Source organism: Chiloscyllium plagiosum, unplaced genomic scaffold (genome assembly GCF_037043375.1).
Source record: "Chiloscyllium plagiosum isolate Xiang-an unplaced genomic scaffold, Cpla_swu_hap1 HiC_scaffold_3, whole genome shotgun sequence".
Lineage (NCBI taxonomy): Eukaryota > Metazoa > Chordata > Chondrichthyes > Orectolobiformes > Hemiscylliidae > Chiloscyllium > Chiloscyllium plagiosum.
In genome coordinates, this window is record NW_028270141.1 from 37,021,616 (window position 1) to 37,093,704 (window position 72,089).

The 72,089-nt window shown below is 42.6% G+C and overlaps 1 protein-coding gene across 3 annotated transcripts; it reads left to right on the forward strand.

Moving 5' to 3' along the window:
* Window positions 1-2,229: 2,229 nt before the first annotated feature.
* sack1b (scaffolding CK1 anchoring protein B) lies at window positions 2,230-43,083 on the forward strand. Of its 3 annotated transcripts, none has more exons than XM_043679355.2 (5): window positions 2,230-2,360; window positions 3,710-4,202; window positions 8,325-8,489; window positions 37,813-37,937; window positions 39,855-43,083. In XM_043679355.2, the coding sequence occupies exons 2-5, from the start codon at window positions 3,759-3,761 to the stop codon at window positions 42,034-42,036; spliced, it is 2,916 nt and encodes a 971-aa protein (XP_043535290.2). In that variant the 5' UTR covers window positions 2,230-2,360; window positions 3,710-3,758; the 3' UTR covers window positions 42,037-43,083. The 3 variants fall into 3 exon arrangements, with proteins under 3 accessions (XP_043535290.2, XP_043535298.2, XP_043535309.2); XM_043679363.2 differs by having other exon boundaries at window positions 2,279-2,360; window positions 3,713-4,202; XM_043679374.2 differs by lacking the exon at window positions 2,230-2,360 and adding an exon at window positions 2,850-3,207 and having other exon boundaries at window positions 3,713-4,202.
* The last annotated feature ends 29,006 nt before the right edge of the window (window positions 43,084-72,089 follow it).

The following is a 72,089-nucleotide window of genomic DNA, read 5'->3' on the forward strand; positions in this document are numbered from 1 at the left end:
CTTTCAGGTGGTGGGATGACAACTGAAGTACTGTGTACAGTTTTGGTCTTCTTATTTGAGAAAAGGTAGAAATACATTGAAAGCAGTTCAGAGATGTTTACTAATACCTGGGATGTGAGTGTTGTCTTACTAGGAAAGGCTGGATGGACTGGGCTCAACTGCAGGTTAGAGGAGTAAGAAATGAGTTGATTGAAAAATATAAGATCCTGAGGGGGCCTTAGCAAAATGGTTGTGAGAATCTATACCTAGGGTCACCAATTCAAAATATGGGGTCAACTATAAACCTAGAACCTTGTGACTCAGATCAAGATCAAGTCACAGCTGACATTTAGGACCAACAAAATGATATATTTTTCTTCACGCAGATGACATAGGGAAACTAACTTCTCAAAATGGCAATGGAATGCACCGGCACTATATTGTTTACTAATTAAAATGTCCTAAATCGGTTGAGACATGATTCAGAGAGGTGGCAGCAAGAAAGAATGCCGTGTGCAGCCTTTGGGAATTGCTCCTTAAAAACTGACTTCAGTGTTACTGGAATAATTTACAAAGCCCAGAGCAAGCATGATCCAGTTCTCTGGCAGAGAAAGATGGGTCAGTGCGGAAAGAAGTCAGAAAATCCTGTTTTGATTCCCTGATTGGAAAAAGGAATGCACATTTTCCTCCCAATTTACTGAGTAATCTTCCAAAAAGTGTATCATTCGGAACAGACTCAGCACGGATTCCTCAGAGTGAGCAGCTTAGAGAGTCGTGCAGAAGCCATGTCCATATGTTAAGTTGCTGTATTCCATTAAGTAAAGAGTTTAAATGTTTTAGAACCTTTTTGAACAGCCATGGAGCTTTGGCATGTTGGGGAATAGAGGGGGTAAAGCAATAAAGCTGAACATTAAGTGCTTCCAGGGATGGAGGGGGATGTGGTGGATAGGTTAGAGATGGAGGGGTATATAGTGGATAAAGAGACAGAATTGTTGAACTAATTGTGTCAGAGAATAGAGTGGGATGGGGTAAGGTGGAGCATGTAAGTGTGTTAGGGGATAAAGTGGGTAAAGGAGTAGGGTGGATGGGGTGAGTATGTAAGTGGATAGGGTGCAGCATTGTGCAAGAAGCTAAGGTGACTGGGTGAGGAAAGTGAGTAAGGGTGGATGGTTGATATGGTTTTAGGATGGCAGAGTGAGATGGGTCAGGATTCCCTCTCGTGCTTGGAGGTCCCCTCACAGTGATTTCCGGTTTTGGATCACTGCTGTACAGGGACCTTGGAGATCTGTGCAGTGGGGGAAAAAAAGAGGGAATATTGGTGAGAATAAAGTTGGATTGGGAGGGCAGTGAGAGCGGGGTAGGGGCTGGTCAAGTAAGGGGTTGGGGTGGATCTAGCGGTAAATGGGATAAGGAGCTAGTCAGGGTAGATTCGGTGTTGCATGGTGCTGAGTTACACGAGGATTTTTCTGTCTCTAATATATCCTGCACCACTATGCACGCAAGTAAATCAGAACTGACTGGATTTCTAACTGAAGAGTAGGAGTCTTTCTTTCAGGGAGTCCAGGGAGCAAGAGACTTGCTGACCAGAAGATCACCTTTCCTAAACAGTTCCCATCGAATCTACCCAGACAGCGCGAGATCTGCACTTTCGTCATTTCACAGGAGGATTCATGACATAAGGAATGAATGGTTGATGCTGGGCCAGAGGTGTTTGTACTTTGCAAAGCACACTTTTATCAGCGTTCGCTGAACTAGCTGGTAATTTGGTGTCTTGTATTTCCATTCAAAGAGCAAGAATCAGATTTGAAACTTGACATTTTTATAGCACTACAAATGCTTTCTCCACAACACTCTCCAATCAAGGATATGCTTTTTAAAAACACTGCAGCCACTGTTAAAATGTCGGTAGTTTCAGTTGTATAATCCCACCAATGATTAACTGGCAAATAAAACAAAAAAAGAGTCATGTAACTCAGAAAGTATAACTCCATGAACTACGTGATTCAAGTATGGATTGCTATTCCCACCTGATTTGTTTTAAAAAAGAAAATACTTTCTTAGTTGTTGGTTTCAATGAAAAGGAAGGGTGGTTCACAGAATGAAACAGGTTTTTGCATAATCTTTGGCCCGGCGTCAGCAAGCGAGTTGACACACACACACACACACCTTGACACACAGTACATGTTAGAACTGGTTTCCACGCCCTGTACTCCGGTGCCGTACCCTGCTTACGTACTTACTAAACTGTTCAGTTTGCAGGCCGTCACTGAAAACATTTGAACCAGCGAAGATTGCAGTGGCTGTTTCAACACTGAGGAGAGAATTAGTTATCTTATAAGTAAAACTGTCAATCAGGCCGTGCTCCCGAGCTACTGGACCGAGTAAGTAGACATTTCAGCTTCTCTTTTGAGCCTGTCTTCTGGTCAACTGCTCAGAGGCCAGCACCGATTTATTACTGACCATTCCTGGGACCAAACAATTCATGCTCTGTCAAAGCAATGTAAGGGATTGAAACGCTGTTTTAAGAACCAAGGATCTAACAATGGGAACACCAGTACAAGTGGAGACATCCATGACAATGCAGCCAAGACGAAAGCAAACTCAACTCCAACTTCTGTGGAAGTGTGGAGCAAAACATTTCTCGGGTCCCTGTACATCTGCTCTGTTTAACAATACAACATTATTACAGGAAACTTGTTCGACAAACGTCGTTTGGTAACAATGGTTTTAATGTAAGGGCTTTGAACAGCGTAACCACACTTAGAGCGACATCACTAGAGCATGGGCAGCGTTATTTCATTGTGTAGTTTTTGCTAAATCTGGATCAATTTTCTCAAAAAAAAACACAGCACTTTTGTTTTTCCCCAGTTCAACCCATGGAGTTCTTCTGTGGCCAGTTATATTGCAGTGATCAGTCGGAAGCTATTAGTTGGTGCACTCATTGCCCGATATGTATTCAACCCGAAGAGTTCTCTCACTGAAACTCCCAACATGTTTTGAATGGGCACTGAAACCGCAAATAGCAGTCCCTGTTTGTGTACATCTGAGAGCAGCGAAGCTTGTTACAATGGATGGCAAAAGAGAATTTGCCAATATTCAGGAATGTCAGGCAGCATCTGGGGAAAAAGCAGCATTAATTTTCGGGTTCCTGATTATTCATCAGATCTCTCGAATTTCAACCTGATATGTGAACTCTGTTTCTCTCTCTCCACAGATGCAGTCTGACCAGTTAAGTAGTTCCAGGATATTTTTGTTTTTATTTCAGATTTCAGAAATCTGCAGTATTTTCTTTATTGTTCATGAGAGGCATTTATTGACCATCCCTAATTGCCAGAAGGTGCTTAAGAGTTGAGCACATTGTTGTGGATCTGGAGTCAATGTAGACCAGACCAGGTTAATGATGGCAAATTTCCTTTCTAAAGGAAGCTAATGAACCACGTGGATTTTTACAACAATCAATGGTTGTTACGTGGATGTTATTTGACTACTTTTTATTCCCCATATTTATTGTATTCAAATGTCACCATCTGCCATTGGTTTTTGTGTTAATGGTCCGTGTTAATGGTCGTGCTAACTATCTTTTTTGTCATCAATATTGAGGTGAAGCAAGACAAGGAAAAATTTTTAAATTATCTTTTAACAGCAAAACTTGTAAGATGCTTAAACTGTTTGTGGTCTGGTTTGAATTCCTGGTTGTTCAGAATTGTAATACTTGCTTTTCTTCCTCCAGCAGGTACAACATCAACCCTGGATAACATTTCATATTCCATTTTAACAACATGAACTTATCTTCCCACATCTCTTCGCTGGGCGAAGAATTCAGATCTGAGGATTATGTTGAACCTCACTACAAGGAATGGTACCGTGTAGCTATTGATACATTAGCAGATGAAGGGATTCCTGCCTATGAACAATTTCTAGCAAAGGAAGGACTGAGTGAGTTCCTGGCTGAGGAAGAGATCTGTTTAATCAAGGACAATGTTCAAAAATTAGCCCCATCCATTGCAACCTATTATCTGGATGACAGTAAGGATGGTTCATCCTCTGGCACCTACTGGCCTGTTCAATCTGATACGGATGCTCCAGATTTAGACTTGGGATGGCCTTATGTTATTAAAGGCTTGGAGACACAAACCAAAATCGACCTATACTTTCATCCGCCTCGCGATAACTCGCCTACAATCAAGGAGATTGTCAGGAAATTAATAAAAAATGGAAAACAGGTATTGCAATAATTCGCTAGTAAATTAAATGTGGTGCCAAATTACGGTTTGCACTTTTTTTTTGGAAAGTAAGAGCTAATTGATGTGAACAATGGTGAAGATAAGGTAAGGAACCAACTTTGTCCGAAAGCATTCCAAGCTGAGCAGAAAGAGAGTCATTATGCCATTTGGGCATAACCATTGTCAAAATCATGGCAATGAAACAAAGAATTGTGGACAGTGGAGGTCCGAAGCAAACAAAGAAATTGTTGGAGAAACTCAGCAGATCTGGCAGCATCTGTGGAGAGAGAAACAGTGACCCTTCAGAAGTTCTAAAGAAGGTTCACTGGACTTGAAATGTTGACTCTCGTTTTCACTCCAAAGACGCTGCCAACCTGCTGAAGTTCTTCAGCAATTTCTGTTCTTGTTTGTTTCAAAACTAGGGCATTTTGATTGAATAAATCAGGAGATTTCTAATTAGGGGTCACAGATTTCAGATCATTGACAAAAGGAAATTTATTTAGGCAGAGAGTTGATGATCTGAAATCACTACTTGATAAGGTTTTGGAAGCAGTTTCCATAGTAACTTTCAAAAGAGAATTGGGAATATTGTATATATGATGAGAGAAAAAAAATGTGCAGGCAAGGGAAGGATTTGTGGAGTTTTAACAAAGAGCTGGAGCAGGATCAATGGATTGATTAGTCAGCTCCTCATTGTCTCTATGATTCTGACCCAAGATCAATCCAAAGAAATAGAAACAAAATTGCACAGTCTTTAGGATTTACAATATTTACAATTGTTTCCATGTGGAATTTCTTTTACAGTTAAAATTAAGTCCCCAGCATGAAAGTTGAAAGATGCAGGAAACTGAAAATGCAAGGGCTCATTTGAACACACCCATTTTTGTTGGGAAATGGCAGCTGGCTGATTGTGGGGATCTTTCAGGCTATTGTTGTAACTCGTAGGCTATCCACAGCAGAGGAAGTACTGGGCAAGCAGACAGGGAGGGTTTGGTGGTGGGGTTGGAGTTTGCTAGTGAGGAAATATGTTTGCAAGGCTGTTTGAGGAGTGGACTTTCCACATGGGTTATGGAAGAATAGTTCCTCCACAGTAGGTCCCACTAAGTGTGATTTTAATTCACAGATCTTGGGTTCGGCTGGCTTCCCAGTAGTTTTACCTGGCGGGACAACAGGGTGATTACCCCACTTAGGGTCAGACTAAAATTCCAGCAGGATTCTGTGTGCTTCTTGAGCCCTCCTGACTTACATTCATTCTTAAGGCTAGTCTTGAGCTTCAAATGTTCTCAATGAGTAATGTCTTGATATTAATAGCAGCTTCAATTTAACTATTAACCTCCCTCTTCCCCGACAACTAGAGGTAGGGAATAATTAATTACCTTGCTGGTTATGAGCCATAGCTACGTGATTTTCTTAATGAATTCAATATAAAATTAAAGTAACCCTATTACTTTTTATTTTATTTATACCTTGATATCGTTCCCTTAAAGGAATGTGGAGATACACAGTTTAACATAGCAATCAGAAAAATCTCTTCTGCTCCTGTTATAGTGTCAGTCATGATCATGAGGAGGAGGTCTTCAGAGAATATCAAGATCTGTGAATAAACAATGTGACTGCAGTGTGGCAAAATGAATCACTGGCCTTAGTGGTATTATCACTGGACTGTTAATCCAGAGATCCAGATAATATTCCGGGGATCTGGGTTTGAATCCTGCCAGGGCAGGTGATGGAATTTGAATTCCATAAGATATCTGGAATTAAGAATCTAATGATGACAATGTCAGTTGTCAGAAAAAACCCATCTGGCTCACTAATGTCCTTTAGGGAAAGAAACTGGCATCTTTACCTGGTCTGGCCTACATGTGACTCCAGACCGACAGCAATGTGGTTGACTCTAAACTGCCCTATGGGCAGTTAGGGATAGACAGCATCACCTGTGAATGAAAAGAGAAAAAAAAGTTTCTTCCTCAGACATTGCATACTGCAGCTACCCATTACCACCATTATCCCAGAAGGTTCTGTCACTGGACTGTAATCTAGAACCCCAGGCTAATGCTGTCGGGACATAGGATCAAATCCCATCCTGGCAACTGGTCAAATTTCAATTCAGTGAATAATTTCTGAGTTTCCCACATGTCTCAGTAATGATAACTATGAAATCATCAGGACTGTTTTGTGAAAACTCATTTAGTTCACTTATGTCCTTGAGGGAAGGAAATCCACCATCTTTACCTGGACTGACCTACATGTGACTCCTGAACCCAGTAATGTGATGATTTTTACCTTTTCTTGAGGACACTTGGAAATTGGCAGCAAATACTGCTTAGTTAGTCATGCCTACATTTCATGAATTGGAATAATGCCCAACTACCTGAAAAGTCTCCTACATCTAAGGTATGCCCCATTGTCACAGCCAACCTGTCCCATCAAGCACACACAGACACAAAACCTGTCAACCTATTACTCTATCTTAATCTTCCTTTGAACCAACATGTAATAGCAGCTTGTGCCACCTTGCCATCTGCCTTCCTCACAATGCCTGTGTCACCTATCAATTCCTTTCAAAAATACAGAAATTCCAATGAGCAATAAGAAAGAGAAAGAGAAACACACAGATCAGATGTGGTCAAAAGAAGCATCATAGGTACATATTGAGACAGAGGGAACACAACTATTAGTATTTGTATAACAACTTCAGTATAATGAGATGCCCAGATAATATCCTTTCACTTTCCATGGATGATGATAATGGAAAACGTTATTGAATAAATTGCCCAACCTTAAAGAGTTGGAAGCCTGTGTTCCTGAAGACAAAGTCCAGATTTTTGTTAGGAGGGAAAGTAATGTAATTGTCACTGATGGAAGTAGGGCTGATTGTCTCCAGAAGAGGCCCTAATCCCCTAACACCCATGAATCTCAATAGGAGCTGTGAGTGGAAATGACAGTAAATTGAAATCCCACAGTTCCCCTGACTGGGAGGTAGAGACGTACACCTCGATTGGTGCAAATAAAAGGTGATGTTGCTCCATTATTGCATTACTGGCCAAATTCATGTTGTATTTTTAAGTTACTGAATGCAGATCTTTAGCATTATTATCATTTATTTCCCTCATACTGTAATCTAGATCTAGGTTAAAATACCTCAGAACCTGGTGTTTTCTTGCCACAAATGCCACCAGAGGGGATTTAAAGCATTTGACTATCAGCACCATAGGATCTTTTAGATATTATACATCGCCTGTTTTTCTTTTTGGATAATCACATGATGATGATGATGCCTTTTTTGCCTGGATATGTAAATATAACCATCACAGAGGCCAGGCGTGACTGTGGTTACCGTTGTGGTTGTCTTTCAAGGTATGTGAGCTTGTTGCCTCTCGCAAATTACCGTTGAGAAAGTGGTGGTGAGCCACTTTCTTGAACTATGTGATGTAGGTATACCACAGTGCTTTCCAGCATGGTGCTCCAGGTTTTGATTCAGTGACAGTGATGTAACATTGATAGGATGGTGGTAGCTTGAAGAGGAGCTGCAGACAATGCTCCACCCGTGAAGGTGATGTATGTGTTCTCCTTGGTGGTAGAGCTCAGGGTTTGGAAGATGTTCTGAAAGGAACATTGGTGAGTTGCTGCAGTGCATTTTGTAAGTGGCACACATTGCTATTGTTTATGAGTGATGGAGGCAGTTTGAAGTAGTGAATGGATTATTGACCAAGCGGGCTACCTTGCCATGGATGGTGTCAAACTGCTCAAGTCTTATTGGAGTTGCATTCATCCAGACAAATGGTGAGTATTCCAACATCCTCTTGACTTGTCCCTTGTAGGTGATGGACTGGATTTGGGGAGTTACTCACAGCAGGACCCCAAGCCTCTGACCTGCTTTGTAGCTGCAGTATTTAAATGGCTGGGCATGAGGATTGAAAATAGTTAGTCCTTGAAAAGAAAGTACAGTCAGTTCTGCTATAACATGTGTTTCTTCAATGTGAATTGGCTTTTATGCATATGGAATTTTGGATAAGTTCTTTCATGTATTTTAAAAGAATGTATTGTTCCCAAAGTGATACAATGGCAAGTCAGCTCCAAGGGCTAATTGACTTAACATTGTTCGTTGAAAATTTCAAACAGGTCATTGCGATTGTTATGGACATCTTTACTGATGTGGATATCTTCAAGGAGGTGCTGGAGGCTGCTGCCAGAGGAGTTCCAGTCTACATAGTGCTCGATGACTCCAATTTCAAACACTTTACCATGATGTGTGAGAAACAAGGAGTTCAGCTTCAGAGGCTCATGGTAAGGTTTTTTTTGCTTTTCAGACCCCTGGGCTTTTCTCGTCTGAACTGAGTATACACTGGGGTAGAAGTCTGTATTCCCTATCTTTGGCTGCAAATGTGATAAAAGTAGGTGCAAAGCGTGCTTAAAGTAGGACACACAAAGCTGACAAAAAATGTGGGAATTGGGTCCTCTGCTAAATAATCTGTGCAAACTATGGGTCAAACTTTGCACTTCCCACGGGCTGTTTGCCTGATGCCTGAATAAATTTTGTGACAACTGCTGCCTTATCAGCAGGGGCAAATCCAGGGAGTGTGGAATAGCAGGAGAAGGCAATTTTAATGGCTATGATGAGAGAGAGACTGACCCAATGTTTGGCTACTCATTTCGGTGTGGAGCAGGTTAGTGATTTGGGAAGTGATTTACATATATCATGCATTGTAGTCTTAGAACTCTGCAAAGTGAACAAAAAGATGTTTGGATTTAGATGATGAATGATCCGGGCTACTTTGCTTAGCTGGTGCTAAGCTGCTTGACATTTTTTTCCACCAGATTCTTGACTTGGGTTTTATAAGGACCAAGAGGTTATTCATTTAGCACAGAAACGCAGTCCTACTTTTGGTATCCATGATAGATATTTGGATAGCCCAATTGGGGTTGAGTCAACTACGTAGCTCAGTAATGGTGGGGATCTTGGCAGTGGTAAGGACATTGAATATAAATAGAAGTTGGTTTTGCACCCTTGTTGGAGAGGTTCATTTCCTGGCACTAGAAGCGCACATGTTACTTTCCAGTTATCAGCTGAAGCCTAAAGATTGTTCAAGTCTTGCTACATATGGAGTGATGTCCTGTGGCTGAGATAACTGGCCTTCACCATTCACAATTATCTTCTTTTGTGTCAAGTATTAATTCTAACCAGTGAGAGTATTCCCCCAATTCTCAAAGACTTAGTTTTAGTAAAACTCCTCAGTGCTTCAGTTGATTAAAGTCTGCCTTGATGTTAAGAGCAGTCCTACTACCTCATTTCTTGAGAATTCATCTTTTGTGAGCAAGTTTGAACCCCAAGGTTTTAGGGAGGTCTGGAGATTGAGTGGTGTTAAACAAATTAAATGTAAGTGAGCAGCATATAAGAAAGTAACTGTTACTTTATCTGTCAACTACACCCTCCATTAGTTCAGATAATTAAGCATCGACTGATGAACAGAAATTGAATTTTTCCTGCTTTTTGTAAACAGTTTATGTCTGGGAATTTTTGCATATTGTCTGGTCACTGTTGGGCAGTGTTGTACCAGCACTGGAACTGTTTGGCAGCTCATTCCAGGTTAAAAGCCTGCAGCCCAAAAGCTGAGGCTGATTGGATTTGCAATGTTCAATATACCTTGGTGAACCTTGACGTTACGTAGAATGAGTCAAATTAGCTGAAATCTGACATCTTTGATTGTGGGGACTGCTGGGGAGGCCAAGAAAGAATATTCCGTTATGCTTCTGTCTAACGATGTTTGCAAATGCTTCATCTTCATCTTGTGAATTCCATCAGTAAGGAGGGCATATTTAGAGAGCCAAAGCAAAAACAGAAATTGCTGGAGAAACTCAGTAGATACGGCAGCGGATGTGTGAGGGAAAAGGCAGCGTTAACGTACTAGACTTGAAATGTTAACTCTGAATTCTTCCCACAGATGCTACTGGGCCTGCTGAGTTTCTCCAACAACTTCTGTTTTTGTTTCAGATCTCCAGCATCTGCACATCTTTGTTTTACTTGTAATATTTAGAGAGCCTTCTCCTCCCATTTGCTTTTTAACAGTTATTGATTCATGACTGGAGTTGACATGGCTATAGAGCTTTGATCTGATCCATTGATTGTGGAATCAGTGAGCTCTGATTATAATGTGCTGTCTTTTCTTATTAACATGCATGTAGTTCCATATGTCATGTTTTATTCTGCTCAGACGAGCCATGGAAGTGCAGGGAAGGGATATAGATTGAATAATAGTTGTGGAAAAAGCAGACTAGACTCCAAACTTCAATTTGACTTTCAGTGTTTTTGTTAGGTTTTAAATGACAGCATTTATTCAGAATAGAAACAACACTTTCAAGCACCTTTATCATGGATAAGTGAGCAAATTTGTTCCACTGCTCAAATACAATGCATCATATATAGAGAGCAACTGAACAACACCTTCTCTACTGATTGAAATTTGGATTAGTCTGCTAAATATACCTTTCTTCAAATTAAAAGGTGGGGATAATAAGAGCAATCTTAAGTTATGTCTAATCCATTAAATCACAGACTCTGCTCAATTAATCTATGTAAAACACAGCACGACTATTCTAGGAAGATATATAGCAGCAAATCATATGATTTCTGTTTCAAATACTGCAGCTTAGGAGATGGCATTACAAGTAATGAAATTGGTATCAGCCATGGAGAAATTATATCATCAGGGTAATGAACACTGGGCATTTGCTTTCGCCCGGAGTTAATGTTAGCATTTTGTCTGCTGGTTGGTTGGCCGAGGTTTAAGCAGTTTTTAAAGTGTTTTTCCTTTATTTTTTCATGGGATGTGAGCATGGTTGGCAAAGCCAGCATTTGATGCTCATCTCTAATTCCACATGAACCAAGGGGCTTACTAGACCATTTCAGAGTTAGCCACAATGCTATGAATCTGAGGCAGGCTCGACCAGGTAAGGACATTCCATAAAGGACATTGATGAACCTGTTGAGTTTTGGTGACATTCTGGTGATTTCATGGTGGTTACTGCTGCTTGTTCAAGATTTGTTCAAGCATTATTTGATTAATTGAACATAAATGCCCCAACCACTATGGGCATTTGGACTTGAATTTCTGAATTGCTAATGCACTGACATAATCACAATGTTATTGTATATGCAAAAGAAATTCAAATCTAACGTGCACCACTGATGCTGAGCGGTAGGACAGACACAAGCATCAATTATACCACATCCAGATAAAGTGGCAAACCACCAACTTATTCTCCAAACTGGTGGGCACATTATGAAGGCTTATTTTCAGTCAGTGATGATGGGCAATATCAACATGGGCGCTATCTCTGCGGAGATGGGTAGTGATCCTTCATTATCCTCCTGGTGGGTGTCTGTACCATTGGAAAATTGGCAAGATGGTGGGAAGACATTGGCTCCCATTTCTTTATCAAAGGGCTAGGACAATTTAGCTCCATGTTGCTAACTGGCAGAGGTCCTCTTAGCAGCTCTGTGTGATAGCATCCCAAATATAAGTTGCTGCTTTGTAACTGTAATCTACTGGTGATCTTTAGCTTCTATCTTAATCTCTGGAAAGATCATTTTGTTTGCTGAGAATGATCATCTGTACCCTTACTGGTGTGTTGCTGAAAGATGTTCAGGTAACGTTGCCTTTGTGGCTGGAGGGTGAGGGGAAGCAGCAAGAAAAACAGCAAAAAGGACACAGGAACAGTGACCCCAAGAGGGAGGAGGATGGTGCTGGATGATAGTCAAGGAATATGTAATCCAAAGTAACTTTACTTGTGCAAGATGTGAGGTGCCTTTGGTTTGCTGAACGAATTATGGGCAAATTCCTGAGCGATGTGCATGATGGGGAGATCTGTGGCAGAATCAGAGAAGGTGTCTGATGAGGCCCATCTCATCATCAGGAGCATCTTGGGCTATCTCTTCTGTTTGTGACAAGTGACTTGAAAGTTTCTTGCTCTGCAGCAAGGACTTGCCAGTTAAAGCAGATTATTGCTTATTGAATGTTTTGTTAATGGCCCAATTCACGTCCTTGATATTCACCTTTCTATCTTACTAAACAAGTTCTGCATCAAGGAAACTTGACATGGAAGTCAGAGCAGATGCTGACAGAATCAGATTGCCACTTGCTCCAAACGACTTCCATGTTGCACTGAATCAAAGTGCATGATACATAGGAATTAGCTGGTACACAACTCTCATCCACGGGCATTGGCATTTGTCAACTCCTCATGACCGTTGTGGCATCTCTCTAATACACTGGCAGTGCGCTCTGGAAGTACAGTCTTCCACTAGCTTCAAATGGAAAGAACATTGTACACGCACCCAGGTACTGTAGAGGAATCAGAGCAACTCTAAAGCATTCCCCTGTCTACGTGTTGCACCACCCTACCACAGACATTTCTGGACAACTCAATGACATCAAGACTTAAGTCGACCAAAGCTGCAAAAGAATGGGGACGTTGTGGAAAGGCATCGGTAGCACATGTAGCACTGGATAGGCTGCCTTCCTCTTGCTTCTAGGTGATGCAGCAGGTTCTGAGCACTGATCTCCATCACTGAGCTTTGTCTGTGATGACAAAATGAAGCTTGATGCTGTAACAATGACATTCCAGGCTACACAGAGAGCTGAACAACCAGATGTAAGATCAAATCAGTCACACTTACACTCAAGTGCAAAGTGTTTTCACTCCTGCCGCCAACGTCCCTTACATGAGTCTTCTTCCTCTCTCTTATTATCTGTCAGTGTTGTCCCAGGTTTTGTAGTTAGGGATTGAAGGACTCTGCTTGAGACTGCAGCTACGGCCTGTAGATTTGGTTTGGCAGCTGCAGGATTAAATAATTTTGCCAGAATCAAAGTGTGGGAGGCAGGGTGATGGTGGAGGACCCCAGCCACCTTGTCTCCATGTAAGGAAGGGCACACAAAATGTGCATGGTGTTCCCCATCCTTCTGTTGCCATGCATCCTGTTGCCTGAGGACCAATGGGTGAGGCAATGGAGTGCAGGTTTGTGCACCTCTCCAGCAGTCCCTGAGGGTGCTGAACCTGGCTTTCCATGGATGCAACCACTAACCTGTCCATGGAGGAGCTAGACAGTCATATGACTCTCAATGTGTTCCTGCCACTTCTGGGCTATGGCAGGGTGGAGTCATTGCCTCCCGCAGACCTGTCTGCTGCTTCTGTTCCTCCCAGTGAACGTGGAGAAATTCCCTGATTGCCCTCTCCTGCCTGGTCAGTCCTCCAATTGTCAGCAGCTTGAGGTGGTTCTTCCTCAGTTAGCTGCAGAGTGAAATGCTGAGCAGATTGTGCTCCTGAACTTTCCAAACGCGACATTCCCACGAGGTGTCTGTGTCCGAGGGGAGGAGGAGATGGGTACGGGAGGCCTCAGCACTGTCATCCTCATGAGTCAAGGAGGTGGCCATTTCGCCACAGAGCTGGTGGACATCCTAGAGGTAGCTGCAAGACTAAACAGAGAGAAGGCATGGTGGCCAGTGTTTGGAAGTGGTGTGCAATGAATGACTTTGACTTTGACAGGGGGTATATATGAGAGTTGCAGTGGAATGAAAACTGGTACTTACTGAGTTAATGAGGCATGGATATCCTAGCATTCCCATTAGTCCTTTGAGGATAGGATTCTCTCCTTGTATCATGTGCGTGCACGTGCTGCGGGGGTTGGGGGGGTAGGTGAAATGGATGTGGGCAGCACAGTTGTTAATGCTAGTGCAGATGGGGAAAGGTGCTGAGGTGTCCTGGGCTAATGAGTAGGCAGCACAGAGGATGTGCAGGGTTAGTGCTGTGGGAGACTTGGGGGTGGTGGGGGAGAAATGAGAGGAAGTAAGGGAAGATGTTGTAGGCAGCAGTGAGATTGAATACTGGTGGGAGGTGATGCTGTAGTAGAGAGAGAGAGAGAGACTGAGTATCAGGTGATAGAGAGAAGATTGTGGCATTTACCCTGGCACAATGGAGAAGGTCACTGACTTTCTTGAAGCACTGCTCGGCATTCCTCTGGACTGTGGTGACCACATTGACAAGACTGCCAGGATGTAGTGGCATGGCCCCTTCTGCTGGAACTCTGGGAAAAGGTCCATCATGTCCACCAGGACCTTCAGGTCAAAGTCGGAGATTCAGGGCACCATTTTTCCCTTCTCCAATACCTTTTTGAATGAATGTCTGTTATCCAGCAGGGTAGCTTCAGAAATGCAGGTGCTTGTGTACAGTGGCACTAGAGCCAGTGGAGATGCAGGCCTTTCTGAGGCTTTCCATTGAGTGGATGGTCGTTTCAGGAATGATTTATGGTAAAATTGGACTGGAATCCGATGTCATGGATGCCATAGGGAATGGGTACATAGTTAAAGCCGCTCGTTTGCCAAGATACAGTGAGAAACTGGATGGCATGATGGCTCAGTGGTTAGCACTGCTGCCTCATAGGGACCTGGGTTCGATGCCAGCCTTGGGTGACTGTCTGTGTGGAGTTTGCACATTCTCCCCGTATCTGCGTGGGTTTCCTCCGGGTGCTTCGGTTTCCTCCCACAGTCCAAAAATGTGCAGGTCAGGTGAATTGCCCATACTACATTGCCCATAGTTTTCTGGGTTGTGTAGGTGCGTTAGTCAAGGGTAAATGTAGAGTAGTAGTGTAGGGGAATGGGTCTGGGTGGATTATTCTTGGGAAGGTCAGTGTGGACTCATTGGGTCAAATGGCCTGTTTCCACACTGTAGGTATTCTATGAAAATATGTTGGACCTCATAACAGAAGTCCTTCCAAAATACTCAATGCAACTCAGATAGAATCAATAAGATTCAGCCCTGTCACTGAACTAATTGACCAGCATCATTAATGTCAACAGTCCTGACTCATTAAATGAGGAAGATTAGCCTTTCCATTCATTGTTCATGACTCTTGTCAGAAATCTTGACAAAGTCAATCTGCATTGAGAACTACATCTGCATATAAAATGTCACTGAGTGACCTAGATGTGTCTTCTTCTGTCTGGATAGTTTGAAACTAGATGTGCAGTAAAGTCCTCAGCAGGCAATTCCCATGTGTGGTTGGCTGCTCCATCTTTTGCAATAATGAGGGCCTGGTAACTTGCCTCACCAAAGCAAGGAAAAAGGCAACAGGAGCAAGAAAAGGAAAGGAGCTTGAAGAGGAGGAAATAGAACAGATCCAGGGACTACCAATGCCCCTAGTTGGTAGAACTGTCAGAGAGCTCTGTAATATCAATCTCATCTTTAATCAGGACCAGTCACACAATCATTACAAAAACAATGCAACTTGCTTCCTTCAGTCCAATCCTATGATTCTTCTCCTGTATTCACTAAAACATAAACAGTGACACAAAATTCAGAAAACAGATCAAATTTATCAAATAACGGAACGCTCGGTGGCTCAGCGGTTAGCACTGCTGCCTCACAGTGCCAGGGACCAGGATTTGATTCTGCCCATGAGTGACTGTTTGTGTGGAGTTTGCACATTCTCCTCATGTCTGCGTGGGTTTCCGCTGGGTGCTCCGGTTTCCTCCCTCATTCCAAAGTTGTGCAGGTTAGATGGACTGGTAATGCTAAGTTGCCAATAGTGTCCAGGGATGTGTAAGCAAGGTGAATTAGCCATGAGGAAGGCAAGGTTACAGGGATAGGCTAGGGGTAGTGGGACTGGGTGGGAAGCTGTTTGCAGGGTCAGTATGGACTCAATGGGCTGAATGGCCTACTTTCACACAGTAGGGAATCGATGATGAACTATATTTCATCATGATTGAACAATCACTCACACATAAGCCCTAGAGTCCTTTCTTCTATGTTTGTACCCTTGTGGTTCCTGCAATGTTTTTCCCCAATAACTCAAGGTGAGCAGTGAAAAGCTGCTGAGCTGTGGTGGGTACCTTCCATTGAGGCTGTGGTGGGTAATGCCGAGCACCTTGGAGACTAAGCTATAGACTGGTGGACCATGGCATTCTGTACCAGCTGGCTGTTTGGCACTAGCAGGGACACTGGGGGTGTGGGCATCCTGAGAGAGAAAGCTGATTCCTGTCTTACGGAGGCCCAGGCCACTCTCCTCACCCCAGCGTTTTGCGTGTAAACAACAGTAAGGTGTCAATGTGATGTTTCAGAGAGGCTGCCAGCACTGACCCCTACAGCCAAGCTGGCAGCTGCCTGAGTTTCAATGATAGTGATGTGGGCTCCACTGCAATGTGAGCAGAACTAACTATTTGGTCCATGCTGGGTGGATGAGTCCTTTGCTCAGTGCAAAGACTTGACAAGTCGGAGCAGGATTCCTCCATGTTGTGTAATAAAGTATGCAAGCTCACAAGCACACTTTTCTAATGACTGCCCATCAGCATTCTTTTTGTAAGCCCATGGTTTGTAGTATGTGAACATATCCGCGAGTGAGCTGACCCCCACCTTATTGCCCCAGCTGCATGACCACTTGTGGCCAGCAACTCTCCTCTGTTGCCCTCGAGTCTGGGCATCCTGAAGAGCTGATGGGAGTCGACTCCTGTTCTTACTGTTCTTACTGTTCCTATTTTTAACTGAATAAACTTCAGCTGAGAGAGAAAGTTAAAATTGTTGGGAGTGAACAAATGGAAAAATAATATTTTGAGCCATTGATTTGTTTTGTGTTTTCATTTAATTGCTTTTTTGAAATTGCTAAGTTTGACAATATGATTCAGACAGTGGATGGAAGTCATTTTTGATTAGTTTTTGTTCACTCAGTGACCTATTTGAGCCAATGAGTATGATTAACTTAGAACATGTTTATTTAATGCAATGATGACTTTCTGTCCTATAGATAAGAAGTGGCATTGAGATTTAACAATGTGATGCTACCATGTAGAGTTGGTGGGATATTTTAATTAGAGTTATAATCTTGTCTGTTTCCAGATGGATTTCTAATTGACTGTATTAGAACAGCAGCTGCTATAATGTTTGCACTTGAACTCAAAATTGCACAGAATATATTACACAGGGACAAAGAACTTTTGTTCCACCAGCAGCATTTTAATGTTGATACAAGACAGAAACTTTGACAGAATTTCTGGGCTCTTTAAATGTGGAAAGTATATAGTAGGGGAACAAATTCCTCATTTGTACTCCGTTATCAATAACAAAAACTCCTCACCCAGGAAGAGCAGATATAAAATGTTTTTTTCTGTTGTCTTGGCAGTATGTCTTAACTCAAAGGGATGCTGTTCTCTTATAATTGCCATTCTTAAAACTTCCCATTTCTTCTCAATCAATGAATCAATTTTATTGTCCTTCAAACATGTGCTCCGTGGCTTCTAGCTTAACTGCCATTCCTACCACTTTGTATTAAAAAATGGCATTCACAGGATGGCTGGGCTGGCATTTATTCTTCATTGCCCTTGAGAAGATGGTAGTGAAACATGAGACCATGATGCAGAATCAGATTGGGTGGAAATATGTGGATAACAGGGGAAAGAAGTCATGAATGTGAGTCCTCTAGAGGCCACTAAAGAGTTGCCTCACTGTAGGGTACAGTATAGATCAGGAAATAATGGAGTTGTAAGAGGGACGTTACAATTGTCATGGGTAGTTTTAATCTTCACATTAACTGGACAAATCAAATGGGTTTGGGTAATTTAGAACTAAGATTGAAGCATCAGGGATTGCTTCATCTCTGATGTTTCAATCTTATGGTGGCATGGGGGCTCAGTGGTTAGCAATGCTGCCTCACAGCACCAGGGACCCAGGTTCGATTCCAGCCTTGGGTGACTGTCTGTGTGGAGTTTGCATATTCTCCCCGTGTCTGTGTGGGTTTCCTCCGGGTGCTCCGGTTTCCTCCCACAGTCTAAAGATGTGCAGGTTAGGTAAATTGGCTTTCCTAAATAGCCCATAGTGTTCAGAGATGTATAGATTAGGTGCATTAGTCAAGGGAAAATGTAAAAAGTACTAAGGTAGGGGAATGGGTCTGGGTGGGTCGGGGGGGGGGCTTGTTGGGCCTAATGGCTTGTTTCCAGTCTCTAGTGATTATATTCTATGCTTAACCTGAGAACTGACTACTTTAGATCTAGTAATGTATGGTGAGGTAGGATTAATCAAAGATCTTGTAGTTAAGGATCCATTAGGAGGTAGCTGTCACTGCATGGTAGAGTTTCAGATTCAGTTTGAGGGAGAGCAACTTGGGTCTTAGACCTAGTGTCCTGAACTTAAAAAATAATGGAGCAATGACAGAGATATGAAGAAAGAACTGGTTAAAGCAAGCTGGGTATATTGACTAAGGGGAAGGTCAGTGAATGAGCAGTTGCAAACATTTGATATGTTATAATGCTCAGTAAAAATTATTTTGGGCAAGTGAGAAAGCTTGGAAGAAGGATGAACCATCCATAGTAAACAAAGGTTGTTAAGGAGAGTACTTAATTAAAGACTAAGGATTCAAAGTGACAAAAACCAATGGTATGTCAAAGATGGGAGATTTTTAGGAATCAGCATTGAATGAATTAAAAAAGAAATGAACAAAGAGGGAGAAAAGTAGTTATAAAAATAAGTTGGTTAGAAATATAAAAACAGTCCAAGCAGGAGCTTCTACGGGTATAATTGGGATGTTTAAACGTGTAACTTGGAAATTAATAACCAGGACTAGGGAAATGGCTGATAATTTAAACAAAGAATTTTCATTGTTCTTCATGATGGAAGATATTAGAACATTGCAAAAATAACAGAGAAGCAAAGTGCTAATGGAACGAAAAATTTTCGAACAGTCTGTATCAGGAGGGACAAAGTATTTGACAAACTAATGCGACTAAAGGGAAACAAGATGGCCTGCATTCAAGAGTTTTATACAAAGTGACTGCAGTGGTACTGGAGGCATTGGACAAATATTCTAGCGTTCCCTGAATTCCAGAGTGATATAAACCACTACTATGATTCCCCTGTTCTAGAGGGAGGGAGACCGAAAGCAGGAAATTGTGCTTGACTAATCTTCTGGAATTTTTTGAAGATGTAACTATGAAGGTGGAGAAGGGAGAGCCAGTGGACATAGTGTACCTGGACTTTCAGAAAGCCTTTGATAAAGTCCCACATAGGAGATTAGTGAGCAAAATTAGGGCACATGGTATGGGGTCAAAATACTGACTTGGATTGAAAATTGGCTGACTGACAGGAAGCAAAGAGTAGTGATAAACAGGTCCCTTTTGGAATGGCAGGTGGCGACCAATGGGGTACCACAAGGCTCGGTGCCGGGACCACAGCTGTTTACAGTATACATTAATGATATAGATGAAGGTATTAAAATTAATATTAGCGAATTTGCTGATGACACAAAGCTGGGTGGCAGGGTGAAATGTGAGGAGAATGTTAGGAGAATACAGGGTGACTTGAACAGTTAGGTGAGTGGACAGATGCATGGCAGATGCAACTTAATGTGGATAAATGTGTGGTTATCCACTTTGGTGGCAAGAACAGGAAGGCAGTTTACTATTTAAATTGAGTCAAGTTAGGTAAATGGGAAGTACAACGAGATCTAGGTGTTGTTATACATCAGTCAATGAAAGCAAGCATGCAGGTACAGCAGGCAGTGAAGAATACTAATGGCATGCTGGCCTTCATAACAAGAGAAATTGAGTATAGGAGCAAAGAAGTCCTTCTGCAGCTGTACAAGGTCCTGGTGAGACTGCACCTGGAGTATTGTGTGCAGTTCTGGCTTCCAAATTTGAGGAAGGACATTCTAGCTATTGAGGGAGTGCAGCGTAGGTTCACGAGGTCAATTCCTGGAATGGCGGGAGTATAATATGAAGAAAGATTGGAGCAACTGGGCGTGTATACATTTAAGTTTAGAAGGATGAGAGGGGATCTGATCGAGATGCATAAGATTATTAAAGGTTTGGACATTCTGGAGGCAGGTAGCATGTTTCCGCTGATGGGTGAGTCCAGAACCAGTTTAAAAATAAGGAGTAATCAATTTAGAACAGAGTTGAGGAAAAACATCTTCACCCAGAAAGTGGTGGATATATAGAATGCTCTGCCCCAGAAGGCAGTGGAGGCCAAGTCTCTGGATACTTTCAAGAAAGAGATAGATAGAGTTCTTAAAGATAGTGGAATCAAGGGTTATGGGGATAAGGCAGGAACAGTATACTGATTATGGATGATCAGCCATGATCATAATGAATGGTGGTGGTGGCTTGAAGGGTTGAATGGCCTACTCCTGCATCTATTATGTATTGAAACTATAAGCCACTTAGCCTAATGCATGCCATTAGGAAAATGCTACAACCCATTTATAAGGGAGAAATAGCGGGGAGAATAGAAATATGATTGATATGGTTCTGTGAGAGGAAAATTATGTTTGACAAATTCATTAGACTTTGGAGAATATAACAAGCAGAGCTGATAAAGGGGGCTAGTAGATGTACTGTATTTGGATTTCCAGCAGGTATTTAGCAAGATGCCACATAAAAGGTTATTGCATATAATTTGTAAATAATGAAGTGCCACAAAAATCAGTCCCATGGCCTCAATTATTTACTACTGTATTAATGACTTTCAGGAAAGGGCAGACTGTAATTTACGCAAGAAAAACAGAAGTTGCTGGAAAAACTGAGCAGGTCAAGAGAAATCAGAGTTAATGTTTCAGGTTCCAATGATCCTTTCCCAGTTCCGAAGATGTTGCTGCAAGACCTGTTGAGTTTTTCCAGCAATTTCTTTTTTTTTGTTTCTGATTTCCAGCATCTGCGGTTCTTTTGGGTTTTTTTTGTAATGTATGCCAGTTTGTTGATAATACAAAAATAGGAGGGGTTGTTGCATGAATGATAAAAGCACACAGTATCTGCAAGGAGATAAAGGTAAGTTCAGTGAGAGAAAAAGAAATTGGGAGATGGATCCTTAATGTAAACAAGTGAGAGTTGTCATATATACAGAGAGATATTCCAAAAAATGTGTGACACACAGGCAATTTGGGTGTTCTTGTGCACAAGAAGCAAAAGGTTAGCTTGTAGATGTAGCAAGTAATTAAGAAGGCAAATGGATTTTGGCCTTTATTGGTAGTGGTTTGGAGTTTAAATATAGTGACGTATTGTTACAAATTGTACAAGTTAAGTTGCATCTGGTGTACTGTGTGAAGTTCTGGTCCCCATATTAGAGAAAGAATATTCAAAAGCAATTCACTAGGCTAATTTCTGGGTTAAAGGGATTGACTTATGAAGAATAGTCATCCAGGTTAAATCTTCATTCATTTGAATTTAGAAGAATGAGGAGTGATATTATTGAAATATAAAAGATTCTGAGGGGCCATGACTGGTAGACGATGATTAGATTAGATTACACTACAGTGTGGAAACAGGCCCTTCGGCCCAACAAGTCCACACCGACCCGCCGAAGCGAAACCCACCCATACCCCTACATTTACCCCTTACCTAACACTACGGGCAATTTAGCATGGCCAATTCACCTGACCCTGCACATCTTTTTTGGACTGTGGGAGGAAACCGGAGCACCCGGAGGAAACCCACGCAGACACGGGGAGAACGTGCAAACTCCACACAGTCAGTCGCCTGAGGCGGGAATTGAACCTGGGTCTCAGGCGCTGTGAGGCAGCAGTGCTAACCACTGTGCCACCGTGCCGCCCACTGCTAACCACTGTGCCACCGTGCCGCCCACCGTGCCGCCCACGATGAGCAGATGTTTCTACGAGTGAGGGAATCTCAAACTAGGGGACAGCTACTGAATAAGGGGACACTCTTTAGACATGAGATGCAAAGGGATTTCTTCACTCAGATGGTGGTGAATGTCTGGAATGTGGCAATATTTAAAGAAAAGGCAGATGGACATTTGAAATATCAGTGAATTGAGGGCTATGAAAACCTGGCATGACAGAGTTCAGGCTGGGGGCCCACTCCCACTCCTATTTATTAAATTTTTTATGTTCTTACAAAACTGTAGCAGATTTTCAATCTGCTCCACAAAGATTTGAATTATATTTTTTCTTTGACATTTAGTTCACCAAAACAAAATCCAGTACTTAGTTTGGTTCTTGGGACAAATGGGCCATCAAAAAAGTGAGTATAAGGTAAATATCATGAAGTTCTGCTTAAAACAAAACATGAATCAGAGATGGCCTGTAGTAAGTCAGCTTCAGTCCAGTACGTACACATTTTGCAGGCATACTCAGACAGTGATATACCATTGAAACAAAAATATAAGGTTTGATTTTACGGGGCATGGGTGTCACTGGCTAGGCCAGCATTTATTGCCCATCCCTAATTGATCAGAGGGCACTTAAGAGTCAAGCATAATGTTGTGCTCTGGAGTCACATGTAGGCCAGACCAGGTAAGGACAGCAGATTTCCTTCCCTAAAGGATATTAGTAGACCAGATGGATTTTATAGCGATTGACAGTGGTTATATGGCCTTCAATAGACCTTGAATTCCAGAATTTTTAAAAATTGAATTCAAATTCACCCATCTGCCATGAGATTTGAACCCAGATCCCAAAACATAACCAGGGTTTCTGGAATAACAGTCTGGTAATAATATCACTAGGCCAATACCCCTTCCCCCGCCACCCCGCCCCACCCCGTCCCCAGGCCCTAGACAAGAGATGATTAATTGCTCAGAATACCAACTTAAATTGTAAATTGAAAAAAATAGAGTGGGATCAAAAAATGCTCAATGGAATTCGATGAGATGAAAGTCTTGGCAAAAGCAGCTGAAGCTCTAAATGGCTGTAGGCTCCATGCTGAAGAAAAATAGAGAGGTATAGATTTACCAGCAATGTCAACATTCAATACTGGATTAATAGGAACAGGAGTAGCCCTTTCAGTCACACAGTTAGATCAATATGGATTTTTATCTTAACATCATCTATCTTCCTTGGTTCCACTTCTCTTAATACACTTGTGTAATGAAAGCATATCATCTTAGTTTTGAAATTTTCAATTGAACTGCACCCTGCAAGCCTCCAGTCTGCTGGCCATCCCTGCTCCCCACGAGCCTCCAGTCTGCTGGCCATCCCTGCTTCCCATGAGCCTCCAGTCTGCTGGCCATCCCTGCTCCCCATGAGCCTCCAGTCTGCTGGCCATCCCTGCTTCCCATGAGTCTCCAGTCTGCTGGCCATCCCTGTTTCCCATGAGCCTCCAGTCTGCTGGCCATCCCTGCTCCCCATGAGCCTCCAGTCTGCTGGCCATCCCTGCTTCCCATGAGCCTCCAGGCTGCTGGCCATCCCTGCTCCGCTCGAGAACTGCTGGCTATTCCGCTCTGCTCCAGATTTCCAGCTACTCTACCTCAGGAGAGAACACCAAGCAATGAAAAAGGGGAGAAAGAGAGAAAAAAAACTGGAAGTAAACAAAAGGAATGGAGCAACTCCAGTTGGAGCATCCCACTCTACCGCTATCTTGACCAGAAGAACTGAATTTTCATGGAATCAGGTTATTCTGGCAAATCATAGGTTGCCCAGCAGACACTGCTGGTAAAACAGATTTGCAGTAAATTTACTTCAGTATTCTCCTCTATAGCACACTCCCTGTCATACAGGAAATAATACAACCCTTTTCTTGTGGATCACCATTGACTAACAACTAACTCTATCCCTGTCTACAGTAACCTAATTATATAATCAGATGAGCTCTGCACCTAAGCAGAATACCTAAACAGAAGCTATTTGTCTGCTTCTTTGCCAGCAATGTGAATTTTAAATTAAGTCAGCAGAACATTGCTTGAAGCTGCTCTATGGAGTAAGTCCATTGCAAAGTACCACAACACTGTTGATCCTTCATCAAAGCGCATCAAACAAACATATGAGCCATGATTACAATTTCTGACTTCTGTCTGCCTCTCGAGTTTGCTAGAACTTGAATAAGCTCATTTTACTCTGCAACAAGCGATTAGCCCATTTACACGATTTGATATTGGTTTGTATAATAAATATTAACTGGAACAGTGGCCCAGAGGTCCTGAGCTGAAATTCAATTATGGCTGCTTTTGAAACTCGATTTGACGTGCTGCTAATGTGTGGGCTGAGAATAATTAGGGAACATGCCAGGATGCCACAAAAACCCAAGGTTCTACAAGGTTGTGAGTTTACTCATTCTGCCCCTATCCAGTCTCACAAAATGTGGTTGATTCCTAGTGAGCCAATCAGGACATATGTCACAGAACATAAGGATTCAAAGCAGGTATAGGCTATTCAGTCCATCATACATTTTCTACCCCGTAACAGTATCATGCCTGAACTCTCAACTCAACTCCATATCTTTGCACACTCTCCCATATCCTGTGATTGGTTTAGTATGCACAAATCTACTGATTTCAGTCTTGAATATATTCAACAATTGAATCCAGATGTAAAAGTAAAAGAAAATAAAATTGGCCTTTGGCAACAATCCAGAAATAATATCGTTCTTAATTTATGTAGTCTCGCACAGAAGTAGGCTATTCAGCCCATTATACAAATGTCAGCTCTATGAAAGAGTTATCCTGAATTCCTTTCTCATTCCCCATAGCTTGACATTTTGTTCCTTTTAAAAGTATATATAAATCCTCTTTCAAAAGTTATCATATGCTGTGTTAAAATCTCCTCACACTCTGATTCCTTTGCTTCCCTGAAATCTGTGTCCCCTGGTGACAACTCTTTATGTCAATGCACTTCACTTTGTCAAAATCCTTCATGATTTTCAGTAAATCGCCCCTTACCTGCCCTGCTCTGAGGAGAAGCAAATTACTACAGATGCTGGAATCAATACTGCAAACAAAAAATGCTGGAAATCACAGTGGAACAGGCAGCATCTGTGGAGAGAGAGCAAGCTAGCGTTTCGAGTCTTAGATGAAGCTTCTGAGCTGCTCTAAGGAGTCAAGCCAAACTTCCTAAGTCCCTCCACATAACTGAAGTCCTTCGTTCTTGGTCCTATTCAAGTAAGTCTCTTCTATACCGTCTCTAAGGCATTGAAACCCAAAGGGAAACAATAATCCAGCTGGAAATTAACCAGGCATAAAAGTTTAACATTCCTTTCTTTTGCATTCTATGTCTCTGTTTATAAAGCCAAGGGTCTTTTTTTAAAAAAATATAGCTTTTTACCTTATTCTGTCACCTTTAATGTTTTGTGTCTATATACCTCTGGCCTGTTTCTGAAAGTTCCCTTAAAAATTGTACCATTTTGCATACATCTCTCTCATAATTCTCATTGTTGAAATGAATTACTTCACAGTTCTGTATTCTATTCATTTGCTACTTTCCTGCTCATTTAACTGATTTGTCCACGCCCTGCTGAATTGCCAGGCTGTTTACTACACTTCTGAATTGTCTACAAACTTTAAAATCATGCCCTATAAATCCAAGATATAACTAACATTTATCAAAAGGAGAAATGATCTTAATATCAAGTTCATTGATGGCACCAAGTTAGGTAGCACAGTATGTAGTGGAATTGGCAAACAGAAGAGAATAATTTAAAAAGATTAATAGAATATTAACTTCTAATGAAATGTAGGTGGAATGCAAAGAGTTTTGAATAATACTTTAGTTGTACATAGCTTTTGCTAAGTTTCCTTTGGAATACAGTGTTCAGTTCTGCCATAGGTCAAGGAAGGAACTGTGCAGATTCACCAGAATGATTTTGGGCTTGAGAGGGTTAAATTCTGTGGACAGTTTGCCAAGGTAAGACTTGAATTTAGAAAATTGAGGTGTGATCTATTTGGGGTGTTTCAAATGATTAAAAGATATAGTGGGTTGGGTAGAGAGACGCTGTTTCCTGTCGGAGAGGCTAGAACACAGGCTCTCTACGACAGAGAAAATCAGAGCTGGGTCAGCTGAGGGTGATGTCAGCATTCACTTCTACACTATGAAAGGTGGTGGAATCTTTTTTATTCATGAGCTGTGCGCGCTGCTGGTTGGGCCAGCATTATTGCTTGTGCCCAGCTGCCCTTGAGAAAGTAGTGGCTGGAACATTTTTTTCTTGAAACAGCCATTAAGCTAAGGCTAGGCCAGAGTGGTGCTGGAAAAGCACAGCAGGTCAGGCAGCATCCGAGGAGCAGGAAAATCGACGTTTTGGGCAAAAGCCCTTCATCAGGAATAGAGGCAGGAAGCCTCCAGGATGGAGAGATAAATGATGGGGCTGGGGAGAAGGTAGCAAAGAGTACAATGGGTGGATGGGATGGGGATGAAGGTGATAGGTCAGAGAGGAGGGTGGAGCGGATAGGTGGGAAGGGAGATTGGCAGGTAGGACAGCTCATGAGGACAGTGCTGAGCTGGAAGGTAAGGTGGGAGGAAGGGAAATGAGGGCTAAGGCTAGCTCCGTTAAAAACTTCAAATGTGAAATTGGTAAATCTTTGTTAGCCAAGGGTATGAGTCACAATGGACAGATTGAACATCAGACATATCTTCAAACAAAGTGCAAATCCAATGAACCATAGCATAGAGCTAGGGGTGGCATGGTGCTCAGTGGTTAGCACTGCTGCCTCACAGCACCAGAGACCTGGGTTCGATTCCAGCCTCGGGTGACTGTATGTGTGCAGTTTGCACATTCTCCCCGTGTCTGAGTGGGTTTCCTCTGAGTGCTCTGGTTTCCTCCCACAGTCCAAAGATATACAGGTAAGGTGAATTGGCCATGCTAAATTGCCCCATAGTGTTAGGTGCATTAGTCAGAGGGAAATGGGTCTGGATGGGTTACTCTTCGGAGTGTCGGTGTGAACTGGTTGGGCTGAAGGGCCTGTTTCCACTCTGTAGGGAATCTAATCTAAATATTAAAAGCAACAAGCTATAGGCAGAATGTTATACCAAGAGTGAATCAGACCAAATCTCTCTATCTTCATCGCATCCAATAGAGAATGATGATGAACATTAAAGCAACTAACAGAACAAGGATGCTTCTTGTGCATTACTTTCTCATCTACAGTAGATTGTTTTGAGAGTGAGCAAGAGACAGGGCTCAGATAGAATTGTCGTGTAAATAACTTGCACTGATCTCCCAAGGTTCTTGTCTTCATTGATGCCTGAATCTTACTCGTTCAGTCCACATGACACTGAGAAGCAGCTACGTTTACTAAACACAACAAAGACTATCTCAGAAACAGTGCTGAAACCTGACAAGCAGAACTGGCTGTTATGTAGACATAAGGTTTTTTTATATGCAGTTTACTGACATAGCCTCAGCAGTATCTCAGTGGGCAGCATCTTTACATTTGAGTCAGAAAGTTGTGCAATCTGAAGCGTGATTTTATAGAACGTAGCTGGTTCACAGAGTACAGTGCTGAAAATGTGTTGCTGGAAAAGCGCAGCAGGTCAGGCAGCATCCAGGGAACAGGAGAATCGACGTTTCGGGCATAAGCCCTTCTTCAGGACTCCTGAAGAAGGGCTTATGCCCGAAACATCGATTCTCCTGTTCCCTGGATGCTGCCTGACCTGCTGCACTTTTCCAGCAACACATTTTCAGCTCTGATCTCCAGCATCTGCAGACCTCACTTTCTCCACAGAGTACAGTAACCTCTGGCTGCAAATGGCTCCTCTTTGGAGCTGATGATCTTCTGGCACTGAGTGAGGTGTTCAGGAAATTATATTCCACTGGTAAAGTAGGGGTTCATTATAATTTTTTCAATTAATTCAAGGGATTTGGATATTGCTGACTGGGACAACATTTATTGTCTATCCCTAGCTGCTCTTGAGAATATGGTGGATAGCTGCCTTCTTAAGTCGCTGTAGTTCTATTGATGTAGGGGCACCTTCCCCAGTACCGTTAGGGAGGGATCTCCAGAATTTTGACCAAGTAACACTGAAGGAATGATGATATATTTTCAAATCAGGATGATGAGCAACTTGGAAGGAAACTTGCAGATAGTAATGTGCCCATGTACCTGCTATCCTCATCCTGCTAGATGGTAGTGGTCATGGGTTTGGAAGGTGCTGTCTTAAGAAACCTTAATGGAATTTCTGTAGTGTATTTTGTAGATGTTGGAGGGAGTGAATGTTGGTAATATGGTGCCAAATCATTCTGTATGGATGCTTCAGAGCTCAGTACAGCAACTGTTCTGCCTAGGACTGTAATAAACTACAGAGAGTAGTGAACACAGCCCAATCCATCATGCAAGTCAATGTTCCATCCATTGACTCCATCAACACTTCTCGCTGCCTCAGAATGGCAGCCAACATCATCAAAGATCCCTTCCACCCCAATTATAATCTTCTTCAACCGCTTCCATTTTGTATCACAAGATACAAATGCTTAAACACACGTACAACAGATTTGAGAATAGCTCCTTCCTGCTGTTATCAGACTTCTGAAGGACCTCTCAAATTTAATGTTGAACTTGCTCTTTATGATCTCCTGTGCAGCTGTAACATTGTGTTCTTCGCTCTGTTTTATTAGCCTTATGCAGATATATGATATGATAGCCTGTACTACACGCAAAACAAATTTCTTACTGTACCTAGGGACATATGGCAATAATCTAAATCAAATTAGTGAAGTGGGCTGCTTTGTCCTGGTGCTGTCAAGCTTCTTATCATGGATTTGGAAGGTGCTGTCAAAGAAGCCTCAGTGAATTTCTGCTGTGGTTCTTGCCCGTTGAGTCACTGGCATGGATGTCTAAGTTGGGCTTCACTATGCTGGATGACAGTGAGCTTTTTCAGTGCAGTTGGGGCTCTGTTCACTGAGGCAAATGGAGACTAATCCCAAAGTTTGTGAGAAGATTTGTAGCTCGGGTGCTCGTTGTTGTCGTTCTGTTCGCCGAGCTGGGAATTTGTGTTGCAGACGTTTCGTCCCCTGTCTAGGTGACATCCTCAGTGCTTGGGAGCCTCCTGTGAAGCGCTTCTGGTTGTCAGTTCTAGCTGTCCATTGCAGTGGCCGGTATATTGGGTCCAGGTTGATGTATACAGGAAAGCCACACACACAGACCAAGTCCTGAACTACGAAAGCAACCACCGGAACACACACAAAAGAAATTGCATCAAGACACTATTCAAAAGGGGCACAACATACTGCAGTACACCAGAACTGCAAAAAGAGGAAGAAGAACACCTCTACAATGTATTCACCAAAAATGGATACCCCCGCAATTTCATCAACAGATGCCTAAGGGAAAGACAACGGAATGAGGACATGCCACAACCCAAAGGACTAGCCACGTTACCATACATCAAGAACATTTCTGAACTGACAGCCAGACTACTACGACCACTAGGACTCATAACAGCACACAAACCAACAGCCACTCTCAGACAACAACTCACCAGGACAAAGGACCCTATACCCAGCATGAGCAAAACCAATGTAGTGTACAAAATCCCATGCAAGGACTGCACAAAACACTACATAGGACAAACAGGAAGACAGCTAATGATCCATATCCACGAACACCAACTAGCCACAAAACAACACGACCAGCTATCCTTAGTAGCCACACACGCGGATGACAAGCAACATGATTTTGACTGGGACACACTACTATTATAGGACAAGCCAAACAGAGAACAGCCAGGGAATTCCTAGAGGAATGGCACTCATCCACAGATTCAATCAATAAGCACATCGATCTGGACTCAATATACCGGCCACTGCAGCGGACAGCTGGAACTGACAACCGGAAGCGGCAGAGACAAACCACTATAAATGCCGGAGGAAACATCACAGAAGCACTTCACAGGAGGCTCCCAAGCACTGAGGATGTCACCTAGACAGGGGACGAAACGTCTGCAACACAAATTCCCACCTCGGGAAACAGAACCCAACAACGGAGAGTAATCCCTCCTAGTTCTGACTTGTGTTTATAAATATTGGAAAGGCATTGGTGGGTAATGAAGTAAATCACTTACTGCAAAATATTTGGCCAGATATGTTTCCAGTCAGGGCTGACTCTTAAGGATTTTACTGTGTGGAATTCAGCTATGAATATGCTAAAATAAAAACAAAAATTGCAGGAGGCATTCAGTTCTGTAAAGAGAAAAACAGAGTTAACATTTCAATGTAGCTCTCCTTTGGTATCATCAGAGTTGGGATTATCCTATTGACTGTCAAAGGGAGACAGTTAGATTCTTGTTCTTTTTGGGATTGTCATTGCCTAATACTTATGAAATGAATGTTCCTTATCAGTCATCAGACATCACCTGGATATAGTCCCTGTCTTTCTGCATGTAGGTATAGACTGCATCAGATTTGAGGAGTTATGAATGGTATTTTGAGTTCTGGGCATCAACCGTTGGTAGCTGGTGGTTAAGGTACTTTGCTGACACCAAACTTGCTTTGTAATGTTTTCAAAATCAAATTCCCTTCAAATACATTGGCGAAAGTGAGGACTACAGATGCTGAAGATTAGAGTCGAGAGTGGAATGAGGCCTGATTCCTGATGAAGGGCTTTTGCCCGAAACATCGATTTTCCCGCTCCTCAGATGCTGCTTGACATGCTGTATTTTTCCAGCACTGTACTCTCCACTGTTCAAACAAATGTCTGGGGCAGGTGGACGTAGAGTCATAGAGTTATACAGCACGGAAACAGACTCTTTGGTCCAACTCATTCGCACCAACCAGAAATCCTAAACTGATCAAGTTTCATTTGCCAGTATTTGGTCTATATCCCACTAAATCTTTCCTATTCATATACCCATCCAGGTGCCTTTTAAATGTTGTAATTGTACTAGCCTCTACCACTTCCTCTGGCAGTTCATTCCATACAAGCACTGCACTCTGTGTGGAAAAAGCTGCCCGTCAGGTCCCTTTTAAATCTTTCTCCTCTCACCTTGAACCTATGCTCTCTGTTTTTGGACTCTCCTACTCTGGGAAAAAGGCCTTGTCTATTGATCCTATCCATGTCCCTCATGATTTTATAAATCTCCATAAGGTCACCCCTCAGTCTCTGATGCTCTAGGGAAAACAGCCCCAGCCTATTCAGCCTGTCCCACTAGCTCAAATCCTTCAACCCTGGCAACATGCTTGTAAATCTTTTCTGAACCTCTTTAAGTTCAACAACATCTTTTCTATAACAAGGAAACCAGAATTGAATGCAGTATTCGAAAAGTGGCCTAATCAATGTCCTGTACAGCCACAACACCTGACATCCTAACTCCTACACTCAATGCACTGTCCAATAAAAACAAGCATACCAAAAGCCTTCTTCACTACCCTGTCTCCCTGCGACTCCACTTTCAAGAAATTATGAATCTGCACTCCAAGGTCTCTTTGTTTTGCAACACTCCGCAGGAACCTACCATTAAGTGTATAAGTCCTGTCCTGGTTTGTCTTATCAAAATGCAACATCTCATATTTTTCTAAATTAACGCCCATCTGCCACTCCTCAGCCAATTGGCCTGTCTGATCAAGATCCCGTTGTACTCTGAGATAACCTTCTTCACTGTGCACCATACCTACAATTTGGTGTCACCTGCCAACTTACTAACTATATCTCCTATGTTCACATTCAAATCATTCATATAAATGACAAAAAGCGGTGGACCCAGCACTGATCCTTGTGGCACACCACTGGTCACAGGCCTCCAGTCTGAAAAGCAACCCTTCACCACCACCCTCTGTCTTCTACCTTCAAGCCAATTTTGTATCTAGTTGGCTAGCTCCCCCTAGATTCCATGTGATCTGACCTTGCTAATCAGTCTACCAATCAAACCTTGTTGACCATCTTGCTGAAATCCATATATATAATGTCTACCACTCTGCCTACCTCAATCTTCTTTGTCACCTCTTCAAAAAACTCACTCAAGTTAGTGAGACATGATTTTCCATGCACAAAGCCATGTTGACTATCCGTAATTAGTCCTTGCCTTTTCAAACGTATGTAAATTCTATCCCTCAGAATTGCCTCCAACAACTTACCCACCACTGACATTGAGCTTATCGCTCTATAGTTCCCTGGCTTTTCCTTACCACTTTTCTTAACTAATGGAACCACATTACCCACCCTCCAGTCTTTTGACATCTCACCTGTGGCTATTGATCATACAAGTATCTCAGCAAAGGATCCAGCAATCTCTTATCAGCTTCCCACAAAGTTCTGGCATACACCTGATCAGGTCCTGGGAATTTATTGACCTTTATGCATTTTAAGACTTCCAGCAAGTCCTCTTCTGTAATACAGACACCTTTCAAGACATCACTACTTATTTCTTCAAGTTCCCTAGCTTCCCCATCCTTCTGCTCAATAAACACTGATGTGAAGTATTCATTTAGTATCTCACCCATTTCGTGTTGTTCCACACAGAGGTTGTTGATCTTGTTGATCTTCAAGGAACCCTGTTCTCTGCCCAATTACTCTTTTTTTTATAGGATCTCTTTAGATTATCCTTAACTTTATTTGCTAAAGCTATCTCATGTCCCCTTTTTTGTCCTCCTGGTTTCCTTCTTAAGTGTACTCCTACTGTTATTATACTCCTCCAGGGATTCACTTGATCCCAACTGTCTCCACCTGACATATTCTTCCTTCTTTTTCTTGACTAAACCATCAATTTCTCTCATCATCCAGTATTCCCTATACTTACCAGCCTTGTCCTTCAGACTAACAAGAACATATTGTCTCTAAACTCTTGTTATTTCATTTTTGAAGGCCTCCCAATTTCCAACTGTCCTTTCACTTGCAAATAGTCTCCCCCAGTCAACGTTTGAAAGTTTCAGCCAAATAACTGCAAAATTGGCCTTCCTGCAATTTAGAACTTTAATTTTTAGATGAGGTCTATCCTTTTTTATAACTATTTTGAAACTAATAGAATTATGATTACTGGTGCCAAAGTGCTTCCCTATTGACACCTCAGTCACATGTCCTGCCTTATCTCTCAAGAGAAGGTCAAGTCTTGCACCTTGTCTAGTTGGTAGATCCACATATTGAATGAGAAAGTTTTCTTGTACACACTTGACAAATTCATCTTCATCGAAGCCCTTAACACTATGGCAGCCCCAGTTAATGCTTAGACATTTTAAATCCCCGAGCATTACAACCCTATTATTCTTATAGATAACTGAGACCTCCTTATATATTTGCTTCTCAATTTCCCGTTGATTATTGGGGGGTCTATAGTAGAATCCCAAAAGAGGTCATCTCTTTCTTACTTCTCAATTCCACCCATATAACTTCCCTGGACATTCTCCTAGGAATATCCTCCCCAAGTACAACTGTCATGTTACCCTTAGCCAAAAACACCACCCCCCTCCTCTCTTTCCTCCTCTTCTGTCATTCCTATAACATCTGTACCCAAGAACATTAAACTGCCAGTCTAGCACTCCCTGAGCCATGTTTCTGTATTAGCTATGATATCCCAGTCCCATGTTTCCAACCATGCCCTAAGTTCATCTGCCTTACTTGTCATCTTTCATTATAACTCTAAACATAAAGTTAAAGTTAAACCCAGAAGTAACATTTGAATAATTTGATTTACAAAGCCTAGAATGGAAATATTGCAGCTTTCAAAATTAAATTTTCCAAAATAATCAGCTAACAATTTACATGTGCCTCTGCATAGATTAGCTGAATGGCAGATGCTTCCTGAAGTCCACAGTCTGCCTGATTCTTACTTTGACTCCTACCTGAGAGCACCTGAGTCTGTGGTGGGTTTGCTGGGGCCCTATTTAAAGCTCTGTGGGACCGAACTATTGTCAGTACAACATTCCTTATATTCATCCACAGAAAAATAATCACCTCTGTTGCTTGATGGCCATGTGTTTTCTAAAACAGCCTAATTGTAGTAACTTGAACCAGCCAAAAAGCAACTATCACCGTGTTGAATGATAGACCAGCTTCGATGGGCTGGATGGTCTATTCTTCCAATTTCTTCTGTTGTAGACATTATGTTCAGAGATGCTATTACACCCTTCTGGATCAGGTGGGACTTGAACCCAGGCCCCCAATCCAGGGAAAGTGACACTGCCACAAGATACCATCCATCGTCCTTTCTAGATATTTAGATATTTTCTAAATGATCTGTTCAAAGATGTTATTACACACATCTGGAGTATGTTAGTCATTAACATTATCTCCTGGCTCAGAGGTATGGACACTATCACTGCACCACAAGTGCCCCTCTATCATCTTTTATATGCGATGTTTAAGGACCTATCTAATTGTCAACAGTTGAAGATAAACCATTAGGGAGCCTTAAGAAAGAGGCACCTGTCTTCCATAACAACATGTATGATAGTACTATGTATAAGTTATATTAACTGGTTAGACAGAATAACAACTGTAAGGAGCTAAATCTATCACGTCTGTCTCCATCAGCACCTAATGTAAGACTAAGTGTTTCTCCACCCAAACATTGAGAGACATAATCAGGTAGAGTGGAACTAAAGCAAATTCAATATTAACTCTTTCAGAACCATTACATTTGTAGTCATCAGCAACGTCCTCTGACTTTCTGATGATGGGAAGGTCAGTGAAGCAGTTAGAAATGATTGCTGTCCAACAGTCACAACCATTGTTGTTTGTGCTAGGAATGCTGATCCCACCCAATGGGGAGTTTCCCACCTCCTACACCACCCCTAGTCCCATTCACTTTAGTTTTCCTAGGGTGGTTTGGTATCATATTTGGTCACATGTTGTCTTGATGTCAGGGCTAACCTCTCTTATCTACCTCTGGAATTCACCACTTCTTCCTCAAGCTTGGACCAAAGCTACCGTGAGCTCGGGACCCCTGCTGGTTATAAAGTCATGGAGACCTATAGTACAGAAAAAGGTTCTTCTGCCCATTGAGTTTGAGCCAGTCAAAACGCACCATCTAACTCTTCTAATCCCGTTTCCAGCACTTCACCATAACCTTGCATGTCTTGGCATTGCATGTATATGTCTAAATATGGCTTAAATGTTATGAAAATTATTGCCTCTACTACCCTTACAGATTATTACTATTCTTTGGGTGAAAGATAATTTCCTCACATCCACTTTAATCCTCCTGCCTCTTACCTTAAATCTATGCCCCCTAGTCAAAGATCTCTTCAGCAAGGGCAAATGTTTCTTCCTGCCTACCTTGTCTGTGTCCCTCATAATTTAATCCATCCCTATCTTCTCTGCTCAAAGGAAAACAACCCCCAGACTATCAAATCTCTCTTTAAAACTCTTCAGCCCAGGCAACATCCTGGTATACATCCTCTGCATCCTCTTCAGTGCAATCAAATGGAGCATTTGTGAGCAGGCTATTACTGAATAAATGCCACATGACAGTGCTGTCAATGACACCTTAATAATTTTGGTGATGATTGAGCGTAGTCTGATGGAGTGATAATTCAAGTCATGCCTGAACAATTTTCCACATTTTATACAGTGTTGTGGCTACCTTGGAAAAGCTTTATTAAAGGTAGCCACAACACTAAGGTACAGATGTACAGATCTTCAGTCCTTCAGTTGGAATGCTATCAAGATCAACAACCTTTGAAGTATTCAGTGCCTTCAACCATTTATTGATATCACAGGGAGTATGGCAATAAGGCTGAAGACTGGCATCTGTGAGATTTTCATCATAGAGGTGACAAGTGCAAGAGATTAAATGATGAGGAGCCTATGACAGACCTTTATGTTTTTATTCTTTCCCCATTTCCCCTTTCCCTGCCTCTGTTCTTCCTTAAACATCTGTCACACATCTAACCTCTTCCAACTCTGACGTAAGATAATTATCCTGAGATGTTGCGATGAATTTGAATCACAAAAACAGACATGGAGGTTGTTAGAGAGTTTTCGATCTGAATTCCAGCACTAATTTGTGTCTCACATACCCAGTTTCAGCTTTACAGCAGGCAAGCAACCAGGAGAAAAACTGACACCTTAACTATTTTAATGAGACTGTGGGTCTCCTTGTAATTCAATGTTTTGAGCTGTTCTGTAAATGGGTGAGTTCCCAAAACATTAGGGAAACCTGATGCCACAACCCAGTTGAGAATTGCTGGTCCAGGAGATAAGTGTCTTTCTACTCACCTGCCGGATCCACTGATTCTTTTCTCATAAAGTCCCCCAGTCGTACACCTCCCCCTGACCTTACCAATCATCCCCAGACATAATGCCACTGTTCCCAAGACTTCTCATTCCAATCAAGTTCTCCACTGACAGTGCAAGCACATATACCTTGCAAGGTTAAGGGATTTGAGTAGTTTGCAGAGCGAGAGAAGGGTAAAACTACAGTGGGATTTGTAAACATGATTAAGAAATGTTAGAAAATGAGGCATTGCCAGGCCAGGAGCAATAGAGGTCTGTGGACATTGGAAAAATGTGGAAGGAGAGGAGGATCTGAGACTTGATTGCAAGTAAGCTATGGGCAGCAGAGTTTTTAAATGAACTTAGATTTATGGAGAGTAGAAAATGGGACGAAGAAGCAAGAAGAGTTTTGGAAGAGTTAAATTTGTTTAGACTATGGCCAGATTGATAGTGAGGATACCAAAGGAAACATAAGGATATAGATCAGTTGGAAACTTGAGTGGAGAAGTGGCAGATGGAGTTTAATCAGGCCCAGTGTGAGGTGTTTCATTTGGGGAAGTCAGATGCAAGAGGAAAATATACAGTAAATGGCAGGACCCTCAGGAATGTTGATATACAGAGGCATGTTGGGGTTCAAGTCCACAGCTCTCTGAAAGTGGCAACACAAGTGTATAAGATGGTAAAGAAGGCATATGTTTATCAGTTGGGGCATTGGGTATAAAACTTAGCAAGTTTTGTTACAGCTGTATAAGACTTTAGTAAGGCCGCATTTGGATTTTTGTGTGCAGTTCAGGTTACACCACTATAAGAAAGAGGATGCAACAGAGTATGTTGTTTGAATTGGAGTGTATTAGCTGTAAGCAGAGTTTGGACAAACTTGGATTTTTTTTTTGTTAGAGCATCCATGACTAAGGGGTGACCTGATAGAAGTATTTAAAATTGAGGGTCATGAATAAAATGGATAATTAGTCTTTCTCCCAGGGTGGAAATGTCAAATGTCATGGGCTTAATGGGGAAAGTTTAAAGGAGGTGTGTGAGGAAAGTTTTTTTCACACAGAAGGTGGAAGGTGCCTGGAGGACACTGCCAGGTGAAGTGGTAGAAGTGTAGATAATAGCAATATTTAAGAGGCACTTAGACACTGAACAAACAGAGAACAGAGGGATATGGATCATGTACAGACAGATGGGATTAGTTTAGAAAGAGGCAATGGTATTGTCACTGGACTGTTAACTCAGAGTCTAAGGTAATGTTCTGGGGAACTAGGTTTGAATCCTGTGATAACAGATTGTAAAATTTGAATTCAGTAAAATTCTGGAATTATGAGTCAAATGATGACCATGAAACCGTTATTGATTGTTGGAAAAAAAAGCATCTAGTTCACTAATGTGGGGAAGGGAACTGCCAGTTTTACCTGGTCTGGCCTACATGTGACTCCAGACCCAAAGCAATTTGGTTGATTCATAACAGCTCTCTGGGCAATAAATTCTAGACTTGCCAGTGACACCCTCATATCATGAATGACACAGTACAGACATTGTGGGCTGAAGGGCGTGATCCAGTGCTGTACTGTTCTATGTTCTGTGTAATCAGGGAATGGTAATGCTGGCATTAAGAGAAGTGCTTGCTTACTGCTATCATTTACTCATTGAATCAATGTTATATGTTGAGGTTTCATGAAAAGACAAATTTGTCATTTCATGTTGTAGCCACTATATGTTCTTTATTACTGGTTTGAAACAACTGCTAATTCCAACCAATCTTCTTTGACAGAACATCAGAATTCGGACAGTCAAGGGATTAGATTACCTTTGCAGATCGGGGAGCAAGTTCCATGGGAAGATGACAGAGAAATTTCTTCTGGTTGACTGTAAGACAGCGGTATATGGAACGTACAGGTAACTTTCTGCATATTTATACATACAAAGAAATAATTGCGTGTGAGATTAAAACTAGGGACCATAAGTAGAGGATGGTCAATTTTTTTTTGTTATTATTTCATGGAGCGTGGGCTTTGTTGGTTAGGCCAGTGTTTATTACCCTTTCCCAGTTATCCTAGAGAAGGTGGTGGTGCGCTGCGTTCTTGATCAGCTGTAGTTGTTGAGGTTCTGAGACACCCACAGTGAAGCCTAGGAGGGATTTCCCGGAACTTGAACCAGTATAAGTGAAGGAATGATAATATAATTCCAAATCTGGGTTGTGAATGGCTTGGAGGGGAACTTGCAAGTGGTGGTGTTCCCGTTCATCTGACTTCCTTATCCATTAAGATGGTAAAACCGTGGATTTTGAAGGTGCAGTTATAGGACTCTTCATGAGTTACTATAGTACATTTTGTAGATGATACACACTGCTGCCACTCTGCGTTGGTGAAAGGAGTGAACGTTAAAGGTGGTGGGTTGGGTGCTAATCAAGTGGGCTGTTTTCTTGAATGGCGTTGAGCTTCTTTGTATTGGTTAGAGCTGCACCCATCTCAGCAATTGAAGAGTATTTCATGATACTACTGACTTGTAGTGTGGACAGTCAAGAGATGAATTAGTTACTGCAGCATTCCCAGCCTCTGAGTGGCTCTTGTATCCACAACAGATACAGGGTTACCTAGTTCTGTTTCTGGTCAATAGTAGCCCCCAGAATATTGACAGTAGCGACTTAATGATGCCAATACTATCAACATAAAACGTATAATTGTTAGATTCTGTCTTGTTGGAAATGGTCCGTTGCCTGGCGCTTGTGCAACCTTAAAGTAATAGCCACATTAGCAAAGCTTAACGCTGGTGAACTTGCCTAAGCAAGTATCTCATTCAAATAACCCAATCCTGACTTCTTGCAAAGATCGAGAAGTAACTGGCCTTCAGTGAGATTGTTAATAATGTTTCAGAGTTCAGATATCCTGATGAAACAGCTTTGTTTATATAGTTCTTTTAATGTAGCAAAACATTACAGGAATATGATGAAACAAGTTGATAACCAAACTGCAAAGAAAGATTTTAGGAAAGATTACCAAAAGCTGCTTCAAAGAGTTAGGAGCATCTTAATGGAGCGAAGGCAGGTGAAGAAGTGTTGGGTCAACAAGATTTGGGGTGATTAAGATTACAGGCAGGAGGGCTTTGGGGATATGAATAGGAAGGGTTTGAAGGGATATGGGCCAGGTACTGGCAGGTGGGACTAGATTGGGTTGGGATATCTGGTCGGCATGGACAGGTTGGACCGAAGGGTCTGTTTCCGTGCTGTACATCTCTATGATTCTATGACTCTAAAGTTCATTGCACTATCAAGTCCAGAGGTAACAAAACCATGAATGAGGGATTCTGCAGGACTTTCTTGTCATTATTTAGATAGACAGGAATATAATCAGGAATAAAACATTGAATTCCAGGAAAAATGAACACAGAATTGTGAAGTGATGACATGTTCCAAGGACTTTAAGAAAGGAAGGGAGATCAATACTCTGATGGTAGTTTATGGTGATGGTGAAAACCTTGCTTTATTTTCAGGAGGTTGGTAAATTTGCTGATGGTAAATTGAATGGAGTGAGGGATGGCTTTTGAAGCGAGTGGACAATTATCAGCTAATGGGGCGGGGGGCGCGAGGCTCAGCAATCAGAACTTCAGCACCTTCAGGAGATCGATCACCTGCACTTGGAGAGCAAGAATATGCAACACATTCTCCACCTTACAGAATTTAGATTAAGGACAACCGTGTTACTGAACGCAAGGGGGATTCCTGATGACTCCTTTCTTAGCATTCTTGAAGCTTTTCCTTTGAACATTCAATGACTTACCTTTCCGCAACTAATTAAATGAATTATTTATTTTCAGTTTCATGTGGTCCTTTGAGAAGATAAACCTTAGTATGGTCCAAGTGATCACTGGACATCTGGTTGAATCCTATGATGAAGAATTTCGGACACTCTATGCCCGATCTGATATCCCTGCTATATTTTCACCTGAAAGCTCCAGACTATTAGTGGATAGAAAACAACCATCCATGTGGCAGCATCACCAGAATACTAATATCTATCAGCATTCACTGGCTTCCTTCGCTTCATCCTCTAGCCAGTACCAGCCATTGAGTCGGCAGAATCCCAAGCGACATACTCTTGATACATTGTATCAAAAGTTGCATTCGAGACAAAACACTCATCTAAATGAGAGGAACAATACTGACAATAAATTTAATTCCCGGAATGCACATATTCGACCTCACATTGCAAATGGTCTGGATGCCACAAACAGAGTCAGTCGCCTACAGACGTATGAGAGAAATGATTATTGGAAGCGACATAGTTACGCTGGGGAGCAGCCGGAAACATCATCGTATCTCTTGATGAATAGACCAGCAAACCAAAGACCCTTGTTTCAAAGAAGTGACCAGAATCTGCTCGAGGAAAGCGAAAGTGTTACCTCTTCAACCCGAGGTGAATTCATGTCCACCACCATCAAAAACGCTCTCGATCGCCTAAAACATAAGAGAATAACACCGAACTTTGAAAGGAGCTCAAATATTCGGAATACGTATCATGGGCCTAAAACTCTGAACCTGCCTTCCACCTACAAGCTCCCAACTCTAGAAAACATGAAAAGGACGGGTTTGCGAAACTGGCGAATTGAAAGCTACTTAAATGATAAGGCTGGGCCAGCAGTGAATTCTAGCACTGAGTCATTTGATGGCACTGACCTGAATACAACGGACAGGTTTGAAAACCCAGCAGGCCCCAAGATGCATGAAAATTTAGAATTAATAAACAGAACAGAGATTAAAACCAACCCTAATTTGTCAAATTCCCGTCTGCGTTCTTCGTTGGTCTTCAAGACCTCTATGATGGGACAGGCTGATGTCTTCAGCCCTAATTCTGAATCAACGACTTCAACGATTAGCGCAAACTCAGGGTCAACAACTCCTCGGGAGCAGACATCGAGCAATCTCAAGTATTCATGGATGATTGCCGATAAACAGCGTTCATCAGATGAAGTGAAAACTCCGAGTGTGGCAGGTATACAGCAACTATCCAGTTATTCACGGTCATCTCAAAATGAAACTGAGGTGAATCAAAGACCTAATCAACACAATCAGAGCTTCCAAGCACATCAGACTGATCAAAACAATGTGTCAGATTACACTGCTGGACAGGAATCTGGACACTACACGCTACCCAAGACAAAATTTCATTCCTCTTCTGCTAGGACTTTGTCAATCCACTCACTAACTGATACAAAGGGAAATGAATCTCCCAAGATTTGGCATTTTGGGAAGGGCAAAAAAAATCCTGAGCACCCAACAAATTTCCTTACAAGAAGTTCAGAGAAGATCAAATCTCTACTGAGCTTATCAAGCGATAAAAGAGATAATCAGCCGAGGAGTAGAGGGTCAGTTGCATCCTATAAAACAAATAGCAGTACTGACACTTTAACCTCTGAGAGTGATCAGCGAGAAAGGAGAAAAATAGCAAAATATGCACAGAATGAGCAAACGGAGAAGACACCAAGTACATCATCAAATTCTGTGAACACTCCAAAATTTGATCATGCCGACAAACAAGAGCCATTAAACACAGATGGCTATTTGCTTGCGAAGGGTGACACGAGGCTGGGAGATGCATCAGCTCCGAGATTTACCACAGAACAACTGGACATAGGCAACACGGAACATAAATCACGTGCCAGCCCCTCTTCTCTAGTGAGGAAATTAAAACCTGAGGAGTCTAAGAACAATATTTATACAACAACGACCACTCAACCTAAAGAGCACCGAGTTTACAGTCGTTTTGAGAAAGTTTACATGCCGCAAACCAGCAACTTGAAACTCGAAAGAACTGAGCCCACTTCTGTCCCAGCAAAGCCGGTTGATAGCAATAACACTTTTCTCAGTGAGCAGTCGCACCGTCAGTCAAGATTCCCCTCATACCAAGGGAATCACGTACGCCAAGCAACCCACCACAATGAAAATAAGTTTGAAAAATTTATGCACAGATTTGTCGGCTCATTCAAATCTAAAAAGTAAGAAGCCTTAAAATTACTTTTCAGTATAATAATATAACTGCAGTCCCCCGAACTTCCTCATGCTGCTATTTTAATGAGTGGTAACACATATTCTATGAGAGGTACATTGAAATAGTACTAAGAATGCACTGTTGCCATCATTACACCATATCCCATGTAATTTCAACATGAAGGCAAACGTGTAACTTTCAATGATGGTAAACATGAAATAGTGAAACGTGAATTATTTTGGTTGATTGCTTCAATGCTTTCAAATTTCTTTCAATAAACAACCTCAGAATTTAAAACGTTATGAACATACAAATTAGGAGCAGGTGTAGACCATTCAGCCCCTTGGGCCCGCCCTGTCTTTCTGTATGGTCCATGGCTAATCTGAGTGCTACCTGCAGTCTGCATTCCCAACAATCCCTGATAACCTTCTTCACCCCCACCCCTCACAAACACTTAACAAGAATCTATCTACCTGTGTTTTGTTGATATTCAGGGGCTTTGCTTTCACCATCTTTTCAGGAAGACTCATGCCCTTCTGAGAAAAAAAACGTTTTGCTTCATCTCTGGTTTAAATGGGTAAGCCCTAATTTGTAAAAAGTGACGCCTAGTTCTATATTCTCCCATATGAAGAAACATCTTCTCCACGTCTAACCTGCCAAGATTCCTCAGGATAATGGTTGCATGAATTCATTTAAACACTGAATGTCTTTTTTACCTTCAAATATCTATGTTTTTTTTGTACCTTAGAATATAAATGAACATTAATGGAAAGTTGAGACTTGCAGAGAATGCTCTCAATTGCTGGTGTTTCTTGATAAGTCAAAAATGTTTATTTTCGGGATTGGACTATCAATGGAATGTTCAATGTGTACAACCACTGAAAATGTTTCAATCTATTATTGTATAAATATCTCAGACTTGTTACCTGTAAAATAGTGATCAATTCAAGACACAGAGAAAGTTGAAATGTTTTTATAATCAGTTCTATATTTTGTACGGTAGTAGTATTTTGAAAACTGGGGTTGATACATTAAACTTGGGAATTTTTTAATGAAAACTGCAATTGTCTTGGTATCATTTAATGATATTTTCCTTCCCAGACCTAAACTTTCGTGTTTCAGATTCCTTTAAGTTTCAGCTTTGCTATCCAGAGGTGTTGGTTAATCATGTAATACAGTCCCATATGTCTTAGCTACCTTCCCCTCACTGATTCACACTGAGATACAGTTTGAGGGTGATGATGTTTGCATATACTTTGGCAACATAACAATGCTTCATGTTTGAGTGAGTAATGGGAATATTGACTGTGGCTAGTGAATGGTTCAGATTAATACTGGTGGCATGGGTCTCGAATCCTGTCCCAGCTGAGGTAGACTTGGAGCATATCACCTCACCCTCCCGATGGTACCCATGGCATATTCCAGTAGTTCAGTGAATTATCATCAAAGATCTACCTTTGGTCAGAGATCTTGAAGAAGAAATGAGTGATTACATGATTCATTTTGGAAGGTCGAATTTGAATGCAGAGTACACGATTAAAGGCAGGATTCTTGGCAGTGTGGAGGAACAGAGTGATCTTGGGGTCCATGTCCATAGATCCCTCAAAGTTGCCACTCAAGTTGGTAGAGTTGTTAGGAAGGCATATGGTGTTTTGACTTTCAATAGCAGGGAGATTGAGTTTAAGAGCTGAGAGGTTATGCTGCAGCTCTATAGAGCCCTGGTTAGACTACACTTGGAATATTGTATTCACTTCTGATTGTTCTTGTAATGAGGCAATGTGGAAGCTTTAGAGAAGGTGCAGAGGGGATTTGCCAGGATGCTATCTGGACTGGAGGGCGTGTCTTATGAAGTAAGGTTGAGGGAGCTAGAGTTTTTCTCATTGGAGCGAAGAAGGATGAGAGGTGTACAAGATGATGAGAGGCATAGATAGAGTGGATAGCTAGAGACATTTTCCCAGGGTGGAAATGGCTATCATGAGGAGCATTTTAAGGTGATTGGAGGAAGGTTTAGGGAGATGTCAGAGGTAGGTTCTTTACATAGAGAGTAGTGGGTGCTTGGAATGCACTGCCAGCGGTGGTAGTAGACTTACATAAATTAGGGACATTTAAGTACCTCTTGGATAGGCACATGGAAGATAGTACAATGAAGGATATGTAGGTTAGTTTGATCTGAAAGTAGGATAAAAGGTCAGCACAACATTGAGGGCTGAAGGGCCTGTATTGTTCTATGATCATGAGTGGATCTTGCTGCTACACCTAATCTTGTCTTCACCCAAAATCCTGCAAGGGAAGGTCAGGGTAGTGTTTGTTAATACTTTCTATTCAAGAACCCATTCCAGGCATAAAATCTAAAATATTGAAGGAAAATTCTCAAATTGTTGATGTTCTTGAGTAGGTTTACTTGAATACTTTGCTGTAAGCTCAACCAGTTTTCATAGTTAGCAAGGGCACAAATTGGACAAATCATCTGTCAAGATTTTCAAAGAAAGAAGCCTTTTTTTTGGCGAGATCTGCATTTTCAGTTGGTGTGACTGCTAGCACAAACCTCTATTCGATGAACAGACAGATATGGTCTATTCTGAGAACCCTACCATTACACAGTTGGCTTAAAGCAATTAATGGCAGATTTTCTTTCCATTGGACCTATGCTCTCCATAAAACACGTATTTATAGTTCACGCCATGTGTTGTACCATTTAGTTAAACAATTTAAGTTCCACTTTCCCTACAGGGAGCTGTCACTGGAGCTACCTCTACATCTTATTTGGAAAGGTGGTATTTTTTTCTCAAGATGTTATCAAAATCACTATGACCAAAAATAGATTATCTGGTCATTACCACATTGGGTCCAATGTGAATGCCATGTTCTCTGTGATACCCTAGTGATTGCACTTCAAAAGTACTTAACTGGCTTTGGGACACCCTGAGATTATGAAAGGTGCTATATAAATGTAAGATTTTCCCCTGAGTGTTTTTGGTGTGATTCAATGAGGGGGAAGTCCAGTGATTTGCATATGCTGCTGTACTACAAAATGGCAGCCACAGTCACTTCTAAATGCCACCACTGCACTGGGTCCTGCATGCATGGGATCAGATTTCCTGGCACTAAGATGAGAGGCTGGGGGGCAGGCAGGACTCAGGACAGATATGAGACCTCTTTTCTACTTCAGGGACTTATTACCATCAAGGGGAATGTCTGGAAAGACGCTGCCTGCTGGGTGGCAAATTGAGGCCAAAATTGTCCAATTAAAGATCACTTCTCAGTTTTGCTAGCATCATGATTAGTTCCAGGGCTTGCTTAGTTGCTAAATGGTTTCATTTAATTTCAACTCTGTTTCTAATGAATCAGGAACTGACTAAATTTTGTAAATAAACACTTGAGCAATCAGTTGGAATTATTTTTTTGACATATTTAACTGACTATGTTACAGGCATACAGTCTGGATCGGAGTGGGAATGAGAAAACAAACTTATTGTTGCTAAGGTCCTTTTGCAGTGCTATTCAGAAAAAAATATTGTGAATAAAGATTAAAAATGATTGCATCAAGTTGCTTAAATGAAGGCAGGAGCATAATGTCAGTATTTAAATTAGATTAGATTAGATTAGATTCCCTACGGTGTGGATACAGGTCCTTTGGCCCAACAAGTCCACACCAACCCTCCGAAGAGTAATCCACCCAGACCTATTTCCCTCTGTCTAATGGGCAGTTTCGCATGGCCAATTCACTTGACTTGTACATCTTTGGACAGTGGGAGGAAACCGGAGCACGCGAGGAAACCCCCACAGATACGGGGAGAATGCGCAAACTCCACACAGCCAGTCACCCAAGGCAGGAATCGAACCCAGGTTCCTGGCCCTGTGTTTGACAGTGCAGAATTTTGTATGGTTTGTTGTTTTGCATCCATCCTCGTGATTACAAAACTTACAACATTTTAAAGGCACAATTGCAGCATTTAAAAGACATTTGGATAGGTATACGAATAGAAAGCGTTTACAGAGAAATGAGCCAAATGCTGATAAATGGGATTAATTTGGGAAATCTGGTCAGCATGGATGAGTTGGACCGTAGGGTCTTTTTCCATACTATATAGCTTTATGACACTCTAACTGCTTTCGAGAACAACTGTCACCCTAAATTGCACAGTGTCTCAAGGTGGTTGTCCCTTATTTCTCCAGCACCTCTCAGCTCCTTTGAGACTATAAGAAATAAGAACAGGAATGGGTCATTTGGCCCCTCAAGCCTGTTTCACCATTCAATAAGATATGGCTGCTCTGACATTCCTCACATCTATTTTCCTGCCCTTTCCTCATAATCCTTGATTCTCCTGCTCATCTAGAATATATCTCAGCCTTCAGTGCACACAGGACTCTACCCCCATAGCTCTCTGTAGCAAGGAGTTCCAAGACTTTCAACCCTTTGAGAGAAGAAATTTCCCTCATCTCAGTCTTAGTTTTACACTCCCTTATTCTGAGACCATGCCCTATGGTGCTAGACCCTCCCAATAAGGGAAACATTCTCTCAGCATTTACCCTTAACAATCCTATATGTTTCAATGAAATCACCATTCATTCTTTGAAAATCCAGTGAGTTCCCTTGACTGATGTTGACTGAACCTACTTTTGTTTAAAGTTGAAACTTTATTGCTGGAACAGCACAGCAGGTCAGGCAGCATCCAGGGAACAGGAGATTCGACGTTTCGGGCACAGGCCCTTCTTCAGGAATAAGAAGGGCCTGTGCCCGAAACGTCGAATCTCCTGTTCCCTGGATGCTGCCTGACCTGCTGTGCTGTTCCAGCAATAAAGTTTCAACTTTGATCTCCAGCATCTGCAGACCTCACTTTCTCCTACTTTTGTTTAAGCCAAGTGTATCCTTTTTACAGACCTATAAAAATGTTACTGTCCATTTTATGTTTCTAGCTGGTCTGCATTCATATTCTATTCTCCCTTACATAGAATCATTGAATCCCTATAGTGTGGAAGCAGGGAGGCAGGCCATTTGGCCCATCGAGTCTGCATCAGCCCTCCAAAGAGCTTCCCACCCAGACCCACCGCACACCCTATCCCTATAACCCTGCATTGCCCATGGCTAACCACCTAGCCTGCACCAGCACTGGACACTACGGGGCAATTTAGCATGGCCAATCCAGCTAACCTGCACATATTTGGACTGTGGGAGGAAACTGGAACACCTGGAGGAAACTCACGCTGTCACGGGGAGAATGTGCAAATTCCAAAAACTTTCTTTATCAGTTTCTTGGAACTCCTTGTTTGTATTTTATAAAGATCCCAGTTCTCAGAATTACTACTATTTCTAGCTATTTTATAGGCCTTTTAGTATGCTGCAATCCCGAACTCCGTTGTTAGCTGCATAACAGATGTAATAGATCTCACTGAAGCCTTTGAGGTATTTCATATCCCTGCTCCCAAACAGAAGGAGAAATTTCTATTTTTCCCTACCCTAGGAGTGTTGGTTGGGGGCAGTGTTGAGGGAACTTTATTTTCCATTCACTGCCTGTCTCAAAGAGCAGATTTTCTGTCAAATTAGAAGTTAAGTAATACTTGCCAGGCAATGGTGCTGAGGGAGATAGTGGGATGTGTTAAAATGCTAGATAGTGTTCTGCCTTAAATAAAGGGTAAATAAATGCAGTGTAAAGGGTTACTAGTGTAGCTATTAATTTCAGAGGCTGATCCCAATCAATAAAAGAGTGGCCTGTCCTCCACTTCTTCGGTCTGATTTTCCAGGATATCCCTTGTGTGACGGGTGTGGGAACTTGAGGGTCTTGATGAGAAAGAGATAGTTAATCCATCTGACCCAAGATCCAGCAATGAAAGAGCGCTGTTGTGTCATCAAAGTTGTCATAAATGGTCCCTTACGATTTGAAGGAGATATTCTTGCAGGATGCTTCAGCAACAGTGTTACTAAATATCTTAATAAGTTCAACTTATCATAAAAAAGGAGAATAATACTCTACAGTACTGATGTTTTGCGGAGATGTTCTAACTGTATTTCTCTCTCAAATTGTCAGTTTCTTTGTTTCCAATTACCTTTGAAACTCTTCACTGAACCTAACCCCACCAGCTTTTTGGGCATTGCAATTCTGATTAAAATAATTCATTGCAAAGCAGAAACAAAGTTCTCACCATTCCCTGATTCTTATGAATATTTGAATGAATGATCTATTTATTGTCACTTGCATTTCACAGTGAATAGTGCGGTAAAATACAGTGAAAAGCTTCAACTTAAAATATAAGCCATAAGAATGAATTTAACCTGGAGCAGTGTTTTGTAGAGGAATAAGACAGTGCTATTTTCTCGGTCTGTAGATTGAAAGAGCAAAAATGGCCTTTGGGAGAGTGATATGCTCTTCTTGTTGGATGTGGGAGTTTAGGGAGAATTTATGGGTTACTGAGTATTATATTTGCAATAAATGCCTTTGGTTGCGAATCCTACCAGATCGAATGGATCGGTTGGAAGGACAGTTAGAGGCAATGAGGAATTTACAAGAGCAGGGGGATGTGATGGATGGCAGTTATAGGAAAGGGGAAAAGTCACAGATGCAGTCAAATAGATGGGTTAACTCGAGGAAAAGTAAGAGAGGTAGGCGGTTTGTGCAGGTGTCTTCTGTGGCTATACGCATTTCAAACAAGTATGCTATTTTGGAAAATGTAGGAGGTGATGGATTCTCAGGGGAACAGAGCATGAATGGTCAGGTTTCTGGTATTGAGACTGGCCCTAATGCAATGAGGGGTACATCGGGTTCCAAAAGATTGATTGTGTTAGGCGACTCTCTAGTTCGAGGTATAGACAGACGGATCTGTGGCCAGCAGCGAAAAATCAGAATGGTGTGTTGCTTCCCTGGTGCCAGGATCAAGGATGTCTCAGAGACGGTGCAGAATGTTCTCAAGGGGGAGAGAGACCAGCAGGAGGTCATTGCACACATTGGAACCAATGACATAGGAATGGAAGAGGTTGAGATTCTGAAGGGAGATTACAGAGAGTTAGGCAGGAATTTAAAAAGGAGGTCCTTGAGAGTAGTAATATCTGGATTACTCCCAGTGCTACAAGCTAGTGACGGCAGGAATAGGAGGATAGAGTAGATGAATGCATGGCTGAAGAGCTGGTGTATGGGAGAAGGATTCACATTTTTGGATCATTGGAAGCTGTTTTGGGGTAATAGTGACCTGTACAAGAAGGACGGATTGCACCTGAATTGGAAGGGGACTAATATACTGGCAGGGAGGTTTGCTCAAGCTGCTCGGGAGGATTTATAGAGGGGGGCGGTGGGTGGACCCAGGGAGATAGTGAGGAAAGAGATCAATCTGAGACTGGTACAGTTGAGAACAAAGGTGAGTCAAACAGTCAGGGCAGGCAGGGACAAAGCAGAGAACAAGGTGGAACTGAAAAATTAAACTGTATTGCTTTCATTCAAGAGGCCTAACAGGGAAGGCAGATGAACTCAGGGCTTGGTTAGGAACATGGGACTGGGATAGCATAGCAATTACAGAAGCATGGCTCAAGCTGAACAGGAATGGCAGCTTAATGTTCCAGGATACAAATGCTACATGAAGGATAGAAAGGGAGGCAAGAGAGGAGGGGGAGTGGAGTTTTTGATAAGGGATAGCATTACAGCTGTACTGAGGTGGGATATTCCCGGAATTACACCCAGGGAAGTTATTTGGGTGGAACTGAAAAATAAGAAAGGGTGATCACCTTATTGGGATTGTATTATTAGACATCCTAATAGTCAGAGGGAAATTGAGAAACAAGTTTGTAAGGAGATCTCAGTTATTAGTAATAATAATTGAGTTGTTATGGTAAGGGATTTTAACTTTCCAAACATAGACTGGGACTGCCACAGTGTTAAGGGTTTAGATGGAGAGGAATTTGTTAAGTGTGTACAAGAAAATTTTCTGATTCAGTATGTGGAGGTACCTAGTAGAGAAGGTGCAAAACCTAACCTACTCTTGGGAAATAAGGCAGGGCAGGTGACTGAGGTATCAGTGGGGGAGCACTTTGGGGTAAGTGACCATAATTCTATTCGCTTTAAAATAATGGTGGAAAAGAATAGACCAGATCTAAAAATTAAGTTCTAAATTGGAGAAAGGACAATTTTGATGGTACTAGACAAGAACTTTCGAAAGCTGATTGGAGGCAGATGTTTGCAGGTAAAGGGATGGCTGGAAAATGGGATGCCTTCAGAAATGAGATAACGAGCGTTCAGAGGAAGTATATTCCTGTCAGGTTGAAAGGGAAGGCTGGTAGGTGTACGGAATGCTGGATGACTAAATAAATTGAGGGTTTGGTTAAGAAAAATAGGAAACATATGTAAGGTATACACAGGATAGATCGAGTGAATCCTTAGAAGAGTATAAAGGCAGTAGGAGTAAGAATGAAATCAGGAGGGCGAAAAGGGGACATGAGATAGCTTTGGCAAATAGAGTTAAGGAGAATCCAAAGGGTTTTTAGAAATATATTAAGGACAAAAAGATAACAAGGGAGAGAATTGGGCCCCTCAAAGATCAGCAAGGTAGCCTTTGTGTAGAGCTGCAGGAGATGGGGGAGATACTAAACGAGTATTTTGCATCAGTATTGACTGTGGGAAAAGGACATGGAAGATAATGAATGCAGGAAAATAGATGGTGACATCTTGAAAAATGTCCATATTACAGAGGAGGAAGTGCTGGATGTCTTGAAACGCATAAAAGTGGATAAATCCCCAGGACCTGATCAGGTGTACTCTAGAACTCTGTGGGAAGCTAAGGAAGTGATTACTGGGCCTCTTACTGAGATATTGATCATCAATAGTCACAGGTGAGGTGCCGGAAGACTGGAGGTTGGCAAACGTGGTGCCACTGTTTAAGAAGGGTGGTAAGGAAAAGCCACGGAACTACAGACTTTTGAGCCTGACGTCAGTGATGGGCAAGTTGTTGGAGGGAATCCTGAGGGACAGGATGTACATGTATTTGGAAAGGCAAGGACGGATTAGGGATAGGCAACATGGCTTTGTGCGTGGGAAATCATGTCTCACAAACTTGATTGAGTTTTTTGAAGGAATAACAAAGAGGATGGATGAGGGCAGAGCGGTAGATGTGATCCATATGGACTTCAGTAAGGCGTTCAACATGGTACCCCATGGGAGACTGGTTAGCAAGGTTAGATCTCACAGAATACAGGGAGAACTAGCCATTTGGATACAGAACTGGCTCAAAGGTAGAAAGCAGAGCGTGGTGTTTTTCAGACTGGAGGCCTGTGACCAGTGAAGTGCGACAAGGATCAGTGTTGGGTCCATTATTTTTCATCATTTTTATAAAAGATTTGGATGTGAGCATAAATGATATAGTTAGTAAGTTTGAAGATGACACCAAAATTGGAGGTGTGGCTGACAGCGAAGAAGGTTATCTCAGATTACAATGGGATCTTGATCAGATGGGCCATTGGGCCGAGAAATGGCAGATGGAGTTTAATTTAGATAAATGCGAGGTGCTGCATTTTGGGAAAGCAAATCTTAGCAGGACTTATACATTTAATGGTCCTTGGGAGTGTTGCTGAACAAAGAGACCTTGGAGTGCAGGTTCATAGCTCCTTGAAAGTGAAGTCACAGGTAGATAGGATAATTAAGAAGGTGTTTGGTATGCTTTTCTTTATTGGTCAGAGTATTGAATACAGGCGTTGGGAGGTCATGTTGCGGTGTACAGGACATTAATTAGACTACTGTTGGAATATTGCATGCAATTCTGGTCTCATTCTTATTGGAAAGATGTTGTGAAACTTGAAAGCGTTCAGAAAAGATTTACAAGGATGTTGCCAGGGTTGGAGGATTTGAGCTATAGGGAAAGGTTGAATAGACTAGGGCTGTTTTCCCTGGAATATCTGAGGCTGAGGGGAGACCTTATAGAGGTTTATAAAATCATGAGGGGCATGGATAGGGTAAATAGGCAAAGTCTTTTCCCTTGAGTGGGGGAATCCAGAAGTAGAGGGCATAGGTTTAGGGTGAGAGGGGAAAGATATAAAAGAGACCTAAGGGGCAACCTTTTCACGCAGAGGGTGGTATGTGTATGGAATGAGCTGCCAGAGGAAGTGGTGGAGGCTGGTACAACTGTAACATTTACAAGGCTTCTGGATGGGTATATGAATAGGAAGGGTTTGGAGGGATATGGGCTGGGTGCTGGCAGGTGGGACTAGATTGGGTTGGCATATCTGGTCGGCATGGATGAGTTGGACCGAAGGGTCTATTTCAGTGCTGTACATCTCTGTGGCTCTTTGACTCTGAACAGTCACCACAATCAGGCATCATTTTGCATAGTTTAAAAATGAAATGGATAAAAGATATAACTAAAAGAGAGTCCTGAGCCTCGAATTGTCTGACCAGATAAATCTGCTGCACTGTCACCTTGATGTCAGGAATCCCCGCTCTGAGCCTAGTGCAATCAGGAGTCCCTGGCTCTGCTGCCAGACCAAGCTGTCACCATCTCAGCAAGAGTGCTACTCCGGTCGCCCTCCTCCAAGATGGTCGCCTTATCGGCACCACCTCCAATCACCAAAAGAGCTTTGCTGCTGCTGCCACTGCCAACCAGGAGGATGTGCCCACTGCCGTGACATCTGAGAGAGATGCCATTCCGCACGTGGTCTTCTCTGGCTGCCCTGCCAATTTCGATCAAACCACTCATCTTTGACTTCTGAATCTTGTCCAAGGGAAATTATAAAAGAAAAAGGGTAGAATTAAGGAAACAAAATGCACTTGAGAGCGGATAAGCCTTGGGCATACATCTCTACTACTCCGTTGCCATCTTGAATATGTCTGCCATGCCTCTCAATGCTTCTACAGTGCCAGGTCATTACTCAGATGTCTTATTAATCAGTAACAACTACTGCTACACTGTTACATCCTGAATTGTGTTTCTCTGGTCCCTCCACAGAGCTCAGCTGCCTCATTTTTGGTGCTATTCTATAAATCTGCTCTGTGCCTTTGAAAGACTTTAGATCAGAGTGGTGCTGGAAAAGCACAGCAGGTCAGGTAGCATCCGAGGAGCAGAAAAATCGACTTTTTGGGCAAAAGCCCTTCATCAGGAATAGAGGCAGGAAGCCTCCACGGTGGAGAGATAAATGGGGGGGGTGTGAGACTGGGGAGAAGGCAGCAAAGAGTACAATAGGTGAATGGGGGTGGGGACAGAGGTGATAGGTCAGAGGGGAGGGTGGGGGAAGGTAGCAAAGAGTACAATAGGTGAATGGGGGTGGGGCTTTTGCCCGAAACATCGATTGTCCTGCTCCCCAGATGCTGCCTGACCTGCTGTGCTTTTCCAGCACCACTCTGATCTAAACTCTGGTTTCCAGCATCTGCAGTCCTCACTTTTGCCTCTTTGAAAGACTTTGACATGCTTCTTGAATTGTGGGGCCAAGAATTGAACAGAATGCTCCAATGGATGCCAAATTAATAATTTACAAACATTTAGTATAACTTCCTTGTTTTCGTAATCTATGTCTCTGCCTGTGACATCAATAAACCCATTGACCCTTAAATCAGTCTTTTATCTTGCAAACTTCAAGCATGTACATACATCCAGCCCCTTCGATCTCTCTAATTGCATCCTTTAAAAATAAACCTTACAATATTAAATTGCTATTGCACATTCTTTCCACCTAAAATATATGACTTCACATTCTGTGAAAAGTTTCATCTGCCACATGCCTATTCCACCATGTTTGGCCACGTCCTCCAGGATTTATGGCTATCTTCTAAGTTGGTCACAACACTTCTGAGTTTCATGTCATCTGAAATTGTTGAAGTCATTCCCCTTATAAAAGTCTGTGTCATTGATGAATCAAAAAAATAGTTTTCTCAATGGAGACTCCTCGGGACACACTGCTCCCCCCATTCCCCAGTCTGGATCAAACCACTCATCTTTGACTTCTGAATCTTGTCCAATGTGACTATTAAATTAAGAAAGACAGACTGCTGGAGAAACTCAGCAGGTCAGGCAGCCTCTGTTGGGAGAGAAATAGAGTTAATGCTTTGAGTCCAAGAAGGTCCATATCGGACTCAAAATGTTCACTCTGTTTCTCTCACCATAGGCACAGCAAGATCTGCTTAGTTTCTCCAGTAGTTTATTTGTTTATTTCAGAACTTCAGTACCTACGGTATTTTGGATTGGGAAAAGTGTTGAAGTAATTAATAATTCCAGATTTGTTTGTGACCTAAAATGTTTGAATTGTGTGTTTCTCCTCAACTGCCTGAGCTGGCAACAATATACAATCTATCTGATTGAGATCAGCGACATAAATATGTCATAAATTGTGAATTATTTTGTTCCTAACCAGTCAATTAAAGCTCAATATTTTCTTTGTTTTGCAACAATGCCTTAATTCCAGTAGAGTCTTTCATTATTAGTTTCGCAACCATTTATTTTGCATGATACCTATATGTTCTGTGAGGCCCTCAGTCATTTCATATTTAAAAAAAAAATCTTTTATGGCATGTGAGATTTGTTAGCAAGACTATTGATCATCCCTACACACAGAAGGCTGGTAGTGAGTTTCCTTCTTGAATTGCTGCATTCCTAGAGATGTTATTATACTGACAGTGCTATTAGAAAGGGAGTTTCAACATTTTGACACAGCAACAATGAACTACGATGTAGTTCCAAGAAAGGATAGTGTATGACTTGAAGGGGAACTTACTTGAAGGCAGTGTTTAGATGCACCTGCCGCCCTTGTCCTTTTAGATGATCGAAATTGCAGGTTTAAAAGTTCATGACAGATCATGCATCGTGTTATGTTCCTAATTTGCTTGCTGCAACATCTTGTAAACATTCTACATTATCAATGGCGGAGCTGACATAGCAAACTGAAGTAAGTTTTTTAAAAAAAAAATCACCATTTAACAATATCAGATGGTTAACTGATGCTTGTCTGTTATGATCAAAGCCAACTCTCAGTTTTCATTGGAAAACAAATGGTAATGAAGGATGTGATTTCAAAACAAGGAAAAATGTTATAAAATCCCATTTAATAAAACAAATCAATCTTTATATTCAGTTGAAGTCAACTATGCAACACTGATTATCAGAGTGGTGGGAAGCCCAATTTAACTTTTCAGATTTATTATTCACACAACACCAGGTTATAGTCCAACAGGTTTATTTGCAAGGACTAGCTTTTGGAGCGCTGCTCCTTCATCAGGTCGTTGTGCTTCCAAATAAACCTGTTGGACTATAACTTGGTGTTGTGTGATTTTTAACTTTGTACACCCCAGTTCAACATCGGTACCTCCAAATCATAATTTATGGGGATGGCATGGTGGCACAGTGGTTAGCACTGCTGCCTCACAGTCTCAGGGACCCGGGTTCAATTCCCACCTCAGGTGACTCTCTGTGTGGAGTTTGCACATTCTCCCTGTGTTTGCATGAGTTTCCTCCCACAATCCAAAGATGTGCAGGTTAGGTGAATTGGCCATGCTAAATTGCCCATAGTATTAGTTACATTTAGGGGAATATGTCTGGGTGGGTTGGTGTAGACTTTTTGGGCCGAAGGGCCTGTTTCCATACTGTAGATAATCTAATCATTATTGTCTTTTTTAATGAACTCGTAGAACTGCATAAGTGTTACTGCTCTCTTGGTGTTGCTGTTTTGTCTGGCCGATACTCGCTGACTGCATTCTGCTTTAATTGTTCTCAGTTTAGATTACCACAAAGCATGCTGTTGACAAATTAACCTGCCTTCCCACCAACCCAAGTCTACCTACAACCTGGTTTCATACAAGTGTCACTTTTATGAACCGTTTCAGCACTGTGACCTGGATTCTTGCATTTGACTTATAATTTCTGACAGATTTGGTGCACTCTTTGTATTGGAGACTGCAAACATTTTAGAATTTGTTGCTTTTGGATTTCTCGTTTTGAAAAACTGAACATTTTTATTAAAACACACAGCCTTGATAATTTCCACCTCAAAATTAGCTATAACATTTTTAAATTTTGTGCTTGCACATAGCTCTTATTTGGAATGCATGACTTTTATTCCTTGAAAAGCAGCTATTTTTCTTAGTAGTCAAAGCACTCATTCAAAAATTAATTGCCCTTGACCCTTTTCTTTCATTCAGTGCACATTTTTGAATATGCTTCAAGGGAGGCAAATAATACATAAATAAAAATTATTTTAGAACTTAAGTCTGAAAATGCAGTTGCACCTTAGGGCTAAACAAAAGGATTATTTTATGGCTACAGCCTTAGGGCTAGGAGTTACCAGATTACTTGTAGCTGCTTTTCAGTCAGCTCAGCAAGATTTACATTTCAGGTTGCACCGGCTTTGTTTTGTTGCTAGGAAACCGTGCGTCACAAGGCAGAGGTAATTCAGTAAAAGCCCACAGAAAAGGGTGAGTGAACTGAATGAATTTGAATAACTTAGTTTGATAAGTGTGTTTTTCAAACATTGAACAGTATGGAAAGGTGCACTCCCTCATCAACTTCCTATTGCTACTGTGAAGGCAGTATTAATTTTAATTAGAATTTTTGCTGTTAATTCAGGCATAAACTAATAATGAGCTCTCATCTACCACATCCTGCTTCTTCCTCTCACACTCACCCCATACCAGCATTATGCACTTTCTCACACATGTTAACAGCAATGTGGATTTTTAAAAAAGGATCCATGTTTATCACAGTGGCTCAGCGGTTAGTAGTGCTGCCTCATAGTGCCAAGTGAGACAAACAGGTTGGATGACCACAGCAAGTCAGGCAGCATCAGGAGGTGGAGAAGTCAATGTTTCGGGTATAACCCTTCTTCAGGACTGGTGGTGAGGGTAAGGGGAGCTACAGATAAAGGGGGTGGGGGTGGGGGAGGGTTGTGGGTGGGAAGAGGGGCGGGGTGGTGAGGTAGGGATAGGTGAACACAGATAGAGGGTATGACCTGGTAAGTCGATGGGAGAAATGAATCTGATTGGAGGCCCAAACTCGCTGACCCACCCCTCTCCCCACCCAAAATCCTTCCCAACCCCACCCTCTTTATCTGCAGCTCCCAGTGCACCCACCCCCAGTCCTGAAGAAGGGTTACACCTAAAACGTTGACTTCTCCACCTCCTGATGCTGCCTGGCTTGCTGTGTTCTTCCAGCCTCCTGCTTGTTTACCTTGAATTCCAGCATCTGCAGTTTTTTTGTCTCTAACCACAGTGCCACGGATCAGAGTTCAAATCCACCCACAAGCGACTGTCTATGTGGAGTTTACACATTCTCCCCATGTCTGTGTGGTTCTCCTCTGGGTGCTCTGGTTTCCGATCATAGTCTAAAGATGTGCAGGTTAGGTGGATTAGCCATGGGAAACTGCCCATAGTGTCCAGGGATATGCAGGCTAGGTGGATTAGCCATGGGAAATGCAGGGTTACGGGGATTGGGTGGAATGATCTACAGAGGGTCGCTGTGGAATCAATAGGTTAGATGGCCTACTTCTACACTTTGGAAATTTTATGATTACTGATGCCATGTTTGCAAGGACCACCACTGATGAAGCCATTCAGAATGCGAGGGCCTCAGGTTTGCTAAATTTCCACAGAATCAAAGATTGCACACTTTTGGAATTCCAGACATCCCGCCGCATTTAGCACTGGTAACAAATGGAGCAAATTTGTCATTGGATAGTATCTTGTTAAGGAAGATACAAAATAGGTTTAAGAGAGGGGGCAGACATGTGGCCAATGGAAAATTATATGGGAAAATGTGAAATTGTCTATTTTTGCAAGAGGAATTATAAATAGGCACATTATCTAAATGGTGAAATGTCGCAGAGCTCTGAGATGCAGGTGGATTTGAGTGTCCTCATGCATGGATTGTAAAATACAGGTACCAAAAGGAACTTGGACAGCTAATTTTTAAAAATTCATTGGTGGGACTTCGACGTTGCTGGCTGGCAAGCATTGATAGCCCATCCCTATTTGCCCTTGAGAAGGTGGTGGTGAATCGCTGCAGTCCTCTTACTGTGGATTGACCTACAATGCCGGTAGAGGGGGGAATTCCAGGATATTGACCCAATGACTATGAAAGAACAGCAGTATATTTCCAAGTCAGGGTGATGAGTGGCTTGGAGGGGAATTTGCAGGCGGTGTGTTCCCAAGTACCTGTTGCCCTTGTCCTTCTAGATGTAAGTGGTTGTGGGTTTAGAAGGTGCTGACTAAGGATCTTTGGTGAATTTTTACAGTGCATTTTGTAGATCGTGTGTGCAGCTGCTACTGAGCGCTGGTGGTGAAGGGATTGAATGTTTGTAGATGTGGTGCCAATCAAGCAGGTTGCTTTGACCTGGATTGTGTCAAGCTTCTTAAGTGTTGTTGGAGCTGCACAGACCCCGGCAAATAGGGAGTATTCCAGCACACTCCTGACTTGTGCCTTGTAGATGGTGGATAGACTTTGGGGTGTTAGGAGGTGAGTTACTCACCGCAGTATCCATAGTCTCTGACCTGCTCTTGTAGCCACTGTGTTTATGTGATGAGTCCAGTTGAGTTTCTGGTCAATGGTGAGCCCACGGATGTTGACAGTGGGGGATTCATTGGTGGTAACACTGGTGAATGTTAAGAGGTGGTGGTTAGATTGTTTCTTATTGGTGATAGTCATGGTCTGTCGTTTGGCGCGAGTGTTACTTGCCACTTGTTGGCCCAAGCCTGGATATCATCCAGATCTTGTTGCATTTGAGCACAGACTGCTTCAGTATCTGAGGAGTAGCAAATGGTGTTGAACACTGTGCAATCATCAGCACACTTCCCCATTTCTGACCTTATGACAGAGAGTGGGTCATTGATGAAGCAGCTGACGATGGTTGGGCTGAGGACACTACCCTGAGGAACTCCTGCAGAGATGTCCTGGACTTGAGATGACTGACCCTCCACAACCACAAGCATCTTCCTTTGTGCCAGGTGTGACTCTAATTAGTGGAGTGTTTACCCCTGATATCCATTGATTCCAGTTTTGCCAGGGCACCTTGATGCCATACTCAGTCGAATACAGCCTTGATGTCAAGGGATGTCACTCTCATCTCACCTCTGGATTTCAGCTCTTTTGTCCATGTTTGAACCAACACTGTAATGAGATCAGAACCTGAGTGACCCTGGCGGAACCCAAACTGGATGTCACTGAGCAGGTTGTTGCTGAGCAGGTGCTGTATGATAGCACTGTCGATGACACCCTCCATCAGAGACATGCAGGAGAATTCCTAGAAGCATGGCATTCTAACTGGAACTCTATCAACAAACACATCGAGTTAGACCCCATCTACCACCCCCTGAGAAAAAGAACAGGAAATGACATCGCCACAGAAATAACATCACCAACCCAAAGAAACCCAGACATATAAATAGAAAGCAGGAATCATGAACAGTGCTCCACTTGGAGGCCCACTGAAGATGTTACCTAGTAGGTGACGAAACATCTGGAAATGAACCTTTCAGCTCAGCGAGCAAAACTACATCCAGAACCTTCCATCAATTTACTGATGATGGAGAATAGACAGATTAGGTGGTAATTTGCCAGGTTGGATTTGTCCTGCTTTTCACTTACAGGACATACCTGGGCAATTTTCCACATTATTGTGTAGATGTCAATGTTGTAACTATATTGGAATGGCATATTATCATTTATCACAAGGAGGAGTTGAATACAAAAGTAAGGAGGTTCTGCTTCACTTATATAATGCACAAGTGAGAATGTATCTGGAGTAATGTGCTCGGTATTTGTTACCTTATTTAAGGTAGGATATAAGTGGACTGGAAGCATTCAATGAACGTTTATCACACTAACATCAGGTGGGCTGTTGTCTTATGAGGAAAGGGTGGACAGACTGGGCTTGTATCCAATAAAATTTTAAAAAGTTAGAAACAACTTGATTGAAACATGTAAGGTCTTGAGGGGTGTTGAGAGACGATTTCCTCTAACAGAAGAACCTAGAGTTAGGGGTAACTATTTAAAAGGGTCTCCTATATAAACAGAAAAGAAACAAAAAAAATTCTCTCAGAGGGTATTCAGTCTTCAGAGTTCAGAATCCTTGGATATCTTAAAGTTAGAAGAGTCTTATTTGTCAAGGTGATGAAAGGTTAGGAAGGATATGCAGGAACATTGGTTTGAGCTTACGATCAGATTAACTGTAATGGCCTACTTAGAGTCATAGACTCAAAGAGATGTACAGCATGGAAACAGAGCCTTTCAGTCCAACTCGTCCATGCCAACCAGATATCCTAAACCAATCTAGTCCCACTTGTCAGCACCTGGCCCATATCTCTCCAAACCCTTTCTATTCATATACCCATCCAGATGTCTTTTAAATGTTGCAATTGTACTAGCCTCCATCACTTCCTCTGACAGCTCATTCCATACATGTACCACCCTCTGAGTGGAAAAAGCTGCCCTGTAGGTCTCTTTTATATCTTTCCCCTCTTACCCGAAACCTATTCCCTCTAGTTCTGGACACCCGCACCGCAGGGAAAAGACTTTGTCTCTTTATCCTATCCACACTCTTCATGATTTTATAAACCTCTATATGGTCACCCCACAACCTCTGACACTCCAGGGAAAACAGCCTCAGCCTATTCAACCTCTCCCAAAAGCGCAAATTCTCCAATCCTGGCAACATTCTTGTAAATCTTTTCTGAACCCTTTCAAGTTTCACAACATCTTTCCGATAGGAAGGAGACCAGAATTGCATGCAATATTCCAACAGTGGCCTAACCAATGTCCTGTACAGTTGCAATCTCTCAACTCCTGCACTCAATTCTCTGACCAATAAAGGAAAGCATACCAAACACCTTCTTCACTATCCTATCAACCTGCGACTCCATTTTCAAGGAGCTATGAACCTACACTCCAAGGTCTCTTTGTTCAGCAACACTCCCGAGGACCTTACCATTAAGTGTATAAGTCCTGCTAAGATTTGCTTTCCCAAAATGCAGCACCTCACAGTTATCTGAATGAAACTCCATCTGCCACTTCTCAGCTTGTGCTCCTAATTCACCTGTTTGTATGCAAAAGGAATTCTATTACATCAATGCTCAGTTGGTCCAAAGCCACTGCAAGATAATATCTTTGTGGTGTACCCCGAGAACTGTCATGATGTGGTCATTTTGTACCTATCAACTCTTCCACAGATATTTCCACTTCCTAACAGGGTCAACAAGTGACTCCTTATAGACAAAGGCTATTGTCTGGTGACATGGCCAAAATCTATTAGCAGAGAATACTGGAACTGTGCTGTGATCAGACAACAAGATCATAAAACTGCAAGGGTTTGTTCTTGTGAATAGCAGTAAAGAGTGCGCAATAAACCAAAAGTTGATATGGCAATACTAATGAAGCTGTCAGATACCACTCTAACAAGTGCCAACTCTGCTTAACCAGGTTTAAAAAGGATTTTATTCTTTCTAAATTAAGATGCCATTTTTAATCCTAGTGTTGCTTTTGCCAAAAGCATTTCAACACCTTACAATTGGACTACTCAGGAAATGGTTGCGGAAACATTTTTAAATTTTATTCAGTGTTTTCTAAGTGGAAGAACAGGTTTTTCTTTTCATTAACCTCTAAGCAACAAAGAAATTATACTCCCTGCTTGTTTATGATTGTCCAGATACAAGTCTTTATATTTCACACCATTGAAATTAAAAAATGTGCATTGGTCAGATATTTACTGATGTGAAGTCATACATTTAAATTTTACACAATGCAATCTAATTTGCCTAAAGCTTTCAAACCTCCATGAAAAGCATGAACTTGTCATTGTGTTTCACAGCTAGTGAGTGACACTGATGTATAATCACAGTGGTTTTGTAAGGAAAAGCAACAGGCATCTTGTGTACAAGATCACATGCAATGACACACATGACCGGTTAATCTGTTTTATTGTTGTTGTTGGTGAAGGAATGAATGTTGACCAGGAATGCTTTACATCCACTTGCTTGTGCAATAAGCCTTTGTCTAAACATTTAGCATGAAGAAATTCTTAATTTCCTCAAAACTGCTCCCATTCTGCTGCTGTAACTTGATCAGATCTTTGTTGGTTTGTCAATCCAATGGCATGTGCTTAGAGGGTTCATAAGAAGCAGAGCACAGACTATACTCAAACAGCCCGCAGCTGCAAATCCAAAACAAAATGTCTAATGTTAAGAGTGATCCCATGATTGGACAGAAATTTCTAAGCAATCCCTAGTGCTTTGATGGCTATACTAATGACCACATTAAGACCTCATAACATGATTCATTTAGGCTTGCCAGTTGTGAGGTATGTTGGGATTTGTTCTGTGAAAACAAAAGGACCATGTACATTTTCTTTTCAATTATTCAGAACATTGAGGGACTTCTAGTTTCCCACTGCATTCACCATGAGAATGTGTCAGTCAAAATTGACTAACTAATGAATGAGCACCCTTTCCTCATGTGGTATAAATAGTTTGAAATTTGGCATTCTTCTTTTGTCCTGACGAGTGTAAGCTGAACAACTTCAGCACGATGTTTCTTTTATCAGCGATATTCACATTGCTTTATGTAAAACAACACCTTTTATCTTAGAAATTGGTCTTCTATCATTACTTTTATAATCACATAGTCAATCCTTAAAATTATTTCAGTCGCGTTCTTTGTCAAATGTGCATTATCCCAGAGAGACCAGTCAAATGCATAGTTTTAAATGGGCAAGCTCTTAGAATGGGGAGAAAGTCAGGACTGCAGATTCTGGAGTAGCATCCTTGGAAGAGGCTTCACAGTAGGATTAGATATCCTTGGAAGAGGTTTTGCAGTAGGGTTAGACATCTTTAGAAGAGGCTTTGCAGTAGGGTTAGGCATCCTTGGAAGATGCTTTACAGTAGGGTTTGACATACTCAGAAGAGGCTTCACAGTAGAGTTTGACATTCTTGGAAGAGCTTCACAGCAGGGTTAGGCATTCTTGGAAGAGGTTTCGCAGTAGGATTAAACACCTTGGAAGATGCTTTGCAGTAGGGTTAGGCATCATTGGAAGAGGCTTAGCAGTAGGATTAGACATTCTTAGCAGAGGCTTCGCAGTAGGGTAGACATCCTTGGAAGAGGCGTCGCGGTAGGGTAGACATCCTTGAAAGAGACTTCGCAGTAGGATTAGACATCCTTGGAAGAGGCTTCAACGTAGGGATTAGCATCCTTGGAAGAGACTTTGCAGTAGTGTTAGGCATCCTTGGAAGAGGCTTCACAGTAGGGTTAGACATCCTTCGAAGAGGCTTCGCAGTAGGGTTAGACATCATTGGAAGAGGCTTCGCAGTAGGGTTAGACATCCTTGAAAGACGCTTCGCAGTAGGGTTAGACCTCCTTGAAAGAGGTTTCACAGTAGGGTTAGACATCCTTGAAAGAGGCTTTGCAGTAGGGTTAGACATCCTTCGAAGAGGCTTCGCAGTAGGGTTAGACATCATTGGAAGAGGCTTCGCAGTAGGGTTAGACATCCTTGAAAGACACTTCGCAGTAGGGTTAGACATCATTGGAAGAGGCTTCGCAGGAGGGTTAAACATCCTTGGAAGAGACTTCGCAGTAGGGTTAGACATCCTTGGAAGTGGCTTTGCAGTAGGGTTAGACATCCTTGAAAGATGGTTCATAGTAGTGTTAAGCACCTTGGAAGAGGTTTCGCAGTTGGGTTAGACTTCCTTGGAAGTGGGTCGCAGTAGGCTTAGACTTCCTGGGAAGAGGCTTCGCAGTAGCGTTAGACATCCTTGGAGGAAGCTTGCAGTCGGGTTAAGCACCTTGGAAGAGGCTTCACAGTAGAGTTAAGCATCCTTGGAAGAGGTTTTGCAGTCGGGTAAACATTCTTGGAACAGGCTTCGCAGTAGGGTTAGGCATCCTTGGAAGAGGCTTTGCAGTAAGGTTAGACATCTTTGGAAGAGACTTCGCAGTAGGATTAGACATCCTTAGAAGAGGCTTCACAGTAGGATTAGACATTCTTGGAAGAGTCTTCGCAGTAGAATTAAGCATCCTTGGAAGAGGCTTCACAACAGGATTGGAAATCCTTAGAAGAGGTTTCGCAGTATGATTAGACATCCTTGAAAGAGGCTTCGCAGTAGGGTTAGACCTCCTTGAAAGAGGCTTCGCAGTAGGGTTAGAAATCCTTGGAAGAGGCTTCAACGTAGGGATTAGCATCCTTGGAAGAGACTTTGCAATAGGGTTAGGCATTCTTGGAAGAGGCTTCGCAGTTGGGTTAGACATCCTTGGAAGAGACTTCGCAGTAGGGTTCGACAACCTCGGATGAGGCTTCGCAGTAAGATTAGACATCCTTGGAAGAGGCTTCAACATCGGGATTAGCATCCTTGGAAGAAACTTTGCAGTCGTGTTAGGCATCCTTGGAAGAGGCTTCACAATAGAATTAGACATCCTTGGAAGATGCTTCAACGTAGGGATTAGCATCCTTGGAAGATGCTTCAACGTAGGGATTAGCATCCTTGGAAGAGACTTTGCAATAGGGTTAGGCATTCTTGGAAGAGGCTTCGCAGTTGGGTTAGACATCCTTGAAGAGGCTTCGCAGTAGGGTTAGACATCCTTGAAGAGGCTTCACAGTAGGGTTAGACATCCTTGAAGAGGCTTCGCAGTAGGGTTAGACATCCTTGAAGAGGCTTCACAGTAGGGTTAGACATCTTTGGAAGAGGCTTCGCAGTAGGGTTGGACATTCTTGGAAGAGGCTTCAACGTAGGGATTAGCATCCTTGGAAGAGACTTTGCAGTGGTGTTCGGTATCCTTGGAAGTGGCTTCACAATAGGATTAGACATCCTTGAAAGAGGCTTCATAGTAGGTTAGACCTTCTTGAAAGAGGCTTCGCAGTAGGGTTAGACATCATTGGAAGAGGCTTCGCAGGAGGGTTAAACATCCTTGGAAGAGGCTTCGCAGTAGGGTTAGACATCATTGGAAGAGGCTTCGCAGTAGGGTTAGACATCCTTGAAAGACGCTTCGCAGTACGGTTAGACCTCCTTGAAAGAGGCTTCGCAGTAGGGTTAGACATCCTTGAAAGAGGCCTCGCAGTATGGTTAGACATCATTGGAAGAGGCTTCGCAGGAGGGTTAAACATCCTTGAAAGATGGTTCATAGTAGTGTTAAGCACCTTGGAAGAGGTTTCGCAGTTGGGTTAGACTTCTTTGGAAGTGGGTCGCAGTAGGCTTAGACTTCCTTGGAAGAGGCTTCGCAGTAGCGTTAGACATCCTTGGAGGAGGCTTGCAGTCGGGTTAAGCACCTTGGAAGAGGCTTCACAGTAGAGTTAAGCATCCTTGGAAGAGGTTTTGCAGTCGGGTAAACATTCTTGGAACAGGCTTCGCAGTAGGGTTAGGCATCCTTGGAAGAGGCTTTGCAGTAAGGTTAGACATCTTTGGAAGAGACTTCGCAGTAGGATTAGACATCCTTAGAAGAGGCTTCACAGTAGGATTAGACATTCTTGGAAGAGTCTTCGCAGTAGAATTAAGCATCCTTGGAAGAGGCTTCACAACAGGATTGGAAATCCTTAGAAGAGGTTTCGCAGTATGATTAGACATCCTTGAAAGAGGCTTCGCAGTAGGGTTAGACCTCCTCGAAAGAGGCTTCGCAGTAGGGTTAGAAATCCTTGGAAGAGGCTTCAACGTAGGGATTAGCATCCTTGGAAGAGACTTTGCAATAGGGTTAGGCATTCTTGGAAGAGGCTTCGCAGTTGGGTTAGACATCCTTGGAAGAGACTTCGCAGTAGGGTTCGACAACCTCGGATGAGGCTTCGCAGTAAGATTAGACATCCTTGGAAGAGGCTTCAACATCGGGATTAGCATCCTTGGAAGAAACTTTGCAGTCGTGTTAGGCATCCTTGGAAGAGGCTTCACAATAGAATTAGACATCCTTGAAAGAGGCTTCGCAGTAGGGTTAGTCCTCCTTGAAAGAGGCTTCACAATAGGGTTAGACATCCTTGGAAGATGCTTCAACGTAGGGATTAGCATCCTTGGAAGAGACTTTGCAGTAGTGTTAGGCATCCTTGAAGAGGCTTCGCAGTAGGATTAGACATCCGTGAAAGAGGCTTCGCAGTAGGGTTAGACATCCTTGAAAGAGGCTTCGCAGTAGGGTTAGACATCCTTGGAAGAGGCTTCAACGTAGGGATTAGCATCTTTGGAAGAGACTTTGCAGTAGTGTTAGGTATCCTTGGAAGTGGCTTCACAGTAGGATTAGACATCCTTGAAAGTGGCTTCATAGTAGGTTAGACCTTCTTGAAAGAGGCTTCGCAGTAGGGTTAGACATACTTGGAAGTGGCATCGCATTAGGGTAAACATCATTGGAAGAGGCTTTTGCAGTATGGTTAGATATCATTGGAAGAGGTTTCTCAGTAGGGTTAGAGATCCATGGAAGAGGCTTCGCAGTAGGGTTAGGCATCCTTGGAAGTGGCATCGCATTAGGGTAAACATCATTGGAAGAGGCTTTTGCAGTATGGTTAGATATCATTGGAAGAGGTTTCTCAGTAGGGTTAGAGATCCATGGAAGAGGCTTCGCAGTAGGGTTAGGCATCCTTGGAAGAGACTTCGCCGTAGGATTAGACATACTTGGAAGAGACTTCGCAGTAGGATTAGACATCCTTAGAAGAGGCTTCGCAGTAGGATTAGACATCCTTAGAAGAGGCTTCGCAGTAGGGTTAGACATCCTTAGAAGAGGCTTTGCAGTAGGATTAAGCATCCTTGTAAGAGGCTTCACAATAGGGTTAGACATCCTTAGAAGAGGCTTCGCGATAGGGTTAGGCACCCTTGGAAGTGGCTTCACAGTGGGGTTAGACTTCCTTGGAAGAGCCATTGCAGTAGGGTTAGACATCCATGGAAGAGGCTTCACTGTTTGGTTAGGCATCGTTAGAAGAGGCTTTGCAATGGGGTTAGGCATCCTTGGAAGAGGCTTCGCAGTAGGATTAGACATCCTTGGAAGAGACTTCGCAGTAGGTTTAGACATCTTTGGAAGAGACTTCGCCGTAGGATTAGACATACTTGGAAGAGACTTCGCAGTAGGATTAGACATCCTTAGAAGAGGCTTCGCAGTAGGATTAGACATCCTTAGAAGAGGCTTCGCAGTAGGGTTAGACATCCTTAGAAGAGGCTTTGCAGTAGGATTAAGCATCCTTGTAAGAGGCTTCACAATAGGGTTAGACATCCTTAGAAGAGGCTTCGCGATAGGGTTAGGCACCCTTGGAAGTGGCTTCACAGTGGGGTTAGACTTCCTTGGAAGAGCCATTGCAGTAGGGTTAGACATCCATGGAAGAGGCTTCACTGTTTGGTTAGGCATCCTTAGAAGAGGCTTTGCAATGGGGTTAGGCATCCTTGGAAGAGGCTTCGCAGTAGGATTAGACATCCTTGGAAGAGACTTCGCAGTAGGTTTAGACATCTTTGGAAGAGACTTCGCCGTAGGATTAGACATACTTGGAAGAGACTTCGCAGTAGGATTAGACATCCTTAGAAGAGGCTTCGCAGTAGGATTAGACATCCTTAGAAGAGGCTTCGCAGTAGGGTTAGACATCCTTAGAAGAGGCTTTGCAGTAGGATTAAGCATCCTTGTAAGAGGCTTCACAATAGGGTTAGACATCCTTAGAAGAGGCTTCGCGATAGGGTTAGACCCCCTTGAAAGTGGCTTCGCAGTAGGGTAAACATCCTTGGAACAGGCTTCGCAGGAGGGTTAGGCATCCTTGGAAGAGGCTTCGCAGTAGGATTAGACATTCTTGGAAGAGTCTTCGCAGTAGGATTGAGCATCCTTGGAAGAGGCTACACAACAGGGTTGGACATCCTTAGAAGAGGCTTCGCAGTAGGATTAGACATCCTTGAAAGAGGCTTCGCAGTAGGGTTAGACATCCTTAGAAGAGGCTTCGCAGTAGGGTTAGACATCCTTGAAAGAGGCTTCACAGTAAGGTTAGAAATCCTTGGAAGAGGCTTCAACGTAGGGATTAGCATCCTTGGAAGAGACTTTGCAATAGGGTTAGGCATTCTTGGAAAAGGCTTCGCAGTTGGGTTAGACATCCTTGGAAGAGACTTCGAAGTAGGATTAGACATCCTTAGAAGTGGCTTCGCAGTAGGATTAGACATCTTTGGAAGTGGTTTCGCAATAGGGTTAGACATCTTTGGAAGAGACTTCGCAGTAGGGTTCGACATCCTCAGAAGAGGCTTCGCAGTAAGATTAGACATCCTTGGAAGAGGCTTCAATTTAGGGATTAGCATCCTTGGAAGAGACTTTGCAGTCGTGTTAGGCATCCTGAGATGAGGCTTCACAGTAGGTTTAGACATCCTTGGAAGAGGCTTCGCAGTAGGGTTAGACATCCTTGCAAGTGGCTTCGCATTAGGGTAAACATCCTTGGAAGAGGCTTTGCAGTATGGTTAGATATCATTGGAAGAGGCTTTGCAATAGGGTTAGACATCCTTGGGAGAGGCTTCGCAGTAGGGTAAGGCATCCTTGGAAGAGGTTTTGACGTAGGGTTTGACATCCTTGGAAGATGCTTTACAGTAGTGTTAGACATTCTCAGAAGAGCCTTGCAGTCCGGTTAAGCATCTTGGAAGAGGCTTCGCAGTAGGGTTAGGCACCTCGGAAGATGCTTTGCAATAGGGTTAGACATCCTTAGACGTGGCTTCGCAGTAGGGTTAGACAGCCTTGGAAGAGGCTTCGCAGTAGGGTTAGAAATCCTTGGAAGAGGCTTACAGTCATGTTCAGCACCTTGGAAGAGGCTTCGCAGTAGGGTTAGGCATCCTTGGAAGAGGCTAAGCAGTAGGGTTAGACATCCTTGGAAAAGGCTTTGCAGTAGTGTTAGAATCCTTGGAAAAGGCTTCACAGTTGTGTTAGATATCTTTGATAGAGATTTCATAGTAGGATTAGACATCCTTGGGTGATGCTTCACATTTGTGGGCGGCATGGTGGCACAGTGGTTAACACTGCTGCCTCACAGCGCCAGAGACCCGGGTTCAATTCCCGCCTCAGGCGACTGACTGTGTGGAGTTAGCACATTCTCCCCGTGTCTGCGTGGGTTTCCTCCGGGTGCTCCGGTTTCCTCCCACACTCCAAAAATGTGCAGGTTAGGTGAATTGGCCACACTAAATTGGCTGTAGTGTTAGGTGCAGGGGTAAATGTAGGGGTATGGGTGGGTGGCGGGTCGGTGTGGACTTGTTGGGCCAAAGGGCCTGTTTCCACAATGTAATGTAATGTAATGTAATGTAATGTAATGTAATCTAATCTAATCTAATTAGTTTTAGACATCCTTGGAAGAAGCTTTGCAGTAGTGTTAGACATCCATGGAAGTGGTTTCGCAATAGGGTTAGACATCGTTGTAAGATGCTTTACAGTAGCGTTAGACGTCCTTGGAAGAGACTTCGCAGTAGGATTAGACATCCTTAGAAGGGGCTTCGTAGTAAGATTAGACATCCTTGGAAGAGGCTTCGCAGTAGGATTAGACATCCTTGGAAGAGGCTTCGCAGTAGGGTTAGACATCCTTGAAAGTGGCTTCGCAGTAGGGTTAGACATCCTTGGAAGAGGCTTTGCAGCAGCATTAGACATCCTTGAAAGGAGGTTCATAGTAGTGTTAAGCACATGGAAAAGGTCTCGCGGTAGGGTTAGACATCCTTGGAAGAGGTTTCGCAGTAGGGTTAGACTTCCTTGGAAGAGGCTTTGTAGTAGGGTTAGACATCCTTGGAAGAGGCTTCGCAGTAGGGTTCGACCTCCTTGAAAGAGGCTTCGCAGTAGGGTTAGACATCCTTGCAAGTGGCTTCGCATTAGGGTAAACATCCTTGGAAGAGGCTTTGCAGTATGGTTAGATATCATTGGAAGAGGCTTTGCAATAGGGTTAGACATCCTTGGGAGAGGCTTCGCAGTAGGGTAAGGCATCCTTGGAAGAGGCTTTTACGTAGGGTTTGACATCCTTGGAAGATGCTTTACAGTAGTGTTAGACATCGTCAGAAGAGCCTTGCAGTCCGGTTAAGCATCTTGGAAGAGGCTTCGCAGTAGGGTTAGGCACCTCGGAAGATGCTTTGCAATAGGGTTAGACATCCTTGGAAGTGACTCCGCAATAGTGTTCGACTTCCTTCTAAGAAGCTTCGCAGTAGGGTTAGACATCCTTGGAAGTGGCTTCGCAGTAGGGTTAGACAGCCTTGGAAGAGGCTTCGCAGTAGGGTTAGAAATCCTTGGAAGAGGCTTACAGTCATGTTCAGCACCTTGGAAGAGGCTTCGCAGTAGGGATAGGCATCCTTGGAAGAGGCTTAGCAGTAGGGTTAGACATCCTTGGAAAAGGCTTTGCAGTAGTGTTAGAATCCTTGGAAAAGGCTTCACAGTAGTGTTAGATATCCTTGATAGAGATTTCATAGTAGGATTAGACATCCTTGGGTGAGGCTTCACATTTGTGGGCGGCATGGTGGCACAGTGGTTAACACTGCTGCCTCACAGCGCCAGAGACCCGGGTTCAATTCCCGCCTCAGGCGACTGACTGTGTGGAGTTAGCACATTCTCCCCGTGTCTGCGTGGGTTTCCTCCGGGTGCTCCGGTTTCCTCCCACACTCCAAAAATGTGCAGGTTAGGTGAATTGGCCACACTAAATTGGCTGTAGGGGTAAATGTAGGGGTATGGGTGGGTTGCGGGTCGGTGTGGACTTGTTGGGCCGAAGGGCCTGTTTCCACAATGTAATGTAATGTAATGTAATCTAATCTAATCTAATCTAATTAGTTTTAGACATCCTTGGAAGAAGCTTTGCAGTAGTGTTAGACATCCATGGAAGTGGTTTCGCAATAGGGTTAGACATCCATGGAAGTGGTTTCGCAATTGCGTTAGACATCTTTGGAAGAGACTTCGCAGTAGGATTAGACATCCTTAGAAGGGGCTTCGTAGTAAGATTAGACATCCTTGGAAGAGGCTTCGCAGTAGGATTAGACATCCTTGGAAGAGGCTTCGCAGTAGGGTTAGACATCCTTGAAAGTGGCTTCGCAGTTGGGTTAGACATCCTTGAAAGTGGCTTCGCAGTAGGATTAGACATCCTTGGAAGAGGCTTCGCAGTACGGTTAGACATCCTTGGAAGAGGCTTTGCAGCAGCATTAGACATCCTTGAAAGGAGGTTCATAGTAGTGTTAAGCACATGGAAAAAGTCTCGCGGTAGGGTTAGACATCCTTGGAAGAGGTTTCGCAGTAGGGTTAGACTTCCTTGGAACAGGCTTTGTAGTAGGGTTAGACATCCTTGGAAGAGGCTTTTCAGTAGGGTTAGACAAACCTAGAAGTGCCTTCGCAGTAGGGTTAAGCACCTTGGAAGAGGCTTCGCAGTAGTGTTAAGCACCTTGGAAGAGGCTTTGCAGTAGGGTTAGACATCCTTTGAAGAGGCTTACAGTCATGTTCAGCACCTTGGAAGAGGCTTCGCAGTAGGGTAAGGCATCCTTGGAAGAGGCTTGGCAGTAGGGTTAGACATCCTTGGAAAAGGCTTTGCAGTAGGGTTAGAATCCTTGGAAAAGGCTTTGCAGTAGGGTTAGAATCCTTGGAAAAGGCTTCGCAGTAGTGTTAGATATCCTTGATAGAGGATTCATAGTAGGATTAGACATCCTTGGGTGAGGCTTCGCATTAGTTTTAGACATCCTTGGAAGAAGCTTTGCAGTAGTGTTAGACATCCATGGAAGTGGCTTTGCAGTAGGATTAGACATCCATGGAAGTGGTTTCGCAATAGGGTTAGAAATCCTTAAAAGATGCTTTACAATAGCATTAGACGTCCTTGGAAGAGGCTTCGCTGTAGGATGAAGCATCCTTGGAAGAGGCTTCACACCAGGGTTAGACATCCTTAGAAGAGGCTTTGCAGTTGGGTTCGACCACCTTGGAAGTGGCTTCGCAGTAGGGTTAGACTTCCTTGGAAGAGGCTTCGCAGTAGGGTTAGACTTCCTTGGAAGAGGCTTTGCAGTAGGGTTAGACTTCCTTGGAAGAGGCTTTGCAGTAGGGTTAGGCTTCCTTGGAAGTGCCTTCGCAGTAGGGTTAAGCACCTTGGAAGAAGCTTCGCAGTAGGGTTAGACATCCTTGGAAGAGGCTTTGCAGTAGGGTTAGACTTCCTTGGAAGTGGCTTCGCAGTTGGGTTCGACATCCTTGGAAGAGGCTTTGCAGTTGGGTTAGGTATCCTTGG

Excerpts from the sequence above, each read along its gene's own strand:
- sack1b (XM_043679355.2), top strand. The coding sequence starts at position 3,759 with ATGAACTTATCTTCCCACATCTCTTCGCTGGGCGAAGAATTCAGATCT. Across the intron at positions 4,203-8,324 it reads TAATAAAAAATGGAAAACAG|GTCATTGCGATTGTTATGGA; the intron begins GTATTGCAATAA and ends AATTTCAAACAG. Across the intron at positions 37,938-39,854 it reads GCGGTATATGGAACGTACAG|TTTCATGTGGTCCTTTGAGA; the intron begins GTAACTTTCTGC and ends ATTTATTTTCAG.